The 61491-nt window shown below is 36.9% G+C and overlaps 1 protein-coding gene across 2 annotated transcripts; it reads left to right on the top strand.

Annotated features, from left to right (window-relative positions):
• The first annotated feature begins 4391 nt into the window (after positions 1-4391).
• On the top strand, positions 4392-39739 carry LOC139117960 (carbohydrate sulfotransferase 1-like). 2 transcript variants are annotated; one of them, XR_011548606.1, is made up of 3 exons: positions 4392-4687; positions 14092-14311; positions 37566-39739. XR_011548606.1 is itself a non-coding variant. In XM_070681217.1 (3 exons), exon 3 carries the CDS (start codon positions 18305-18307, stop codon positions 19682-19684), a length of 1380 nt encoding a protein of 459 aa, XP_070537318.1. In that variant the 5' UTR covers positions 4392-4687; positions 14092-14311; positions 18285-18304; the 3' UTR covers positions 19685-20174. The 2 variants fall into 2 exon arrangements, 1 of the variants encoding a protein (XP_070537318.1); XM_070681217.1 differs by lacking the exon at positions 37566-39739 and adding an exon at positions 18285-20174.
• The last annotated feature ends 21752 nt before the right edge of the window (positions 39740-61491 follow it).

Here is a 61491-nt window from a genome sequence, read left to right as displayed (position 1 = left end):
TCTGCTAAGAGAAGAGTTTAAACATTGTTCTCTTACAGCGAAAACGGAGTCAGCGTGGACTCTCTGTTGTGTCGCGCGACAAAATAAACGCAGCCACTGACGTTTTTTGCAGACAAAACACAGAGACAATGTAGCAAATGTCATGAAATCTTTTCTATTGAAAAGGCGTGCTAGCGTTACCAGGACTTACTTTTTTGAACGTGTTGATTTCCCCATGGATGTGTAAGACAAATATATCCATGTCTTGAACAAAATAATTGAAAAAAAATCTAAATTTCAATATTATCGATGATTTTATCCACCTCACAAACTGAACCAAGGGTTTTCCGTCTTTAGCTTACGCTAAAAGAGGATAGAGTCAATGAAAAAACACACTACGGACCCGACCAAAGTACGGATAGACCCTAGGGGTAGAGGTGTCGATCAAACAGTCGACGCTGTGCTCGCTGTCGTCGGAATGTCGTCTAGACGTTTGTAATAGACGTACGGTGATGAAGGTGGCATCGAATAATATAGATAAGGTGTATAATACTGGCATTTCGATGGCAGCAATCTATATTGAGCCACTTGATGCGATGTTTGTTCGGTTGATGCTTTCCCCGTTTCGCTGAAGCTACCACCTCGATTGAAGTTTACGTAGATGCAGACGCAGGAAACGTGATACCGCGCCGTTCAAGCTCTTTCTGTACTTAATTTACCGTATTTTGGTTTTATTCTCAACTCGCCATGAAGAACATTTTGTAACAATAAGAATACAAATTGAATCTTTTGTTCGATTTGTGGGATTTATTGAATAGGCGGTGTGCTTTTGATGACATTTAGTTTGGTGTTCTGTCTGAAAAAACGTCTGTGGCTGCGTTTATTTTGTTGCCCGACACAACAGAGAGTCCACGCTGACTCCGTTTTCTCTTATGTTGGAAGTGCAGGATTTAGTCTTTCTTGGTATGAGTTCATTCATTGCGGTAGGCTTATGCAACCAAAATAAATACATTTTTCCTTGGAAATATCACTTCTTACTTTTTGCATTTTGACTTTGTTTCTTATGCATTTTAATTTTTTTTAGAGAAATTTTATTCAGCTTTTTCCAACCAGCCATGAATTCCATAAGTGTTGTTGTGAGTTGTGACTTGTATTTTTGCAGTCATGGAGACAAGCTGTGATTGTACTAGTGCAGTCATGGCGACAAGCTGTGATTGTATTAGTGCAGTCATGGCAACAAGCTGTGATTGTATTAGTGCAGTCATGGCGACAAGTTGTGACTTGTATTAGTGCAGTCATGGCAACAAGCTGTGATTATATTAGTGCAGTCATGGCGACAAGCTGTGATTGTATTAGTGCAGTCATGGCGACAAGTTGTGACTTGTATTAGTGCAGTCATGGTGACAAGCTGTGATTGTATTTTTGCAGTCATGGAGACAAGCTGTGATTGTACTAGTGCAGTCATGGCGACAAGCTGTGATTGTATTAGTGCAGTCATGGCAACAAGCTGTGATTGTATTAGTGCAGTCATGGCGACAAGTTGTGACTTGTATTAGTGCAGTCATGGCAACAAGCTGTGATTATATTAATCCATGCATTGAAGGTTGTAGTGTGCAGCAACAGTTCCTACCGGTATTGTAGAGTACAAGACTCTACTGTGATGATTGATTGCCATAGGAAATCACTTACGTCATAGTATTGAAAAATTATCTGTAGACACTAGTACAAAGACAAAATCGAGGTGTGAAAATGAATTTAAAAAGCTTAAGCATTAGTGCCACAACTTCAGGAAGTGAATGGGACATCAGCTTTATGTTTGTTTTATACATTTTGCAATTTCTGTATAAGTCCAACTCTGCCATAAAAAACAATGGAGTTGAGTTCACAATATTGAGATGTATTGTATCTAGCCAGTATACTATAAACTACTTAACAAATAAAATAATCAATTATCAAATGTTGCAGTTAATAATCCTTTTGAATAGCACACTTCATCAGCATCTGTGCTCTTGTTATCATTGGTTTCTTTCTGGTGATGTGTATAAAATCAGCATGCATTGTCATGAGATTGAGTATGTTTTGTAAAAACATTGGCTTAATGTGTTTGTTTCTTCACCTCAAAAATCCAAGGAACAGTATTTTTTGTCTGCTTTGAATGAAAACAATTTTACAAAGTAATAGTATTGACTGACTCAAATTCTGTCATATTAACTACTCTTCTCATTACATAGAAATTGTCATCCATTTTTAAAGGACAAATCATTTGAAAAATATACACAGCTTTGGAATGGAACATGTTGGAAAAGTCCCTCTAAATGAAAATGTCAGAGTTTTAAATTTATGTTTGATAAATTTTGTAATTTTTAACAAAGGTTACCTTTATAGACTCTTGGAAAATAAATGAAAAAGCAAATAATTCAAAGATAAAAACCCTACGTTAACGTAAACATTATTGTCTCGTCTTTGAAAAAGAATACTAACCTGTTTTTCATTCCATTGAACCCTACAAGAAAATTCAAAGTTTAAACTTGCCTATATTGTCAGAAACCTTGATATAATATTATTATTCACGAGCTACCCAAGTAGCTTGACTTCATCAAGTCCCCAAGAGCTACCCACACAGTGTAGTTTTTTTATGATGATTCCTTTTTTTGTAACATAGAGAATGTATTTGAATAAAAAGATACTGTTACTTTAAAATAATGTTTTTTGTGTATGTCATGTCCTTGCCATCACAAAGCAATGTTCTTTCTAGTTTATAAGGCTTTGAAGTTTATGATAACAGCATGTACCGCTGATACAATCAACCATCATGTAATAAATATTTTTGACAATCCCCCAGATACTTTTCGTAATTAAGTACAGTGCTAAATTTAGTAACCTTGAAAATGACACTTCAAGATTGGCATTGAAAATGGCACCTCTAGATTGGCCTTAAAATGACACCCCCAGTTTGGCCTTGAAAATGACATCTACAGATTAGCCTTGAAAATTACACCTCCAGTTTGGTCTTGAAATTATATCTACACATTGGCCTTGAAAATGACAACTTCAGATTGGAATTGAAAATGACACCCTTAGATTGGCCTTGAAAATGATACCTCCAGTTTTGCCTTGAAATGGCACCTCAAGTTTGGCCTTGAAATGGCACCTCCAGATTGGCCTTGAAAATGATAACTTTAGGTTAACCTTGAAAAGGACATCTCGGGATTGGCTTTGAAAACAAAAGCTTCAAATTTGCCTGACAATGACAACTTCAGATTGGCCTCGAAAATGACACCTCCAGTTTGACCATGAAAAGTCACCTCCAGTTTGGCCTTGAATATAACACCTCTAGATTGGTCTCAGAAATGACAACTTCAGATTGAAATTGAAAATGATAGCTCCAGTTTGGCTTTAGAACTTCAGATTGGCCTTGAAAATGACAGATTGGCCTTGAAAATGACAACTTCAGATTGTACTTGAAAATGAAAACGTCAGATTGACCTTGAAAATGATAGATTGTCTTGGAAAATGGCAACTTCAGATATTTGCTGTTTGTGTGGAAGTGAAGCATTTGTAGTATTAAGATTTCACCATGTCATGTCATCACCAAAGCAAATATATTTTATCAAATACCAACGCCTCAAAAGTCTTAGCATAACATTAACATAAGCTAGCTGACTGCAAGATTCATGAAACTTAATAAGAAAAATTATCATAACTTTGTATTTGAAGTAATTTATGTTTTTATTTAAAACTCTCTGCTTTTGAACATCTGGATTTCATCAAGTGAAAAGATATTTACAAAGGAAGATACAGACAAAAAACAAAACAAAGTAATATTAATCTTCATCGTTTTGCAAATGTGAGCAAAATATGTTACAATGGGTGTGGAGTTTAGGAAATTCTTACCATGTAGTTTCAGTACAGATGGAAAGTGGCAGTTGAAGATTAGTGCACGGTACTTGTATGGTAGGACACTGTAGTAAAAATTTTTTTTCAATATTTACCAACCTAATTAACAAAACCTGATCATGAATATAAACTTTTATTGTTACTCAAATCCAGATCCTGTAAGATATAAGATATAATTGTTTATCTAATAGATAAACAATTATATCTCATTGAAGTCTCACATTTGATGTCTGTTTTTTTTGTTTATTTTTTACTTGTCATTTATATTTGTTCAGTCTGCTGTTGTTTTGTGTTCATTGTTTTGTATTTATTATTTGTTTTTTATGTATGTTGCTTTGTTTGTATAGGTTCTTTTATTCAATCTGACTTTGATGACCCTTTCTGGGTGAATTCGAACAGCAGAGGCACTCTACATCTGGATCTGTACTAAACGTTTCATTTCCATATGTTTGAGGGCGCCTTACCTACTTATTAAGTCTTTGAATGAGGATGAGGCTGAGATTATATCAAACTACTTCCCAGACAGCTCACCCAATCTGTACCTCGCCTCGGGCAACTTCAGTAGTAGGAAGGAGGTACGCCTCTCGTGAACCTCTGGTCACTTCTTCAGCGGTCAAGCAGGACCTAGCTTCGTAACAACATATTATTATTGAATGGTCGACGCTCGTGAATCACTGGCCCCTAACTGGCAAGTTCGTTCGATAACAAGTCTTGAGCAAGTGTTCAACAACTCGTGAGTAATTATGGCAGTGTGTGCCTTCTCAGCGAGTTACTTGTCTGCTGCTCTTCCGGTTTCATCGTAATTGGCCAAGTAAGTGGTGAATGACATAACACTCACAGTATAGCGCCCATGCTTTTGGTCTAAGACACACGGCAAAGACCCCTTGAAGCATTAGAAAAAAATCTGTGTTTTCAATGCTTCTAATTACAGGGGCCTTCGCCGTGTATCGAACTACGAGCGTCCGTGAGTGTGACAGCATTTTTGTCTTGTTTATGTCACTGTTCTACTGCATACCGTCAACGTTGAACAACTGTCAAGGAGGTCCTCGATTTTTAGACGTTGTGTACGTACAGGCGATCGCGATGTCGGCGGGAGGCCGTTCACATGGTCCATCGATAATACCAAGCTCCTGTGTATATATGGGTACGGGCTAGGGCTGTGACAGGCGTGGCGAAGGGTTAGTAGATAGATGCATGGAGCTAGAAAAGGACGCTCCCACGCTAGATGCATTTTGCATGGCTACGGAATAACAGAGGGTGGTCTATAGGTGTTACATAATGGCACCTAATTTGTATATTGCTGTGAAAAGTCATTCTTTTTGTATGAATAGATTACTCAAAAGATAGGGATCCCTGTAGTACCCCTCAAAATCTTACCGTGGAGAACCCTGAATTTGGTTTTGCCTTGTGTGTGTAATAATATATTTAATATTTATTTATCGTATACACAGGCTCATACTATATTGCTTCATCCTTGTTATGTTTACCATAAAATATCAGCCTTGAAATTTCATGGTAAACACCGAACTGCATTTGCAATTTGATGAGTAAACAAAGTAAAGAGAGGGGCAATTGCAATTGGATAGTAAACAAAGTAAAAAAAGAAAGGGCTTTGAGAAACAAGGATATTTTGGGTGACTAAGTATGCGAATACTATGTTGAATCTTTTAATTTTAGAGAAGCATATATGCCCCTTCAAATAATCACAAGCAGTGCAACATGTTGCTCTTCTACAATGAGGTTTTGGATTATGATCAACACAGATGGCATTCTGCTTCATTATTATTGTCTACGATGTAACATCATACAGTTGATGTAATCTACTATATGTAGCTATAGTAAAGGGATTCAAGCTTTCTATCTGTAGGGCGTGATACTGCGTGGCAGGGCTGTGTGTTACCGGCGTTTATACTGCCTCCGTATATAAACACTGGTAACACAGCCCTGCCACACAAAGCTAGACATGATACAGCTGAAAGACTATCAACTTGGGTTAACCCCAGATTACAAATTTGTGTTTAAACTGAAATTAATGAAGTGTGAATGATTTGTGTAGAATTCTATTAACATTTACTAGTTGAAGAAAACAGTGTGCTAGTACTTGATATTAATTAAACTAATGCTATAACCTTAATTGCTAATACTATGAAAAAATCTTGATTACATAATCCAAATCACGATGTCGTATAGGAGAGGGGGTACTTTGGGATGGAGTCATCATTAGCATGTGTAATGTATATACACTTGCGTGACCTACCACTAATTTGACATAGATACTGGACTGAGTATCATTTAGGATTCCACTGCAGTATTTTTGTACAGTAATCCTCTGAGTATACTATAACCCATGCTAGGTGTACCGGTTGAAGCCCCTACACGACTCTTAAGTATTTTTGAAAATGCTGCATGTCTGGGCATAAGCCTCTATCTTAGTCCAGCTAAATATGGAAATAAGGTTTATAAAGTGTAACGTATTGTTACAGTTGCTAAAATAACTGGCAGAAGGCATGACAAACATTGTCAAGCTGTATTTCAGAAGAACCATTAGGACAATGAACAACTTTTGTGAGTCTATGACCCCTATAACCTAATAGAACTGTCCAATTCTGATTTCACTGGTATTTTGCATTCCTACTCAGATCTACCCTGATTAATTTACTTCTTGGAACACAAACTTCCATTGTTTGAACAGTCATGTTTTTCCTGTTAAGAGCTTTAAAGCCACATGAGCTGCAACTGTTGACATTATTTCATGATTTTATATTTAGATTAAAATTAGTTCATAGAAATGTTCTTACTCAGAGATGTTTACTCAAGTATAATTATCCACTGAGTGGGACTGCACGGGGAGGTTTCAGTAAGACAAATAAGAAACGGGTGCCGCACCCAAATATGGCCGCCCATGCAACTACAGGTACATGATAAAAAGGGTAAATTGTGCATTTGAATCATTACAAATACAGCATGGTGCAACTGAGTGAAAGGACCGAAAAGGGATTCACTCCATTAACAAAAATTCTCTGTTTTTCTCATAATCTGGCAAGATTTTGAAAATGTTGCAAAAATTAAAATGAACAAAAATGTGTTAAACTTCTTGCCTATTCTGCCATCTCAGGCAAATGTTATTGAGGCATAATTAATGACTAATATTGTTCAATTTGTGGATTGCAATGAACATCTGAGGATATTGGAGTTACCTTGAGGTTAAACAAATTTCGCAGAGTTGCAGCTAATGGGCCTTTAAGTGTTTACTTACATGTATGTAATTACAAATCTCACGGCTACATATTTTTACATGAAACTGACCATTTGATCTTGGAAAGTTTGGTTGCTTTTGCATGTAGCAAATGCATGCTGATGCTATGTACGGTAAATTGATACTGATCAGCAGCAAACGTGACAAAGCTTTCTTCTTACTTGAAGGATTATTAAATTCAGGGATTTTGTAATCAGTTTGATTTGGAACAGCAATGACTGTGTCAGGTTGGTTGGAAATTGTCACTGCTCAAGCTTGCTGTCTTTTGACTCCAGTATTTTATTAGTATCTATGCAATCATCTCATGCTAGTTCATGAGACAGTGACAAAAAGTCAATCAAATTTTGTCAATCAATGTAGATCATTTAATGTTATTACCTTCTCGTGTCTATTTATAGACAGAGAAGGTATTAGAGTTGAAAACCAGTATGCTGGTGTCAACTACTTCCGTCTGTCAATACTTCCGTCTGTCAAGATCCGTTGACGTTATGCCATTGTGATGGGTCATATCATAAAACTGGTGGGGGTGTTCATGGTTCAGGTTGAGGTGTAGGAGAACGATTTGAGCTGTGACAAAAATCAAAAGGGACTTAGTGGCATAGCCACAGTGTTACATGTAAGCCTTTCTCCAAGGTTCTTAGTTGACTACGATCTATTACAGACTACTGAGCTGACGTTAGGGGTACTCACTTTGTGTTTGCTCACCCTGTGTGCGCTAGTGTTTGGTACTGAGTTGCGTGGATATCCCCTCATGGCCTCACACGTGATATGGGCCTGTTGCATAATCTGCAGATGATCATATGCCTCTGAGTCTGAAAACGGTCGTTGTGTAAGCCTGTCGGCATTTTCCTTGCATTTTTTCTCATTTAATTTTGCAAAATATCGGCGAGTACCTCAATATTTCAAGATAACTCTTTCTTCCCAATCGTTTCCTGGAGTTTCAGAGTCATATGAACGAAAATGAGTGAAAGTTTTAGACAGGAAAATCGGACGTCGGCCATGTTCAATGTTTACAGTACAATCAGAAGTTTATGTGGAGGAAATAACTAACAAACACTGTTCGTGATGCCCGCCCTCTAGAGGCAGACCTTCCTGTATGAAGTACAACATTTGATGCTTGTGGAAAGCTTGACCACACAAAGGAGCATTTGAACTTTTAGAAAATGACAAATTGAATAAGAAGCTATTCTGAAAATGTCAAATACTGAGGAAAAATGCGCAAATATTCAAAATAAACAGGTTAACTGACTGGTCAGCTATAAAAAACAATGAAAATGTTTATGATCAAAAGTTTTTGAGATGCGCACATTTTAACAAATACAGAAATTATTAACATTATAAATATAAGACCAAACTATTTTTTCAGGGATGGGACAGGTTGGAAATGAAGGGTGAGAGACAAAGGCACTCCTATTGCTGCATGTGGATGCAGCCACACCATTTCATTTACAGCATACTTATTCACTGTGTTGTGTTCAAGTTCCATATTGTACTGACTGTCATACAAGGATAACATAAGCAAATCAAATCAAATTAGAAAAGGATCAATGCTGTTGTGTGGATTTTGCTGAACACGGCTGATTTTAATATTTCACCCTACATATTTGGTATCTGGCAAAGGCATATTTTGATGTAAAGTCAAAATTAACACTACATTGCTGACAATATATGTTACGTTTCTGCATGAACTTTTCTTTTTTAATTATAGAAAGTACTTCGAACAGATTAACAATTATCGTGATGTCAACCCATGATTTTACATCACAAAGACTGTAATTCTGCTAATTTTTTTTTATTTTTCAGTCATTTTATAAATTTTGCACTGCACAAGATGATTGAACAAATTGCAATGTTTGAATTTGTAAACTCAAAGAATAAAATCCTTTGGTCACAGATTAAATTATTTTTGAAAAGAAATTTACTCTCAAACACTTTTAGCATATATTCTTTACACGGTCATGTATTTCAAGGAAAATATGCCTATTAAAAACAGTAATTTCTTCACTTTCAATTTCTTTTGAATACTATGACAATTATCAGCCATGAGGTTTTACAAACACAAGACCAGATAAGCGTTTTTCATCATTTCCACAGGACTCTTTGGAATATCCCTTAAAAACAGTTAAAAGTGACTTAAAATGATCACTTGGTATACATTTAATTTACAGATGCCAGGTTGTGTATTTCACATGCACTCACGTCAGTAGGGAAGTGCGTCATTACTATTTTGGACTGTTAATTCTTATTTCTGAATTGTTTAACTTTTTTCCACATTGAACTATCTTTAGGCAGTTTATACTGTAGCTTAGAATTTTTTTTTGATTGATGTATTTAATCATCTTTTGGGTTCTTTGGGTCCATATCTCACCTCATGCCCCTACATCATCAACTATTTACCAATAACTCCATGCCAACAACCAATTACCTGACCTGGCCACACATTAGAGAAGGTACAGCGTCATTGACGGTATTTTTAGCTCACATTTGGTTTTACCAATGTGAGTTTATCGTATAGGCTGAAGTCGATGGCGTCTGTATGTATGTGTGTATGTATGTATGTATGTATTTATTTATTTGCTGCATCCCTTTTAGATCAGGGGCTCACTAAATAAAACATTAGGAGGCTGCAAAACACTGATGAAAAATAAATTTCAAGTACAGAGAGAAGAAGAAAGAAAAAACCCCCCCCCCAAAAAAAAACAAAAAAAAAAAAAACCAAAAAAAAAAAAAAAACCCAAAAAAAACCAAAAAAAAAAACCCACAGCAACAATAATAATAAAAACTAGAATGCTAACAGCTAGTTCAAAAAATTCCTTCTGTTGTCTACAGCTTCGACTAAGAATTGTTTAAAAATAATATCAATTTTGTAGCTTAATTCAGGGTTGTAGTTTTCAGTTGAGTCTCCTAAATACAACAAATCAACCCTTTTCTTTCAATGAAATCTTTATATAAATTCATTTCTTTGTCATTCAAGAGAATTTCTTCTGTCTTAGCCATTAATTTATTTCTTTCAGTTGAGAAGTGTTGACATTTAAACAAGAAGTGATCTAATGTCTCATCTTCTTTACCACAACATGGACAGGTATAATCATCCTCTCCATTTTCCCATCGTCTCGTTTCATATTTTAACCCCAGAGTACATGACCTTGCTTTGAACTTTAATTGGGCACCTTTAAATTCATTCATAGTTTTCAAATATGATTCACATTTTAATTTCTTTTTAAATTTTTGGTAATGAGCTAAGGTGGATTTTTTGGTTGTGTTGTCTCTCCATGACTTTTCATCATCATCTAAAATGATTTCTTTAATGTTTTTGTCTGTGAGGTTGTGGATAGTTGTGATATTTAAATTCATTTGTATATCGCTGACAGATTTTGGCCAGTTCCAACACAACTTCTCATTCTGCCCTGCCTGTGAATTAATTAAACACATGTGATTAAAAATTTGTTTGGTCCATCTGGAGTTGACCATATCATGTAATCTTTTGTAATATTTCAGTTTCATGATATTTAGTTTACTTCTCATTGTATTCCAGCCAAGGTCACCAAGTACTGCTTCATTAGCAGTGTGTCTGCAGGCCTTTAAAATAAATTTGCCAACCAAGCGTTGCATTCGCTCAAGACTTTCTAAGTCTGTTGTGCTGAGAACGAGTAGTTCCCCAGCATACTCAATTGATGGACGCATTATGTGATTCCACAAGGAAAAGCCATAATCAATTCTATTTATATCTCCATGGTTACCAAGAATTGCCTTCATCAGAGGAAATAAATTATCAAATTTTTCAGAGATTTTCACAAAATGAGTGTGGTCAGATAGGTTGCGAGATATCCAGTAGCCAAGGTACTTATATTCAGTTGCCTCTTTTATCTTCAAATATGTATGTATGTATGTATGTACGCACAGTATGTCCGTCAACATCAAAAACACGCAAACCGCTGCACGTTTCACCTCGGTATTTGGTGTGTGGATGCATCCTGGGCTATAGATGGGATTTTGTTCAAATGAAGTCTGCATTGCCAAAATTATGCAAATGAGCTTACAAAATGTGAAAATGGTTAAGAATTAATAACTCAAGAACCGCTTTTTTGATTGCTTTGAAAATTTGTGTGCAAGTACCTTAGATTAACCTTATACAGTTTTATGAATATTGTGAAGATATCCTTAATTTTGTATTTTTGCTGAATTTTTTTTGTGATTTTCTCATTTTCAGTAAAAATTCTTCTTCTCTGAAACCGCCGGCCCAATCGCTCTCAAATTTGGGTTGTCTCTTTGCAAGGGTGTTACTCTTCTAATTTGTTGAAATTATGACAAAATTGGGAAAATTACTATTTTTGTGCAATTTTGTCATTTTTGGTCAAAAAATCTTAGACAGTGTTTCCTTTTTAAAACCCCTGGACAGACAGCTTTCATCTTTCGTACACAGACGTACAGAGATGACAATAGTTAGATATGTGGAAATTGTCCTGAAATATACAAATTTGTATTTTTAAGACAATATTGTCATTTTTAGTCCCCACGGACACCGTCCGGGGGGACTTATAGGTTTGGTCATGTCCGTGCGTGCGTCCGTCCGTGCGTCCGTCCGTCCGTTCACGCAGATATCTCAGAGATGCCTGGAGCGATTTCATTCAAACTTGGTACAAGGATTACTTCATATGTCATACAGATGCACGTCAATTTGTTTTGTGATACGATCCAATATGGCTGCCAGGCGGCCATTTTATTACGATATTTTCATGTACAGAGCCATAACTCAGACATGTTTCAACCGATTTTATTCAAAGTTGGTACAAGGACATTGACCAATGTCATAGATATGCACGTCGATTTGTTTTGTGATACGATCCAATATGGCCGCCAGGCGGCCATTTTATTACGATTTTTTCATGTACATAGCCATAACTCAGACATGTTTCAACCGATTTTATTCAAAGTTGGTACAAGGACATTGACCAATGTCATAGATATGCATGTCAATTTTTTTTGTGATACGATCCAATATGGCCGCCAGGCGGCCATTTTATTACAATTTTTTCATGTACAGAGCCATAACTCAGACATGTTTCAACCAATTTTATTCAAAGTTGGTACAAGGACATTGACCAATGTCATACATATGCACGTTGATTTGTTTTGTGATACAATCCAATATGGCCGCCAGGCGGCCATTTTATTACAATTTTTTCATGTATAGAGCCAAAACTCAGGCATATCTCAACCGATTTCATTCCAAGTTGGTACAAGGACATTGACCTATGTCATACATATGTACGTCTATTTGTTTTGTGATACGATCCAATATGGCCGCTAGGCAGCCATTTTATTACGATGTTTTCATGTACAGAGCCATAATACTCAGACATGTATCAAGCGAATTCATTCAAAGTTGGTACAAGGAGATTGACTACTGTCATACATATGCATGTCAATTTGTTATGTGATACGATCCAATATGGCTGCCGTGCGGCCATTTTGTTACGATTTTTTCATGTACAGAGCCATAATACTCAGGCATATCTCAACCGATTTTATTCAAAGTTGGTACAAGGACATTAACCTATGTCATACATATGTAGGTCTTTCTTGTATGTAGGTCATTCTTGGCCATTGAGCGCTATCTGTATCAAAGTATTTTATCACAGACCTAATTAATGAAGAGGACTCTATCCTCTCTGAGGACATGTAATCAAAGTACCCATTAACAAGTGGGGACTGTGTCATCAACGATGACTTGTTGGTCAAGAAAACTTTATCTCAACATTACTTGTTTGATAGCTTTGTAATTTGGTATAAGTCCCTTGTTTGATAGCTTTGTAATTTGGTATAAAGTCCCGAAAGATGTTATTAGATAAATTTTCTGCTCAAAGTGTTGGGAAACCCCAAAATTTGTATATTTTAGGTACTTTTCTCAGTTTGTGACCTTAAATGACCTATACTAACCCAGGATATGTTGTGAGACAATTTTGAAGGCTGTGAACATAATTTTGTCATATTTTATACCTATTTGTCAGAAAATTTGATCCAGAAAACAAAGCTGAGGTGATTTTTTTCATTTTGGACCAATTTTTGCAACTTTTCTATGTGAGACATACAAAAACTGATGAGAAATTTGGATCCAGGATAATTCCAGATGTTGTAATCACCACCCACACTGGAAGGCATTTCACTATCTGTAACTAATTTAAGTGCTGTTTACATTAGAATGATAACACTCATGGCATTAATTAAAAATCTCCAAGGTTGTAAATGTACTTCCTGTCATTTGGTCTTATGTAATACCAAGGGGTGGAACATTTGATATGCAGGAGGGGGTAGGGTTTAGAAGATCAATGATGTAGCATTACTTTTTTACCAGATCCCTTGTGCATTTTTGCCCACTCCCACCTTTTCTTTTTATCAAGCCTTCTCTGTTTTTTGTTGTTGACATTTGCTTATGTATTTAGGATCTGCTTCTCCCATTGCTATAGAAGTTGATATGCATGTTCCTAAAGATGACCTCCAGTACCTAAGTTGGAGACCTTATTTGCTTTTGTCATTCTTATTTTTCCTGGTTTAAATATTTCTCGAATGGACCAATTCAAACCGAATGTGAGCACATAGTGTCCTTGACGGTATTTTTGAAAATTCTAAAGATATTCAGTGATTGCACATAAATTTGTAGACATTAAGCATGTCTGATAGAAAACATCTGAGGGCGCTCTTTGGTATAAATGCTACTTCAGTATGACTGTAGTTTAGTGTTGCTGAACTTGGGTCTTATAGGCTTTGACAAATACAGCATACTTATTACTGCAATGGCAGAAATACACATTTTTTGTCCATCGGCAATGTTCATACTGATGAATTCAGTGATAACATAAACAATTTGCATTTATTATACCCTGTTTTGCATTTTATCCATGTTCTCTGAGTGTAGAGCCATGTGTAACCTTAACAAGTTCCCTCTTATCTTTCCACAGGCAACCTAGCAACTACAATAACATTGATGCCTTTTTACATCCATCCTTGAACCAAAACTGTACATTGATTGGCTGTTCTAACCTTGGCATCTTTGTGTGAGGAGGCAATGTGATGAGTTCAAGATAAGCTCTTGAATAGCTTATGCAAAGGTACCTTAATCTCTTGGTGAAGAAAACTACAACCTAGAACAAGTGAAAGTGTTCTCCAAAATCTAGAAAGGTAATGTATACAAAAATAAGTGAATTTAAAATAACCATTGCACCATTTTCGTTCATCATTTTCTGTTAAAGTTCTTCATGATTCATTTGAAGGTTGGGGTTGTCCTGTCTGTGACTATTAATAAACATTGCTGCTTGCCAGGAATCTGCGATGAATGTCATGTAGTTTCAGCTGTTGATACATGTTCACAGTTCATCAGTTTTTTAGCATTCCAATCACTGCAAGACTTTGCCAAATAAACTTTGCTTGTGTCCCTTAATTTATATGAAGCTGCTTTGATCGCAGTGACCACTTTAAGTACAGCTGCTACTTTTAGTTCACATTTGGTATATGTATCTGTACCAAAGAGAGCTTGTATGGTAGATCAACGGCATCTGTATGTATTTATGTATGTATGTTAGTATATGCTGATGTATGTCCGTCAACATCAAAAACTCCAAAATTCGCAGCACCTACCATCTTAGTATTTGGTGTACAGTTGCACCCAGGGTTGGAGATGTGAATTTGTTCAAATGAACATGTCAGTGTCAAAAATATGCAAATGAGGTTAAAAAAAGGAGAAAATCCTGCAAATTGCTAAAACTCTGTAACCACAGACCAGGTTTGGTTGAAATTTGGTATGCAGGTCCTCTATGATAACATTAAGTATATTTGTTCAAAGTTTGGTAAAATTTTGATAGTTGTATTTTTGGTGCAATTTTTCCCTTTTTTGTTCAAAAAATCTCTGAAAGTGCTCATCCCATTGATTTGAAACTTTGCATGCATGATCCTACCATAGGGTTAGCCTCTGTCAGATTTGACACCAACGTTGCATTGAGCAGTGATGTGAAACCGTCAGATAAATGTCGACAAAATAAAACAACAATATGCCAGAGAGAGAGAGAGAGAGGGCGAGAGAGAAATTTACACTGTCGAGAACTGATTATAGTCTCTCGGATATGGGTATATCAACTTATGCCTCATCCATCGAATGGCCAGTGACAAAGTGGCACAGATCGCTCTGTCAGTAATCACGGTCACTTTGATTTTGACATAAAGCATATACAGTGTTCTTCCCAGAAAAAAACCAGGATGACCAATTTGCATAGCAAACGATATGTAAATTAATTCAGATTTGCATATATGTTAATTAACCACACCGTACACTCACACTCAGAGTTTTCAAAGAATACTTTGTCATTTTCAAGTATTTCTTTCTTTTTTGAAGCACTAATTCAATATTACATTTGTTCAGTTATCAAAATAATTACATCAGTTGATAAATTCCAGGATAAAGTTATATGAAATTCATACACAGAGAACAGCAATCATTCCATTTTTTCTGTCAAATACGTCGGTTCTTCATTGCAAACCACTTGTCAGCAGCTCTCACATGGTCAAACTTCAACTCCTCTGGTCCTTCTACAGCAACAAACAGCAGCTGTCTGATAGTCTTCTCACTTATCCTGTTCCTGAGCGTAGTTTTCAACCTTGCCAAAGCAGAGAACCCTCTCTCACAATCTGTAAATAAATGAAAATAATCAGTGAACTATGATAATAAACAGATTTTGGTATGCCTAATAATTGATCAGCGTCTTACTCTATCTGCCCTAAAAGTGCCACTTACAACTCTAATCCTTGTGTTATTGAGACAGCTTTTCAAGTTGTCAAGAAATCATCTTAGTAACACTTACCAATAGTTGAAACAGGTAACACACAAGGGCAATGGCTGCTAAGTTGTGGAGATTTGGTGTGAGGTCCTTGAACTTGGATACCACTGTGGTCAACATCTTTATGAAGGTAAGCTGAGAATAGACATCTTCCATAGCAACCTTCAGCCAATCTCACTCTGACAGTACAGCCATCTCATTCAGCTTGTAGTGATTGATCAGTATCTACAGGGAAAAAAGAAAACAAACAAACAAACAAACAATTTATAAGCTATAACTTGGAATAGTGTTATTGCTGCTTAAAATTGCATGTGTTCGAAACTTTTAGAATTCATCAATGACTTTGATTCAAACCTACCAGAAGTTTTTAGTCCCCACGGACACAGTGCGACGGGGACTTATAGATTGGGTCCTGTCTGTCCTTCCTTCCGTCCGTCCGTCCGTCAGCATCCGTTTCTCTGTCACCCCTGAGCCAATTTTTTTCAAACTTTGTGCAAGGATAAAGTACTGTGGCATACATATGCACGTCACTTTATTTCTGGCAAAGTCAATCAAAATTTTATTTATTATTTTTACCATAATTTGGCGATGTCAGTGAATTTACATGAAAATTCTGCAGTCATCCATATCAATGTGCCCTCTAAGCCAATATGACGTGCCATGATGCAAAAAAAATTCTCTGTGACGCAAGAAAAGTTTGAGTTGAATAGGAAATAATACATGGTGACTCAAGAAAAATGAGCAAATTTTCAAATTGACTCAAAAGTTTTCTGTAATCCTGTTAGTTAGAGGGCAAACTGATCCATATTTAGTAATAGTAAATACAGTATTTTTTGGCTTGGCATATAATTACTTAACACTTTTTATGACCATTGTTGTGTTGCATTGTGCTACACAAATGTTTACTTTATTACTTCTAAATCTTGGTGAGAGTGTGGGACAAGATTAAGACTGGCACTTTATACAACTGATAATTTTAATGAGTTTGCTAATTCATCTGTACAAGCTTTGCATTTGTATTTCTCTGTCTAATATTTTCCAAGATGTTTAATTGATAAAGTTTATTTTGACGTGATAATACCATGTCTACTTTTCATGTAATATGTTTGCTAAAATCAGATCTAATTTCTCTTTCAGATAACTCTTACATGGCATTAGCATGACAGAGAACGACATGTCATGATGTATGAATGGTGCAAAAGGGGAGAAGTTATATAGGTTACAACTCCATCACAAAAGACAACAGTTACTGTTGAAAACATGCCCAAATCAAGGAGAATGGCAACTGCTGCTTTGCTTCAGCTAGAAGACAGTGCATATTTGTAGATTTGTCTGAAACTTGTGAAAGCTCCAGGCAACATTCTTTAACTTCTGAAAAAAGGAATTGTTATCTCCATGACTTTGAATCCCATTTCTGTTGGAACCTGAGATTTTATCAAAGGATGACAATAAAGGTGTTATTAAATGAAGTATTAATTTGTGTTTGTACCATCATTCAGTGTAGTCCATACATTTACTAACAAATTTTGAAATTTACTAAAAACTTTGAGACTCAGTTCGTAAATTTACTAAGTATTTTCAGAAGCCAGAGGAAACACAGCAAAGCATGCAAACAAACACATTTTGCCATTGTCCACCAAGCAACAAGATCAACAGAAAGATCTCTCTGGAGATACTGTATGTGTAAAATTGCAATAGACCTTTCCAAAGCAGTTTGCTGATTGGTAATAAGTTAACTAATTAATATTTAATGACTTTCCTTGCAAATTGTGTTATCATGGATTGCTACAGATGAACTGGATGAGATATATTGAAATAATGATGGAATCTGCAAGTTTGTATTTTTGGGGCAATGTTTGCCAACTTTGGTTTAAAAATGTGTTTCTCCAAAGCTATATGTCTCATAGCTTTGAAATTTGGTACACAGGTTGCTACAGATGAACTAAATGTGAGATATTGAAATAATGATGACATCTGCAATTTTGTATTTTTGGGGTATTATTTGCCATTTTTGGTCAAAAAATGTTGTTTCTCCAAAACTACTTGTTTGATAGCTTTGAAATCTGGTATACAGATTGCTGCAGATCAACTAAATGTGATATATTGAAATAATGATGACATCTGCAATTTTGTATTTTTAGAGCAATTTTGGCCAATTTTGGTCAAAAATGGCAACAAAGGTCTTGACGTCTACATTGTACGTATTACAGTATCAAGGGTTAAAAGAATCGTGTGGTCGAAAAGAGCTGAACTGAATACTGTATACTCTCAAATATTCAATGAAAGTGTTCACTGACAGATTTTGTCTTTTTGTATGATTACAGGTTGCCCCTTGTGTTTCAAGATGATTCGCTCCAGACTGAAATGCCTCCTGATAGTAGCAGTGTGTACTGTGCTTGTCTTTGTAGCTTTTATTGGCTCAAGTACCTGGTACAGATCATCTGATAACCAGCAAACAGAATCTGAATACGTTATTAAACTGATGTCTTCAGGCGATCAGCTTGGAAGAGCCATATATAATCCTGTTCATTTTGACCAAGTTAAGGAGTTGCAAGCTCATGGTGGAGACAAGGTTAACGTTGAATATTTTACAAAAGCTGAAAATAAACCAAAGAATGAACACATTCAACCAGTAAGCAAAGACAGAATTTCAGTACATACACACACTAAAGAACAGCCAGAAGCTACAACTGAAAATGGGATATTTGGCATTTTAGATGAATTACAAGATGTGAACAACAAAAGTCCAGCTGCCACCAAAAAGCAACAAGTTCATATTCTCATATATACGAAAAGGAGGTGTGGATCAAGTTTCCTTGGACAGATTTTTAATAATAATCCAGATGTGTTCTTTCAGTTTGAACCTTTGAAATTATTAGAAACCTACATGAATTATTCAAAACTGCAGGAACATGCCAGTGACCTGTTAAAGAACATATTCAAATGTGATCTTAAAAGTGCTTACCCTCTAGTCAATTTTTATAACAAAGAAAAATTACACCGTTGGTCAAGTAAACTGCTGATTTCACCACCATTTTGTAATTTGCAAAATCTAACAAGATATTCCATATCAAAATGTCCTGCGATACAGCAACGTGAATTTTTAGAAACATGTCATCAAAGCAAGCATATTGTTATCAAAATCATACGAGTTATTAACTTGAGAAGCTTGGCTCCTCTGCTCATGGATCCTACTTTGAATATTAAGATTGTACATCTGGTGAGAGATCCCCGTGCCATTTATACTTCAAGGGTGCAAACTGAAGGCTTGACCTATGATTTTGATCACCGACAGGAAACAGAGATAGGAAAGCTGTGTAAAGGAATGATAGAAAGTCATCAAGTTTCTCAAGAGCGCCACCAGTGGCTGAGAAACAAGTACACCTTGGTTAGATATGAAGACTTAGCTAGAAATCCCATGCAAACTGCTGAAAAGTTGTACAAGGACATCGGATTAGGACAGCTTCCGGAAGCTGTCAAGTCATGGATCAATATCAATTCAAATGTTGATCCTGGAAGTGTGGATAGGTATTCCACACAAAGAAACTCTTCTGCTATTGTTCAGGCATGGAGAGGAAAACTTCCTTTCAATGTTTCAGAGCAGATCGAGAACGTAAAAGTATGTGCTGAAGTACTTGACACTTTTGGATATGGACGTCCAAAAAGCAAAAAGGAACTAACAGACATGACCCTAAGCCTTGTTCGATCCATTCCAACTGTCTGAAACCCAGACATGTCTCATTGGTAGTAACAGATTGATTTACTCAGGGACACACAAGAAAGGAACCTGTTATTAGCTCTGATCTCAGTGATGTTGATCTTATAAGATAGTGTGATTGTTCATCAGGGTTAGTCTTCCAGCTATTTTGCACTTAACCTCTGAAACAGCTCATTAAAATTCTTTCATATTTTGTTTTATAATTTGCACAAATTTAACATGTTGCTATGGGTAACCTGACTTTGAGTTGTTGAAACAATGTGGAAATTGCACATGCAATTTTCAAACAACGACAAAATTGCATTTGTAATTTTCAAACTATGACAAAATTGCTTATACAAATTTTAAGGGCATCATTGAAAATTTTTGGTCAAAACAACCTGTGACATCATTGGTACATTGGATTTTAAATTTGATCTTTAACTTTTCCCGATGCCCTCATTAATTCAAATGTGTGAAATTAACATAAAGATTGAGATTGTAAGTTGTTAGAATATTTTCACCTTTTTGTTAATTTCAGTTCTCCAAAACAGCTTATCCCATTGTCCCAAGACATTCTAAGGAATGACCCTATCAGTTATGTTCAAATTATGATGAAATTTCTCATTTCTATAAATTTGGGGTATTATCTCATCTCAGTTTATCTAACAAAAAACTTACCTCTGAAATGTTTCTGATAGCTTTCAATGAAATGCTCGGCTTCCTATTGATGCCTTTGTATAAGTTCACTATATGAGCTGAACTGAAGTAATTCATTTATAACTTTAAGCATTTTGTTCAATAATCTTTCTCATTTAAATTGCTCATCTAACAGTGCTAAATTTGGTTGTACAGTTCATAGGGTGGCTTCAGTCAGCTTTGTTAGTCCCTGTGAAGTGATGACTTCAGTCAGCTTTGTTAGTCCCTGTGAAGTGATGACTTCAGTCAGCTTTGTTAGTCCCTGTGAAGTGATGACTTCAGTCAGCTTTGTTAGTCCCTACCAAGTGATGACTTCAGTCAGCTTTGTTAGTCCCTGCGAAGTGATGACTTCAGTCAGGTTTGTGTAGTCCCTACCAAGTGATGATTACAGTCAGGTTTGTTAGTCCCTGTGAAGTGATGACTTCAGTCAGCTTTGTTAGTCCCTACCAAGTGATGATTTCAGGTTTGTTAGTCCCTCTGAAATGATTACTTCAGTCAGGTTTCTTAGGTCCTGGTAAGTAACTTCTACATACAATCTTAGCCAAAGAATCTGAACCAAATCTGAATTAAACCATGTGAAAACATGTAAGGAAACCTCCTCCCCTGCTGACGCCTGTGTTACGTGCAGAGAAAACGAACAAAAGGGTGAACTCAGCAGTTAACGTTTAAACAAAATTTATTACGAAAATAAAACTAATTGCTAAGTCAGGGATAGAGTACAAGCTTTAAAAGTGTACAGACTACTTATCTCAGCTGGGACGGCAAAGCTCCAGTCTCAGAGTTGTAACAGTCAGTTGGATGAATGAACAGTCCTTGCAGGCTTGAAGCTGCACAAAGTCCACAGTATAAATCCAGCGTTGGCAGTGAAGGTCTTGAAAAGTCTTGAGAATGACTACTGCTGGAGTTTAGTAACACACAAGAGACACGATCCCAAAAGTCTGACTGGAAGCTGTGCACGTCCCTTTTATAAAGGCATATAAGAACAATCTAGAACTTTTATTGACATGCTAATTACTGTTCTAAAATTATCTCCCTTACACAACTAATTAACTTTCCAGAACATTCCAAACATGACTAATTGAATTCAAGGTTGTGAGGTCATCAAGGGCAGTGACCTTGAGAATGTTCTAGACTAATTGAACTCAGGTCATGATGATGTGTGGGGAAATGACCTACATAACACACCCCCTCTTCAAAAAAAGAAAATTTTTCAAAGAAAAATCTTTCTTTTACAAATGTAATCTTGAAAAGGATTTAAGTACTCAAATTTTGTTTTACTCTAAAGTAAAATTTCTTGAAAGTGAACAACAATAAACTCTAAATACGAGAAAGACAGTCTGCAATTAAATTGTCTCTGCCTTTGATATGTCTAATGTCAAGATTAAACTCCTGTAACATTAAACTCCATCTTAGCAATCTCTGATTTTTGCCTTTAAATTTCTGCAGAAAAACAAGAGGGTTGTGATCAATATAAACCACTATTGGCTGATTTGAAGAAGTAACATAAACTTCAAAATGCTGTAAAGCTAATATCAAAGATAAACACTCTTTTTCAATTGTAGAGTAGTTTCTCTGGGATTTGTTAAATTTGCGTGAAAATAGCAAACAGGATGATCTACACCATGACTATCCTCTTGCAATAAAACAGCACCAGCAGCCGTATCACTAGCATCCACAGCTAATTTGAATGGCAAAGTGAAATCTGGTGCAGACAACACTGGAGCACTTTGCAGTATGGCTTTAAGTGTATCAAATGCCTGTTGGCATTGCTCTGACCAAACAAACTTTACTTTCTTTTTAAGTAAGTTAGTCAAAGGCTCAGTAATTGTGGAGAAATTTGGACAGAATTTTCTGTAGTAACCAGCCATACCGAGAAAGCGCATCAGTTGTCGTTTGCAGTTTGGTATGGGAAAACTTGAAATGGCACTGATTTTGGCATCAACAGGTTTTACCTCACCCTGTCCTACAGTATGTCCGAGGTAAGTTACCCTCGCCCAACCAAACTCAGATTTGGCAAGGTTGACAGTCAACATTGCTTTACTCAGTCTCTCAAAGAACTTCCGCATGAGCTTGATGTGTTCCTCCCAGGTGTCACTATACAGGACGACGTCGTCAATGTAAGCTGCACATCCGTCTAGCCCGGATATGACGTCGTTGATCATCCGTTGGAACGTTGCCGGAGAGTTCTTCATTCCGAATGGCATCACCTTGTACTGGAACAATCCGTCTGGTGTAACAAAGGCGGATATTTCACGAGCACGATCCGTCAAAGGGACTTGCCAAAATCCCTTCAGTAGGTCAAATTTCGTCACATACTTGGCTTTTCCCACTCGGTCGATGCAGTCATCAATCCTCGGGATTGGGAAAGTGTCTGTCTTTGTTAAAGTGTTGACCTTCCTAAAGTCCGTGCACATACGATAACTGTGATCTGATTTTGGAACAAGTATGCACGGCGAACTCCAGTTACTTTTACTGGGTTCAATAAAGTCATTGTCCAGCAGGTATTTGACTTCTTCCTGGAGATATTTCGCTTTTGTTGGATTCAGTCTGTATGGATGTTGTTTTACAGGCTTACTGTCCCCAACATCAACGTCGTGATAGATGACGTTTGTCCTCGTTGGAACATCTTGAAACAGGTGTTTATATTCATGGAGCAGTTCTTTCACCTGTTGTTGTTGTTCTGGCTGGAGGTGTGCCAACTTTGTAGACTCCAGCTTCTCCAGGATTTCTGAGTTCTGAAGCTTGACCGAGCCCAGCTTTGAGTTTAGAGTATTATCACTCAAGTCAGTTTCAGTATCACTATCTTCATAATGTTTGAACTGACTGCACTGACAGGCTGAGTTATAGTAGGATTATCCCTATCCAAATATGGCTTAAGCATATTTATGTGACATAGCTGTTTTTGTTTTCGCCTGTCAGGTGTTATTATGATGTAATTTAAATCACTCAATTTCTTATCAATTAGGTATGGCCCAAAGTAACGAGCATGGAGTGGTTTGCCAGGAATTGGAAGTAGAACAAGAACTTTTTGACCTGGTTCAAACTTCCGTTTTGAGGTGCTTTTATCATATTTGGTTTTCATTGACTGCTGAGATGACTCAAGATTTTCTCTGGCTAATTCACATGCTTTAGAGAGTTTTGTACAAAAATCTGACACATATTGCAAAATATTCAGACAATCATCATCGTCTGATAGGAATTTCTCTTTAACGAGCTTAAGTGGGCCACGGACTGTATGTCCAAATACAAGCTCAAATGGGCTAAAACCAAGAGACTCTTGAATTGACTCTCTAACAGCAAAGAGCAAAAAATGAATTCCTTCATCCCACTGCTTCTCTGTGTCAAAACAGTAGGTCCTAATCATGTTTTTCAAAGTTTGATGAAATCGCTCAAGAGCACCCTGACTTTCTGGATGATAGGCGGATGACCTATACTGTTTAATGCCTAGCTGATCCATTACTTGTTGAAAAATTCCAGACATAAAGTTGGAGCCTTGATCGGACTGGACACATTTAGGGAGGCCGAAATAAAGTGAAAAATTTGACTAAAGCTCTCACTATAGTCTTTGTCTTTATATTTCTCAGTGGTATGGCTTCGGGGAACCGAGTTGATGTACACATAATTGTCAACATGTACTCATTTCCTGATCTTGTTTTTGGTAGGGGCCCAACACAGTCTATTAGTATCCTACTAAATGGTTCTTGAAATGCAGGAATTGGCTGTAAAGGGGCCTTTGGAATGGTCTGATTTGGCTTTCCTACCATTTGACATGTGTGACAAGTTTTACAGAAATGTGCTACATCCTGCCTGAGATTAGGCCAATAAAAGTGACTGAGAATTTTATGATAAGTTTTCCTGACTCCTAAGTGACCAGCCCAGGGGGTTTCATGGGCCAGGCGCAATATTTCAGCACGATAGGGCTTTGGAACCACAATTTGATGTTTTATAGCCCAATCGTCATCAACCAAAACATCTGGAGGTCTCCATTTACGCATGAGAATACCAGATTTTGTATAATAGGAAACAGAGCTATCTGAAGTTTTACCTTCATCATCTACCCTGTCAAACAAAGACAAATATCTGGGTCTTTGTGTTGTTCTGCAATGAGATTTGATCTAGAAAATGTCTGACTTTGGTCAGCAGAAGTTTTACTGGAAGTTTCAAATCCACGAGGGATAACGGAATGATCCGTGTCAAACACCTGACTGAGGAAGGTGTCATTTAAGTCAACATCTGTGACATTATTTTTGAGAGTATTTTGATTCTCAGAAGTTTTCTTTGACATGGCTCGAGTAATGGCACATGATGGGAAAAGGCCGGGAATGTCTTCCTCTATTGGCTCTGGATTTTGATCTAAACTAGGATTATCAGTCACAAGTGGATTAGTAATGACCTTGTCCCCAGCAAGGTCGTTTCCAAGAAGAAGGTGAATCCCTTCAAAAGGCAAAAAAGGCCTAATACCTAAAGTCACAGGTCCAGAAACAAAGTCCGAAGACAAATAGACATTATGGAGAGGAACAGGAATGTAGTCATTACAATCTACCCCTTAATAAGAACTTTAGAACCTGAAAATGACTTTTCAGAAAACGGCAGGGTATCTGCCAACAAAAGAGACTGGGAAGCCCCGGTATCTCTTAAAATTTTGACAGGGGTAGCGGAAGAGAAATCACTAGAAAGTGATATAAAACCATCATGAATGAATGGTTCGAAAATACCCATAATGCTATCTTGAGAAGAATTGACCTTGACCTCATTAATTGGGGATGAGAGGGGTTTAACCTCAGAAAATGTGTTGCACACATTATTAGACTCTAATTGAGTTGATGAAGAAATAAAGCCGGTGGGCTTAGATCCACTTTGACCACTTTGACCTTCACGTTTTCTTTTCAATTTGAAACACTCTGACATTAAATGGCCGTCTTTCTTACAATAATTACAAGAAAGTGTACCGAACTGTTTGTCAGAAGGAGATTGAGACTTGGGATCTGATGATGTGGGAGTGTTACTTGAATTTTGTGAACTGTTGTCATTTGATTTTCTACCGTCCTTTGAGAAATTCTTGGATGAAAAGGAGGAGTTAAATTTACCTGCATTGTTTCTGTATGAAAAGGACTGGGATGGTTTGCTGAGAAAGGAAGATTTGTGGGTCAATGAATAATCATCGGCCAAACGTGCAGCAACCTCCAATGTATCTGCCTTTTGTTCATTGATAAATGTCTTGATGTCACTCCGGATGCACCTTTTAAATTCCTCAATCAAAACAAGCTGTCGTAATTTGTCATAATTCTGACTGACCTTTCCGAAGAACACCAACGATCAAACAGTTGTTCTTTTGTTCGAGCAAATTCAACATAAGTTTGATCCTTCACCTTCTCACAATCCCTAAATTTCTGACGGTAAGCTTCAGGCACCAACTCATAGCCCTTGAGAATTAATTCCTTCACAGAATCATAATCTGAAGCCTGCTCTACTGACAACTGAATGTAAATTTCTCTGGCTTTACCCACCAAAGCACTCTGCAAAAGCATAGACCAGGACTCCTTAGGCCAATTCAGACTCTGAGCAATTTTCTCAAAATGGAGAAAATATTTATCAACATCCTTTTCTTGGAAAGGGGGAACTAACCTGAAATGCTTAGTGATGTCAAAATTGTCTGAAGGGAAGAATTTTCCTGACTTTCCAAGCTCTAAACGTCTCATTTCTAACTGCAGTCGGTGTTCAGCTAATTCTCTTTCCTTTTCTTTTTCCTCTCTTTCTTTCTCCCTTTGTCTTTCTTCCATTTGCAATTCTTTTTCTTTCATTTCCAATTCCCTCTCTTTCTTTCTTCCATTTCTAATCTTTCCTGCCTTTCTTTTTCTTTCTGTCTTTCTTCCATTTGCAATTCTTTTTCTTTCATTTGTAATTGCATTTGTATTTTTTCTTTTTCTAATGCCAATTTTTTAAGCTCCAAATCTGCCTGTATTTCTAATTCTAATTTTTGAGTTCGAAGGAAGACTCAGGCTCATAATCTTTTAAGGCAGACTCTTCAAAATGGCCAGAATTAACTAAATGTTTTGCAATCTTGAACTGAATTTCTCGCTTGCGCATAGATCTTTTGACATCTACTTTAAGGAAATTGGCCAGTGCTATGAGGTTGTCTTTTCTGAGGGAATTAAATGTGTCCTGATCAAGGTCATCCATAAATTCGTCTGGCTTGAATTCCGCCATGATTGAATTTCGCTGAGTTCACAGTATACAGTAGTTTTGAAAAGGCTGTCAAAATGTTGTCAAACGGCTCAAAATATTCGTCTCCGGACGAGCCCCCAATTTTGTTACGTGCAGAGAAAACGAACAAAAGGGTGAACTCAGCAGTTAACGTTTAAACAAAATTTATTACGAAAATAAAACTAATTGCTAAGTCAGGGATAGAGTACAAGCTTTAAAAGTGTACAGACTACTTATCTCAGCTGGGACGGCAAAGCTCCAGTCTCAGAGTTGTAACAGTCAGTTGGATGAATGAACAGTCCTTGCAGGCTTGAAGCTGCACAAAGTCCACAGTATAAATCCAGCGTTGGCAGTGAAGGTCTTGAAAAGTCTTGAGAATGACTACTGCTGGAGTTTAGTAACACACAAGAGACACGATCCCAAAAGTCTGACTGGAAGCTGTGCACGTCCCTTTTATAAAGGCATATAAGAACAATCTAGAACTTTTATTGACATGCTAATTACTGTTCTAAAATTATCTCCCTTACACAACTAATTAACTTTCCAGAACATTCCAAACATGACTAATTGAAATTCAAGGTTGTGAGGTCATCAAGGGCAGTGACCTTGAGAATGTTCTAGACTAATTGAACTCAGGTCATGATGAGTGTGGGGGAAATGACCTACATGATGCCTGGCCTTATGGAGATGACAATTGTGCAATTTAAAGGAGCAGCATTTACTCGCCACGTTTTTCGGATTTCCTCACGGTATATTTACAATCTTTCTTTCTCTGATTAACATTTTCTTAAATCTTAATGTTGACATAGCATTTGTCGAGTAATTAGCTGGATGGTATGCTGGAGAGAGAAGAAATGAAACTTTGGTTTTCTATGCCAATTCCTTTCCAACTTGGAACAAGGATAATTAATACACTATAGCATACTATGCATGGCCGAATTTTTCCTGGTGTTGAGTGCACAATTAGGTGTTGCATGTATAATTAGTGATGTTTGAAGTAGCGTTGTTTTCAGACAGACTGACAAATTTGATAAAATTTTGTATAGATGTTGGTCATAAAAAGCACTAATAGCGCAGCACACAAAAACAGTATTTTGTCAATTAATAAAAATATTGCATATCTAATGAGTATTCATAAATTGATTGCAATATCAAGAAATACGGACTAACATTTGATGAAACTTGTCATAGATGTTGATGTACCAGAGCTATAGTAGTGTGCAAAGACTTTTAGCAATGTCATGTAAATTTACTTCTAATTTGCATATTTGATTAACTTTCTAATTAGTGTGATATGTCAATTAATGTGGCATCGAATTTGATGACACATACTTCAGATGTTGATCTCTTAGTCCTTTAATGGCTTCAAAACTTCACTTTTATGTTCCTTAGTTGCTAATTTGCATATTAATGAATTTTCTTGCATAATTATAGGAGTAATATGTTAGGAAATACTGCACCAAAGTGTTCAAATTAATAGCTCATATATGTATTGTTATTGTCAGGTTTACTTTCATCATCATATAAATAAAAACTTTTATGTAACTTTCTGTTGAACTTGATTCACTTCAATTACATTCACTCAACACCAAGTTCAACTGCTTGCAAACCACGCATTGGTATATACACATGACCCTATGCTCCCCACAATGTAAGGGTAATGTCACCTTCATTTACACCTCTTTACTTTACCACATTTCAGCTGATTCAGTGACACTGAGGGGAGTTAGGTTTCTTGTGCGTCAGCTTTTATTATCGACAGCCCCTTATCAAACTCAATTTGCTTCCTACTCAGATACCGTGTTAAATACTGCCACGCGTACGTACTGTGTCTGTTGTCTCCATCAATGAACTATGTTGGATGTCTCTATCACTAGACTGCTTCATATGCTAAACCAGAGTGAATTGTCTTGTCTATCTAAAAAGCTGAATTTATTTATTCAATTATTTTGTAAAATCTGTTTCTTAATCTATTTCTAATGAAATCCAACAGGTGAAGTCCAATAAGTGGATGCATATAAAAAAGTAAAACTCAAAAAGAACTATTACATGACAAGGCTACAGACAAGAAACAATACTTTACACACAGTGAACCCAAAAATCAATGGTACAGTTATCAAATTCATTCCATAATCTTAGATTAGGTTTTTCAACAAGAGATAAACAGTAAATAGCTAGGATTTACAATGTAATAATCCTAAAACTTGAAAACAGGTCAACATCAAACGATATTTAAAAGCATCCGAGATTAAAATTAGTATTTAAAGAGCTTGACAAAGCTGTTGCATATTATATTCTAAATAAATTTGAAAATTAGGGATGCCATGAAAGGATATAAAAATCAAACAAGTTATTGATGTCCAGACAATCAGCAATAAAATTGAAACACTCGTAAACAAAACAGAAATCTGAACTTCAATAAAGATCTAAAATTTGACAGCGAGTGAAGAGAGGTGTAAAATGAAAATAACAACAGAGACTACAACAGCATTGTACTTCAATCTTTATTTAGGAATTTCATTTGAAGCTGTTCTATTTGTTGTACAGAGACCAATCTACCAAGCAATAATTCCAGGATTTTCCGAACAAATGAAACATTAAGACTTTGTGCACAGCATGTGCATCAGTGACATCAGAACCTGTGTATAATGAAACCAACCCATTGATTGACTTTTTCAATAATCTGATTAGTATGGTGTGTGTACAAAACGTATACAATGGTTAAAAATATGACATCTTCAATTGCATCAATTAACTCTTGCAATTACTTGTAAGCTTATGGTTGAAAAACAGATAAATGCATAAGTAGAGCAACCAGCTTACTGCAGTGTTATGTGTCATATTGATTTCACACTGTCAAATCCTCTTTTTCCATTTCTTTGTGTGTTATATCTGTCCTCGGTAAAAGTGAGTTTGTCTGACTTCCGAATTGACCTGTGGCTGTGCAAAATCGATGAAAGGCAACCCAGGATACTAGTTAACCATTTCTGACAATAATCAGTACATTTTTGCATGGTTTCTCTACCCAACAGAGTGACTGTAATCTTTGCACAGTTACTGTACACCATGGAGTGACTATGATCTTGGCTTAGTAACTGTACCCCATAGAATGACTTACTTAACACAGTTGCTGTACTTCACAGAGTAACTGTAATTGTGGTATCTGAAATGGTTACAAAGCTGTAAGGTGCTAAAGCGATTGATACACAATAGCTGTAAATTTTGTCGCTATTTCTATTATTTTTGTTTAACAAAACAAGTGCATTTTCTCAGTTTTCTCCTGAAAGTATGTTGAAATACAAGGACTAGCTTGCCACTATAATGTATTGTGTATAATACTCAACATTATTGTTGAAATCCAGTATTAATTCTGGTTGTGACATACATTTCAGCTGGCCAAAATACCATAATTTACATTTTAAACACATACCAGTACATTTGCACTGTTTTGACAAGTTTAGAGCATGGCCTTCAAAAATATTCGCAGAATCTGATTAAAATTAAATGCAGAGATGATTTTATAATTTCCAACTTTACTTATTCTCAGCTTTCCTCATAGTCTCCCGGTCACTTTGGTCTCTACAAAAGATATATTGTACGAAAAAAGGGCTAAAAAGTACATGAAAAGTTACATCTGACAGAGATTTTAATTGACAAATGGCAACAATTTTTTGAAATGACTATGGTGATTAGGGACTGTTCAGAATTTACTTTGGGGAGGGGGTTTCAGGGGGGACCACCCATTTCCCCGAAGAAAAATTAAAGGGACCAGACCAAAATACCACAGTCTTTTAGGGGGACTTAGGGAAAACCACATCAATTCAATATTTGCCCAGAAGTCCTGATCTTTAAAACAGAGAACCTTAGTAGCTACCTCAGTGACAGATAAACTCCACAAGTGTAATTAAAGGGTTGTGCCACAAGTGTAATTAAAGGGTTGTGTTAGCACCAGATTGTCTCATTAGAAAATTTATCCATCAGATTACAATTTCAATGGAAAACAAAAGGCTATGACACCTCCATAATCCTCTTACAGACTAGAACAAAGGCGATCCCAGGGATCTCGAGCAGTGCCCATAAGCTCCTTTAGCTGCAAAATTTGGTAATATTCACAGTGGTTCGTTTTATACATCTACTGCAGTATCTTGTTCTCCTCCCTGAAGCGTCAAGATATGTCCAGTATTTAGCATGTCAACACAGACCATACAGTGAACAGTCAGCGTTGTCATTGTTGAAAAGAGATCTCGGATTAAGTAAAGACTAGAATTCATTTGCAAACAATAAAAATGGTCATTTTGGTGTGTATATTGCTATAACACTGCATTGGGTGTTCTATGTAGATAGAATAAAAAACAATTGTTGGGCGATACACAGAAAGTAAAACATTGAACAAATGCCAAAAGTTACACTGAGCAAATGTCCTTTTAAGATGGAGGACTACCCAATACCAAGAATATAGTCATTTTCTAGAGATCACATTTGTTGTAGCTGAAAGGATGAGAATAAAGATGGCCAGAAAAATGTAGAGGATACTAACACGATTGGAACTAATTTGGGATAATTGGATTTTCATATTTTTCAAATTTCTCATAAGTGTTAGGTGCCGTACAGTTGAATTGTGCAACATTACAAATTATTCATAAAAACAAGTGTTTAACTTAAAAAGAAAAGCAGTTGAGAATACATTTGCAGATTAAAATGACATTACTTCACCATCCAATTATCCCAAATTAGTTCCAATTGTGTTTACTTAAGAATTAAGAGTGGCAATTGTTTTCTTTGAACAGGTCAATTTGCAATAAAGTCACTATGTGGAGTTCAAAATCACAGGGTAATGGATTGTTGAATGTAAATTATCTCAAGAAGTGATTGGGAACAGCCATTTTACAAGCTACAACATAAAATGTATCTGATTTCTGGAAAATGACAATATTCTTGGTATTGGGTAGTCCTTCACCTTGAAAGTCTGTACCTGCCCCAGTCAAATGTTTGCAAACTTTTTCAATTCATTTCTTCCTATGGGAGAGTACTTCTGGAAAAAGTGAGAGAACTTGTCTAGTCAGTGAACTCACCCTGCTTTGTATATTATTTCTATTATTTCTTCCTCTGAGTACTTGCTAGTAGTATTTAATGTTAAAAACAACTTGGCAACATTTACAACCAAAGTGTTTGATGATAAAGAACACTGATATAACAACATTCGGGACAAAGTAATCGTCAAAATAATCAAGAAAAGGGCTATAAAAGGGATTATTTATAGTGGACATAACAAAAGAAGCATTCATGTTTAATAATTTTCTTCAGAAATTTACAACCTGATTTGTTCGTTTGCCTTCCCAAAAGTGTGCCACTTGCAGTCCCTACAAAACATGCTATATGGCCACTTAATTGTAACTCTGAAAGATTTAGTTATATCATTGATTAAACGACCGCTGTATTGTTCCTACAAAGTGTGATAAACTTGTCAGACTCTCTGTGTCTTAGTGTGTAAGCATGCATGTATATATTGGGTGAAGGTGGAAAAAACCCAGGGAATATGAGAGGTACCATAGATTTTCTCCATAATTTACTAGGGTGGACCATGGAAAAAAAATCACCAGGAAAAATAGAAAATTCTCTGGCCTTCCCCCTGGAAGTAAATTCTGAACAGTCCCGTCAGTGACATATTGTAGATGAATACTTACATTACTTGGTTGGGGTAGTGGATTCTCAACTTGATGTCGTTCTTGACTTCGGCATCTGCCTAGTATTTCTGGATCTGGATTCTCTGAGAATCCTCCAACTCAAAATCCTTGACACGTTCTCTGTATTCCTCATCATCTTCAAAGTATCGAGCTCTCTGGACAATTAACATCTGTAAAGCATAGATGTAAAGAGTTGTGAACAATCTCACAAAATCACCGATACAGTGTTTAAGTTTCATGTAGTCATCTGTTTATCATCGTAAAATTTGGCTTAAAGGGAAACCATCGTCGGAACTGCACCTGAGCGAGTTTCTTGTTTACAAAAATTAGTTCACGCACGATATCTAGATTCATCTCATCATCATAGCTGCAACATTTAAATTAAACGATGTAGATTATGACAGACATGTTTTAACTTTCATCAATCACCATTGTACCTTGGATACAGCATTTACATTGGTCGTATGGGTCCCATGCGACCTTTGAGTTCAGTTCCGACGACTGTATCCCTTTAAAATGACTTTGATTATGCCTTCCTTGCATGTAATGTTGCGTGGTATGTGTATCATTTGTAAAAACTGCTACGTTGACTTCGTTTTTATTTACTTTGCTGCGTTTCCATGATAACATTTTCATAAGTGAATACGTAAACAAAATCACTTCATTCGTTTCTATTGACTAGAAAAAGGGCGAGTTACATTGTAAACTTGTAGTTTAGTGAAAACGTTAGACTGGAGGTCCGTCGCTCGAGGGCGCTCTCTACGCTCCCCATCTTACGAGGTGGGTGTAGGGAGCGTCCTCGAGCGACTGACCTTTCTAGTTTATGAAAACGTTTACTGATTCTTGAATTCTGCACATTTTGCTCAATTGTGAATTTAGCATGAATTTATTTGTTGGACAATTAATATCTCGTTTCGTACTATGTAACAGTGGAGTTTGAATATCATCTTTTCTGTAAGTTTACTTTGTTTGTACCATGGAGGTAGTAGAGACTACCTCCATGTTTGTACTAACCTCTTTGTTGGTGGCAAAAAATCGAAGGAAAATGGTGGCGCCCCATAAGAAATGAGTGAAAGGTGTGTGTTTAATCAATAACGTAACTAACACCCCTCCCTCCGGCCCATCTAATGGTGAAAGCAAACTTTGCACGAGCCGATTACATTACGGAGTACAAAGTTTGCTTGAGTCCATTATTGGCCAGGTGCGGGTATGTTAATGCTATTATTTTGGTTTTGGTAATGCCATTTAATTTGTAGAAGTAGAAAATATATGGGGCCACAATCCTGGATAATGGAATACATTATCGGTAATAATGTGGTGGATGACGACACAATATTTACTAGTACAAAGTTATAACAATAGATATCTTGGCGTGCACAGGCAGATAAAAACAGAAAAGTAAAATAGTAGGACATTGTCGATTGATAATTTAGTTTATAACATAAAAGACATAAAAGGTTAAAGGAAGATTTAGACTCAAATATTTGTTCATTTGTTCAAATTGTCACCATCTCTCTAGTTTTAACAGTAAATTCCTTTCGCGTGAACTCCAGCATGCTCAAAAGTAATGTCAAAGCTGAACACTCCATGCTTTAAAACATGGAATTTCCAATTGCATCATTGTGAATGAGTCAACACTTTGCAGGATACATCCTCTATAATCTTGAAAGAACTAAAAAGAATCACTACCTCAGCAAAAATGCAAACGGCAAACAAGTAGACAACCCGAAGTGGATTGGTTATCATTGCCACAGCAAGATGCACCACTCGTGTCCTTGAGAATACCATGAATTATATTATTGCAGATGCAATTTTCTCACTGCGAATGGAAAGCAGTTGGAAACGATATACTCTCAGATGTACACCACAATTTCTATAGAATGAGCAGCTTCATTTTTGTATAATAAATGGGTGATGTACTCTTCATGACAGACAATAAAGGTATTACAGGTTATCATTAGAGAGCAGTTTTTCCAATCAAATTTAGAAAATTATCCATCATAGTTGAGACGCTGCTCCTCGGAGCGATGATATGGATGCTTTGGATAAGTCCATCTCAGAAAGAAAGAGGTATTTTAGAGTGAGACCTTTCCTACTACTGGGTCCACTGTTCCACAGAGGGGCTGCATATACATCGGTATTTTCCAAGGCTGTGTTCTGGTAACGCACGGCCACAAGGAGGAAGGGGGGGGGGGGGTAAAAATCGGCGCTGCCCACAAGAAAGAGTATAGGTTACAGGTGTTTCATAACAGGTTAGGTGTTCATGCTGTTCTGTGTTACTTTTTATGTGCTTGGATGCATGCACTGCAACAATATGTTATGAGAAATTGATGGGAGAGTTCTCAACACACTGATCATGTTGGGGGGGGGGGGTGTCGGTTTCACCAATTTTTTGGGTGGCTACACTATTTTCTAAATTTGATTTTGTTCACTATTTTAGAAATGATGGGTCCACTATTTGTTTCCAACTTTTTTGTGGAGTGGGTCTTGGTCCAGTGATTTTGTTTTTCATTTTGGGAGTCCACTTGGTCAACCATTTTAAGAAATTGAGAGTCGCACTATTTTATCTCATTTTTTGGGTGTCCACTACTCTCCAGAAGTCGAGAGTCCACTATTTTTTTTTAATTTGCTGGGTCCACTATTCTCCAGAAAAGGTAGGCCCACAATTCTATATAAACCAGAGGTCAACCGTATTGAAATAAGGGGTCCGCATTTTTTTATTAAGTGTGGGATGCCTTCTCTTCTTTAGAATGAGATATATCGTTAGATTGCAAGTTATTTTTTTAAAGATGACCTTCATACCATTCTTACCGTAATATCTCCTCTTCCGGTCCGCGAAGTACCTTTATCAAGTCACCGCACAGTTTACAGTTATTCCAGTATACCAGTACCGTTGCCTGAAATGGAAGAAGCAAAATATTTTAATCATGCTGAGAATGAATACCGGCCAAGTCCGATAATTTGGCCACTGGTATATCTTAGCCCATTGGTTAACAAACAATTTTTCATGGGACATACGCATCGCGCTGTCTATGATATTATATGGTGAAAGCATTTAGTCATGTTTGTGATTTTGTTTCGAATCTACGTTTTTTTATCCCAGTAGTGTTTACTGAATACGATGATTTTGTGGGAGAAACCTTTGGATTTCTCAGCTCATAGTTACCCTAATCTATGACCTGAAACGAAAATGTTGTAAAACGATTTCGTTACGTTGCAGCGATGATACTCTATACGTACCATCGTTATCAGCACTAATGCCATTTCAATGAAGATAACAGCACTCGCAGGATGTGCTTCTAGACAACTCTAAGGAAAAAAAACCCGAAAATACATAAGCCATCTAGCAATTGATTGGAACCTCCGACTATATGCACTGAGTTTGACACGTCGACGTCCAGTTACTTTCGTTTGACTCCGTATCAAATACTGCTACATCAAGTGAAGTTACAATATTGTAATCTATTACATTTCTCTGTAAACAAAATGTTCTACGCCAAACCTTGGAAGTTTAATGACAGATTGTCTTTTACAAAACAAACATTCACTTCTCCGCTCAACCTGTTCACTCGTAAAATAAAGAGTTGTAGAAAAAGAAAATTTAATTTTCATAAAAAATCCAAAAGGAAAAAAAAAACTGGCAATGACAGTATTCTGCCTGATTTGTTTTCTCTAGATTTGAATTGAATTAGACTGTAAAGCACAGTGATGTGAGGGCGCTCAGTACCTCCGCCCCGAGAATTTTCAGGGGGCGGAGTAGTCTGGCAGAGACCCTGCGATTTGCGTTCTTCCCTGTTCATGCTGTTCATGTTGTTGGAACACGCGCGCGCCCTTCAGGGCGCGACGCGAATCCCAGGGTCTGGACGTTCTTGCAAGCGACCGGTCGGATTTCTGCCTGATCCGGGTACTTTATAAAACTCCACACATCCGTTAATCAAATAAAAATGACAAGTACCATAGCCAAATAAAATTAAAAATGAAAAATAAAACCATACCGCGTATATAGGTTTACTGGCTACTAGTATATATTCTCTCCGCCCAGTTAGATAAGTGTTTCTTTCGAAGTCACAACCCTTATGAATATTCATGTACTTGCAAAAACCGACAGTCGCTGTGTCTGGCACGGGGTCTGGCAACGCGTAGCCTTCGAATGCAGTCCCATCGTGGGCGCGCACAAAACAAGGCACAGCGACTGTGGAGAGTCTAGGGGCGGAGGTACGGAGCGCCACACGTCAATTTTGTCTGAGGTGCGTTCTTCCTCAACAAGCAATTATGATTATAAAATATCATCTCAGAGATAGAAGGCATGTAATGCCAATTTTGATCACCTGTTCATGTGTCGATTCACTGGCAGCTGCCCTTTAAAATACCCGAATGCAACGCACGGTATTATCCAACCACTATATACAACATCAATTCGACATTAGGTGACGAAACCTTGTTATAATATGCGCAGTATTACTTGTAAATATTCATCCAACCCATCTGAACTGTTCCAGTGTTCATTGTCTGACTGTAGTATGTGAAATGTGATGATCACCTTGCAGTTTTACGCCGATACGCAAACTACTTGAGACGAATGAAGAATTGAATACTTAAGTTCAACATCCTGAAGGTATCGCTCAGTAACACCACTTGATTGAATATCACTAGTAATTCACACAGTTTCTGTTGAAACAACAACAACAACAATAACAACAACGAAGGGTTTAAGATAGGACTTTGATTGAATGGAAATCGTTCACGTTCCTATTGAACGTGACGACAGACATATTCTGGCACAAGGAAAACATTCTCATGAAATTATTTCACTTGACTCTAAAACTGTTAATTGCTGATGATACTGAAGAAACTTGAAGGAAACATTATAATTACGTCATTAATAAACAATGCGCTTAACAAAGGGAGATGAGAACGTAGAAAATAGTCCAATTTATGGACGGATCGTATAGGAATTTATGACATCTCTATAAGCTCAGGTATCGCCAACCGCCGCAGAAACTTTTAAGTAATACTTTATAAAAACTACACAATTTCATTGTGATAAGTTTGTCATGTCAACATTTATTTATCTGTTCTTTCCTAACAAAAATTGACAACATTTTAACATGACATCAATGGTATCAAAGACATGCTGCCTTCCCTTGTGAGGACATCATTGTACTTGATGTAAAGTATCTGGTGAATCTGTACAAGTATATGTTTATCGTCTTTCGCTATTTGCAGATGATTGTTTTAGAAAAAGTGAGCTAAATGATACTTCAATGAATCGGCTTTATATATGTTTCTCCTATTAAAAACATTTTCTTTTATAATTTCAGGAGTTTTCTGGAGTGAATTCATTGAAGACGTTAAGTAGAAGGGGTAAAAAAAGAGACAGTTGTGTGGATTTACAAAATTGGCATGAGTCGCCGTTTTGTGAACTTACAGGGGTTTCATTAAGAGCCGTCAGCCGGCGAAATTGACCGGTTACTCTCACGATTTCGCCGGCTACTTTTTCGGAAAATTGAACTCTTTCATAGCTAAAATATTGTTTAACTTCTGAAATGATACGCACAGGTTTCACAAGCTGTGTAATCAAACTTTTCAACGGCTTTTATGTGAAACAAAATTTAGAAGACGATCGACTACTACGATCGCCGTGTACTACGATGGAGCAAGGTCTTGCGTATACTGCCGCAATAAAAATCGGAATTGCAACGGACGATTCTATTGGCTACCTGAATTGCTGATTCCTATGTGGTGACCTTTACATACGCCAATGAAAACGGGCATACTACACCTGTCGGCCGTCGTTAGCTCGACTCGAAATGGTCGATGAACAAATGAAGACGGAAGCGATCGCAAGGGCAGGCTTCGCTGTACGATCCTCGGTTTTGAAGTGGACCAAGAAACAAGAGAAGGATAATTACGTGGATTTAAACTGTTTTCGAAGGCAATGACCTGATTTTTTTCTCACGAAAAAACTTCCCGATTACAGTTCGAATTTTAGTAAGCCGACGTGCGTTGCACTGCGGTAGGCTTAAATGTGAAGGTATATAACCAGCTGGACGTATGATATGTACCGCTTTTCGGTCTATCGACGCTAATAAGAATGTCGCCCAGAGTGGTTAAAATACGATCAAACCTCTAAATTCAATTCAAAACCGGTCGTCAGGTTAAATCCAAATGTGAGCTTCTGAACGTACAAATTTTCATATCCTATGTCAAGGTTCTTACTTCAAATAACCTTGAGGGTCTTTGATTCTACTTGCGAAATATGGTAATGATTGTCAGTTTTTATCATTATTGTTATAACACGATTGGAACTAATTCGGGATAATTGAATGGTGAAGTACTGTCGATTTAATCCGCAAATGTAGCGTCATCCACTTTTCTTTTTAAGTTACACACTTATTTTTATGAGTAATTTGTAATATTGCAGCATTCAGCTATAGCGCACCTAACACTTTTGAGAAATTTGAAAAAATGAAGATCCAATTATCCCAAATTAGTTCAAATCGTGTTTTATATTAATCATCCTTTTTACCTCCCCAGTGGTATAAAAGTTCTTCATCTACAGATTTCCATAGCAAACATTATGGTTCTTAATTTTAAGCATAGCATTATACATTAATGGAAAGTGTCTCATTTACTGTGCTTAAAATGTGAGTGTTTCATTTAGGATGGCATCGAAAAGGGGATTTTCCCCCTTGACCAGAAAATTTCGGGGGCATTTCACCAGTTCATGTGTTCTACTTGTACCTCTAAGGGGTGACTGGCACCATTTCATTGGGGGGAGTGGTCCCCCTTGACAAATAAATTGGGGGTGCCAACATTTCAACAGAGGGGGAATCCCCTATCGCCATGTCCAGATGTAACACAGTATAATATCATCTACATATCAAATTTATATCATTAATAATAGTGAATTATTATAGTTTACCTCCTAAAAGTATAGAGGCTCTAAAGACTTCAGTTTTCTTTGTTCAAAATATCGTCAACATTACCACATTTTATCATTTTTAATTATTAATTTTATCATGTTTAGGCCTAATCTCCCAGGAAAATGGCTTTTATGATATAAACACAAATTGCCCTGAAAATACTAGAAATTCAAGTGACTGCGAGCTGTAAAAAGTGAATTTTAGCTCATTTTTCAGGATTTCCAGCCTTTGGTTCCGCCTCCCGGACCCTCCCCCAACGACGACCGCTTTGTGGTCATGGCAGCTGCAAGCCGCCTACTTTTCCATTCTGGCCCCCTACTTCAAAACTTAATGAAACCATGTGAAGGCTAAATTTCCTCATTATGGGCATATGACCGTACTGGTGACAAAAGTGATTGAAAGATGTGAAATTTGCAAAAGGCACTGACGTTCACTTACCAGATTTTTCCTGCTGTCTAGCTGAGTATCGATGGCAATTATGAGTGGAAAGAAGGCCAGCGATAGAATAGCCTGTGTAAGCACCACGTAGAAATCTGATGTTAATCTACATATTATTGAGAATGAAACATCTGATGTTAATCTACATATTATTGAGAATGAAACATTTACTGGCCGTCCCTATTAAAGGTATACAGTCACCTGTAATCTAAATATGCCCATATATGGTCAAAAGGATGTTCCTGGGCATTCAAAATACCCATGTGAGGGCGCTGTTTTTAAAAAGCGGCCACCCACTTAAAATCTGTGATTGGCTAGATTTTCTCTTTCCATGGTAACTGTGGCAAAATTGAAACAGGTGACAGTATACCTTTAATACCATCTGGATTTCGCTGAGTGCGTACTTGATAGTGCAGCATCCTTCCATATTTTGATTGAAATCTACACTATTACCGTTTACTTGTCATTTTAAAGGATGGCCTTGACTATATTTTATATGCAGTCACCTTATACATGTATGCTGCAACGGAAAGCCATCTGCTGAAAACTCCATCATGCTTTCCTAAAATAATTTTGAGGGAAAAGAGTGCGCGTATTTTGTCAGGAGCACGCGCCCTTTATCCGACCTCTAGTAAGGTCACGTGACCTCAGAACACCTGGCCGTGTCGATGTACTCACTTGCCATGCACACGCGATCGCCAACAAAACTAGTGACGATCAGCATAAACGACACCACGCAGCATATTGTCAATACAACTTCTACTGCTGTTTGAAGAAAAGGCTCTCAAGATGAAGAAGGAACATTATTTCATCCAACCATCGATATTCAAAGTTCATGAAAATACGGTGTTTTCAATCGGGTTCGAACTCACATTATCAAGCCACCGAGCGGAGAAGCAACAGACAGACCACTCGGCCAAATCCCCAACCTCAAAGTATAGCGGTTCAATAACCGAGCTAAGATTGGGTGAACAGTGTTATTTGGACGTGTTTATTGACGAATCTTTTCCTCATCATAATTCGCAATTATACTGGTAAGTCAAGCTATGCATTCTGTGTTCAAAAACAATTAACACGATTGGAATGTTAATTCGGGATAATTGAATGGTGAAGTAGTGTCGATTTAATCTGCAAATGTAGCGTCATCCACTTTTCTTTTTAAGTTACACACTTATTTTTATGAGTAATTTGTAATATTGCAACATTCAGCTATAGCGCACCTAACACTTTTGAGAAATTTGAAAAAATGAAGATCCAATTATCCCAAATTAGTTCCAATCGTGTTATTTCAGTAAATCTCAGATGTAGCTGTCGGAAAACAGACACACGTACGTATTGTAAAAACAAACTTCCATGTACTTGCCAAATTGTCGTGGGCCTTATACTTCCCCCACAGTATCAACAACAACGTACTAAAACCCAAAACATTCATGCTCCAAGCATAATGAAATGTTTGATTGTCCAAAACGGAAGTATTTAGAATCTTGTCAAGTGAGATTTTCACCTTTGGTTCTTTTCCCATGGTCATAATGACAGCAAAATTGCCAAGACGGTCACACACACACTTACTCAATTTACTATTTTGACCGTGAACGATCACTCTGCAATCGTCGGTATGCCGTATACTGAGAGAGAGAGAGAGAGAGAGAGAGAGAGAGAGAGAGAGAGAGAGAGAGAGAGAAGGACGCAGTGACATCACAGTTAGATCTCGGAAATCTTCAGTGTAACTATTTTAGCTGTCTAAATACCCATGGCTAGCTCTAAGGTGGAGAGTATCCCTCCTGTGGATGAAGATCAAATCAATCTGTTTTTGTAATGTTATTTCCAGCTGAAGTCCACAACTCGTTATTTAACGAATCGGCAATGTATTCTTACTTTCTTTACGACCAGTATTTAGATCTTATTTTTTACCTTTGCTCTATAGATTACATGTCACTGCCATATTTGAGTGAAATATTTATTCCATAAAACATTCGATGGTGTTCGTACCGTTTGAAGAATGAATTTTAACGATAAAAAGTACTATTTCCCCAATGATGTAATAGGATGTCTTTTCTGCATATTATTGAGAATGAAATATTAACTGGCTGTCCCTATTAATACCATCTGGATTTCGCTGAGTGCGTACTTGATAGTGCAGCATCCTTCCATATTTCGATGTATCTCCACTGTCTGTGTTGACAATATCATCTTTAATTTGGGCAGGCAGCCTGAATTTACCGCACCGCCAACTGATCTTCCCAGAGCTGTATCAGTCTACAATAAACACCTCACAGAAATCCTTCAAAAACATGCTCCCCTCAAGAAGAAAATTGTTACAGTGCGTCATGACACCAAATGGTATAGTCAAGATATTCATAACGCAAAGAAAAAAAGAAGGAAAGCTGAACGTATGTGGCGGAAAACCAAGCTGGAAATTCATCACCAGATCTTTCGTGAACAGTGTCATCTTGTCAGCCAAGCCGTTAGAAATGCTAAAAAGTCATACTACAACACAACCTCATTGCAGACAACTCGGGTGACCAGAAATCGCTCCTCCGGATCTTCTCTTCTCTATCAGGTAAACCAAAAGCTAATGCTCTACCTGTCCACACCTCAATCAAAGAACTTGTAGAAGATTTCAGCCATTTCTTCATCGCCAAAATTTGTAATATCCGTTCCATTCTGGACTCTATCACTACATCAACAGACTTTGATTTCCTTGAAGTTGTACCACATCATCGTTTTCTACATTTCATCCTGTGAGAAAGTATCATGGAGATCATATCCAGTTCACCATCAAAGACATGTCTGTTAGATCCTATTCCTACTTCACTTCTCAAGCAATGTGTTGATAAACTCATGCCAAATTTAACTGTTATCATCAACCTATCACTCACTACTGGAACTGCACCCCAATAACAGTTGTCTCACCGATTCTAAAGAAGTCGTCATTAGACAGTAATATCTTCAAAAACTACCGACCAGATTCGAACCTCCCATTTCTATCCAAAGTCATCGAGAAGGTTGTTGCATCTCAACTGAACACATATCTGGGCACCAATTCACTACTGGAACCACTGCAGTCAGCATACAAGAAACATCATAGCACTGAAACAGCACCACTCAAGTTCATAACGACATCTGCACTGCATTGGATAGAGGTCAATGTGTACTTCTCATTCTGCTCGACCTGTCTGCTGCTTTTGACACCATTGACCATGATATACTCATCACCAGATAGATTATCCAAACTTGGCATCACCGGCATCACATTACAGTGGTTTTAATCATACCTAAAGAACAGAACCCAGTCAGTATTCATACATGGTTGTCAATCAGAGCCTCAACATCTGCAGTTTAGAGTACCTCAGGGTTCTTTACTCGGCCCTCTTCTGTTCTGTATATACATCCAACCTCTTAGTCAAGTCATCCGTCACCTTAGTATGGATTTCCTCCAATATGTCGATGATAATCAACTATACCAGTATTTCTCCCAATCTGACACATTAACCACAGTTAGCAAGATGGAATCAGCAGTTCAAGAAATCAAAACCGGATGAAACAAAACAAACTGCAACTAAATGACAGCAAGACAGAAGTCCTGTTTATCCGGTCACAGTTCAACCGCCTGCCTCGTCCCATCGACCACATAAACATGGATCCTCCTGCATTCAACCCGCAAAATCAGCCCGCAATATTGGCGTTATTTTTGACGATCAGCACAGTCTACAACACCACATAGCCTTGACCTGCAGATCCATTTATCATCGCACAATAGGTTGCATTCGCCACTATCTTACCGACGAAGCCTGTAAAATGCTTGTTCAAGCCCTCATTACCACAAAACTCGATTATTGCAACTCATTATTATACGGTTTACCTGCCAAAGACATCTTACCACTTCAGCACGCCCAGAACACTGCAGCTAGAATGGTGTCACGTACCAGGAAATTCAATCATATCACACCTGTTCTTATAAATCTACATTGGTTACCAGTTGTCTTCAGAATCCAGTACAAGAGTCTACTCATCACCTATAAGGCACTTCATGACAGCACTCCAACATATATATCAGACTTAATCCACCGTAAACATATATCCTGTACTCTCCGGTCAAATGACAAGGATCTTCTTCATGTTCCACAATGCAGACTGAAAACTTATGGTGAACGTGCCTTCTCGCGTGCTGCTCCACTTAACTGGAATAATTTACCCTTAGAAATACGGCAGTCTTCCATTCTGGACAATTTCAAGAAGAGCATCAAGACCCATCTCTTGGAAAGAGCCTACTGACACCTTGCCATAACTTTGTACAGCGCCATTGAACACTACTTCGTAGTGAATACTGGCGCTCTATAAATTCTTCTGATTGATTGATTGATTGATTGATTGATTGATTGATTGATTGATTGTGGTCGCTCTGTACGATGCAGCATTGGTCAACACTTTCTTTTTACCCAACTTCATTGTAAGGGAAAGCGGATAAATATTGTTTATCTCCTCTGTAACTGTAACGCATCACTTTTTATCCAACCATAATTGAGCGATCTGAGAAATGGCGCAGTATGTGTCTATAGGATGGCCTACCCTTATCCCATAGCATACATTTCATCAGTAAGATTTCACAAGGTTTGTCGATATACATGCAGCGACCTCGATTGATGATGAAGGGAACCAGATTTTTGTTATGTTACATTATAGCTGTAAACGGTTATTTAGTTAGTAAGATAGATAGATAGATAGATAGATAGATAGATAGATAGATAGATAGATAGATAGATAGATAGATAGATAGATAGATAGATAGATAGATAGATAGATAGATAGATAGATAGATAGATAGATAGATAGATAGATAGATAGATAGATAGATAGATAGATAGATGGATGTGTTCAGGAGAGTCGCAAAGAAAGTGTCTCAGAATAAGACAAAGACAAACCTGTCTGAAAAGAATGTTTACTCTAGTAGTTATGATTCCCGCTCCATAATATCGAGCCGCAGACTTTCTTTTGAACAAAACGTGCCCCTTACCTACGGAAGCATTTGAACATGAGATCCAAGGTGAATAACGTCTAGATGGTGTTGTTTCAAAGGCTCCGTCCTCAGGGCAGAATTTACCCGTAGTCCCTGAAATAAACACAAAGCATGGATACATAAAGAATCCAATAATATCTATCGAAGTTGGTATTTGAGGAAAGTGTTTGCAGTAACTATCAATACCTTACCTGTTTGATCGTAGTGGATGTCATCTTCTGTCGACGACAATTTTGGAACACAAAGACCGCGCTCCTCATTGTAGCCATGGTGACAAACAGATCTGCAGCTACCAAAAGTGTTGCTGCACCGTCTTTTCGAATCACACACATTGTGGTCATCCACACATTCATTCACGTCTGTCAAAGACAAAAACCATGAACCGCCAATGGAACAAGCCATTCGCCAAATGTTCATCATTCAAACAGTTAGAGAAAACATGAATTGGCTGGTTTGTTCCTTACCCGTACACAGGTGTTGTTGATGAAAGTAAAGAAAGCCATCGTTACATGGACATCGGCGGTACTTGTCTGAAACTTGATGTAGTTTTCAATGACATTGGCAGGTTTAAGCCCATCTGGACATATGAATGTCAAAGTCGTTCCGTGCTGTGTTTCAATCAATATCCCAGGCGCGATCTTCTCAACGTGTAGAGAGCATGACTTGGCGTTGACATCTGATGGTACAAGACTTGTTAGTGGTAAAATATCCGAGTGAGTGTCATCAGATGCTAGTTTGTTGTCACGTGATGCTGTCGGAGTTGGCAGTGGCTCTAAATAGTTAACCGAAAACAAGGTGGGAGAACGACAAGTTCAAATTCCTTATTTTCATGCGATCAATAACTTTAGTTGACGAGGACAACTGTTGTTGAAAATCGAATCAAAAACAAAGAAGGGAAAATAAGGAGACACTGATGTTTTAGTTTCACCACATCCTTACAAAGTACGGAAAGGCTCTCTCATTTATTTCAAATTTCTCATTTATAACAAATCCGTCATGCAATGTAATTGTTTGCATAAAACAGGTTACTGCTAGATAGTTGTAAGTGCATGAGCTGGTTCTTCTACCGTCAACCCTCTTCCCCTCTTTTCTTCCTCAATCCTCTCCCTCTCTCTTCCCCTCTCTCTTGTGCTGGCGCACATTGGAGCGCCTCTCACCATAAGGCACCCCATACAAATTTGAGATCACCACTTCTGATAATGTCACGAGCAGACACTTTTTGGATTTAGAAACTGTCTTCATGCGATATTGCAAACAGGTTCAGGGACATTGAATTGCAGAATGATTTTCTAAACTGTGAAATCCTAAACCTGGATGATACTATGTGTAAGTTCACAGATATCTTTACGAGAAAAGGGCTTTCAAGTGTTTGTACGAAACCCAAGTTATATGTGCATGACAGAGAATTATTTACTGTAGCCACTTTGTCGCGACCAAATGTTCGATACTTTTACAGTTTCTAGCTGGTATGCTACATTTAACAGTAGAAACTAGGAAGATATCAGCTGTTAGCAGTAGAAGAAAGAACTTGTAATTTTTGTCGAGATCCAAAAATTTAAGACGAGAAACTTTTTCTTTTTATTGTCGCCTGTACAAATCAATCAGAGATATCTTATTTCAGAAATATTGTGCGATATATCCAGAATTTATTACCGTTCATCTCACTGACTAGATTAAACTTCTAATATCTAAAACTCCCGCCGTGTTGACTAGTTGTATTGTCGATGTGTATAATATAACAACCGAAATGAGACTATGTATCATATGTGAGTTAATCTCTTCACATGTATTTATTTATTTTATTACTTAGCGATGGGATGTGTTTTTGTCGTATAAGCCCATAGGACTTGATGTTGTATGTTTATTTATTTATTATTTTATTTATTTCACTTTAAAGGATTACCCATTTACATGCTCAAATCGAGTTAAAATCCCAATAAGGCTGTAATCTCCCACGGGGTCCCAATTAAACACACAGAATTAAAATCCAATAAGTGTTTAAAAAAAGCAATGAAGTCAAATAGCAGACAAAATAAAATTATAAATAAAATATTTAAAAAAATCAACAAAGCAAAGAGATAAAAAACAAAAGTTCTATTTGTCAATATTATCCCTAATAAAACATTTCAGCCGAGATTTAAAAATTTCAACATTGTGGATGCACCGAATATCATCAGGAAGTGAGTTCCAGAAACTTGAGGCACGCATAGAGAACGTCCTCTGGCCTGTTTGTGTACGGAATTGAGGGAGTAGCAATTTATGAGTTGCAGCAGACGTGTCTGGTAACCATGAACATCATTTAAAGGCACAAATTTCTCAGAGAGATACGATGGTACAGTATTCAGAAGACAATTATAGGTTAAAAACACATGTAAAATAAAAGATGCGTTGTTTAACGGAAAAAAACATTGGCTGCTTCAAAGAGTGAATCGGTTGAGGTATTAAAATCGCCATTGAGAAGAACTCTCATTGCTCTTTTCTGTAACTTTACACTTTCTCGATATCTTTTAAAGTTGTATTTCCCCAAACTACACAACAGTAATCAATAGCTGACTGAATTAAACCATAATACAGAACTTTTCTAAGATGACATTGAATGAATTTGAATAATCTTCGAAGTAAACCGATTCTCTTACTCAGAGTGAGACATAAATCGTCAATATGTTTGTCCCAAGTAAGAACATTGTCCAATGTAACACCTAAAATCTTCTCAAATGAAACACAAGAGATATTACACTCATTAATGGCAATATCAAGTCTATCACCCATTGTATCTGCACATTTTAATTTTTGGCGAGATCCAACCAACATGGCTTTCGATTTGCCTTCATTAATGACCATGTCATTGTTAATTACCCAATCGTTCACTGAAGTGGCGTCGTTTTGGAGCGACTGATTAACATCGGCAACTGAAATGCCAGATGTAAGGAGAGTCTGGTCGTCGGCATACATGTCTAGGTTAGAATTACACAAAGTCAGTGGCAAATCATTAATGAAAATGTTAAAAAGCAGTGGACCTAATATTGATCCCTGAGGCACACCAACAGTAACTTTTTCAACGTCAGATATCTTACTCATGTGACAAACAACTTGAGAACGATCTGAGAGGAAAGAATCAAACCGTTTTAACACATTTCCATGCAATCCATTAAGAGACAATGTCTTAAATAGAACATCGTGGTTAACAAGATCGAACGCTTTTGAGAGATCCAAAAACAAAACACCTGACAGCCGACCACCATCAATGTTTTCAAGTAACTCATCACAAATACGTATCAATGCAGTTTGACAAGAGTGGTTCTTTCAAAAACCGGACTGAGTATCGTGAAGAACACCTTTATCAGATAAAAATTTATACAAAGTACTGTGAACATGACTTTCAATTACTTTAGAAATAGCTGGTAAAATAGAAATAGGTCTGTAATTGGACATTTCTGTTAAACTACCATTGCCTTTGTAAATAGGAACAACGCGTGCATTTTTAAATAAGTCTGGAAAAACTGCGTTGTCGATACCAATATTAAGTACTTTCGTAAGAGACTCGGAGATTACAGATGCACCAGCACGCAGCAACTTTGCATGGACATCATCAGTCCCCGTCGACTTCGAACTAAGTAAAGCTTTTTTGACAAAATCAACAGAAAGATGTGGAATCTTAAAGACTGAACCTCTGAGTTTATCGTAGAGATGCTCAGACAACGAAGAAAAATCAGGATTGCAGTCTGCTGAAACATTCATCTTTCTCTTTAGAGAAATAACAGTTAAAAGCATCAGCAATAATGGCTGGATCCGTGACAGGAGTACCATCCACCTTAATCGGAGTATGTTTTTGATGCTTAGGTCTCAGGACATTGTTATAAATATGCCAAACTGCCTTCGGATTTGAACCTTTGTCCTTAATTTCGTCAATCAGGTAATCCCTCTTTGCCTTATTGATCATATGCACAAGTTTATTTTTGGCTAACCTGTACTGCGCAATTTTGAAACATCCGATTTCGCTTGCCTTGAAAGATCATCCCTAACGTGCATAGCATGCAAAATATCTCTATTCATCCAGGCTGGTTGTTTACGTCGTTTTACACGTCTTTCAATAAAAGGAGCATGGATATCACATATTCTATTGAAAACATTAACCCAAAGCCTTGTAGCAACATTTACATTATCAGCCGCATCAATTGAATACCATGGAGCAAATGAAAGGTCACGAAGAAAAGGACCAAGCTCGAAATGAGTAAAAGAACGAAATTTAAGAGTGAGATGAGAGGAAACCGATAAATTGTTCTTTCTCTTATGAGTTAAAATGATGGGATAGTGATCAGAAAGCCCAATCTCAGGAACACAAACATTCGAAACTAGTTCTCTGTTCGACACATAGATATGGTCAATACATGTTTGAGAAATATGTCTAGTTGGCTGGAGAATAAGTTGCTCAAAGTTCAAATTGATTAAAGACTGATATATATAGTGATTTGACCATTTGATGTAAAAAGATCAATATTGAAATCTCCCAAAATGTAAAGTTCTTTTCCAGTATAAAAACCTCTTTCTAAATTCACTTCAATGTTAATATCAATATCATGTGAGGTGTTAGGGGGTCTGTAAACACCCGCTACGAGAAAGGAGTTACAATTGGTGGGTTTAATTTCAAGCCACATGATTTCTAAATCAGAAGATTCTAAGTCAAACCGTCTCGTATACATTATGGTGGGTCTAATATAAGCTAGGATACCTCCGCCTTTCTTACCAATTCTGTCTTTTCTTTCAACTAAGTAATTTGTGATTGTAAAATCATCAGTGCTATCACTGGCATCGAGAAATGTTTCAGAAAAAAACATAACGTCAGTTGAAATTCGCTGATCGGTATTGAGATAATGAATGACCTGGTCCAGTTTATTTGACAAGTGTTGAATGTTCCAGTATCCAAACCTTAAGCCTTTGTAAAACTTTGAAGAGCTTGGCGGAACGTCTGTAGAAATTGCGGCATTACCTTCCTCGCCTAACCTTTAATGCTGTCTTCGGAAACGCATGCAGTGTTGAGATTTATGACCAATGAGTCCACAAGTCCAGCAGCGAATAGGTGTGCCATGTCTACAAACACGTTGAATGTGACCAGATTCACCACAGTTGAAACACCGAACGACGCGTTGTTGTTGGTTAACATCGTGAAAAACCTGCTTGTTCATAAATCTTGGCATTTGGACTGCTTTGACATGTGTCGTACGTATAGTGGTCCTGTATTTCTTCCTCTAAGGCGCGCGGTTTTACTGGTGTGACAGAGGTTGATAAGGTTTGCATTTGAGAGAAGTCTGTCACAACCAGTGTACGTTTTACATGTATACCGGTGATGTATTGTATTTGTAAACTCTTAGTCAACATGGGGTACGTTAATAGTCAACATAGGACACGTTAATGAATAAAAAAATAAACAAACAAACAAATAAATAAATAAATTATTATATTATTATTATAAATAAACGTTAATGAATAAAACAAACAAACAAACAAACAAACAAATAAATAAATAAATAAATAAATAAATAAATAAATAAATAAATAAACAACAACAGCAATAACAGCAACAAGTGGTCAATGTAGAAGAAGCGATGTAATAAGCCAGTGAGGCATGTGGATGTGATGGGTTTGCATCGTGTGTCAACTAAGAATCAACAGAACTAATATCTAATTACCTAACTGCGAAGCTTCTCCCATGACAATAAGTTTACATATGGTAAAATCAGCAACTCCAAATTTGAATAGCTTATAACGTACAAAGTCCAGGTATCGTTCATTGAGTAATTCGCGGCATTTTATCAGCCACCTGCCATTCGTCCATACAGCTGTGGTTGTATTCGTAAGACAGTTCGTCATATTTCCATGGTGATCATAACCGTTCAGCACCAGCACTGTCAGATATTCTGCCAACAGTGTTATGTAGATATAACATACTCAAGATAATGATATCAATATAGGTTTACTTTTGTAGATAGTCTGTAATAAACAGCGATCAAGTTGGATTTTTTCTCCCCTCACAGTGATTGCAATCGCCTGAGGGCTCTCTGTATGAGTTTTTCAGTCTCCGGGCACGTCTGGTTACTATCAATGTTCATTAAAAGTAGAAAAAAAACATCTCTACATTAAAACCTAACCAGAAATTTGGTAGTTTACAAAATGTTTTGAACAGATTGAAACTCATCTCCATTCTCTTGTGATCATAGATAAATACTTGTTAACATACAGTTGGCCATACTATCGCCAAATTTCGTCCTATATTGTTCATACCTACCAACTGCTAACAGGTACTAGGTGCAGAGTTTCACAATTAAGAATGCATGTCGTTGACAGGATGTACGCTAACCCTTTTGATGGATTTTCCATGTTTCAAAAGAAAAAAACATTCAGTTCATAGGAACAGATAAAATTATCGCATTTGCCCACCCAGTTCCATAGCTCAAATACAATTGCTGAATAAATGTGAGGTGTATGTTGTCAGCGACTGAAAGTGAACAAGTGTTTCTCAAAGGTATACAGTCACCTGTTCCAATTTTGCCACAGTTACCATGGAAAGAGAAAATCAAACCAATCACAGATTTTAAGCGGGTGGCCGCTTTTTAAAAACAGCGCCCTCACTTGGGCATTTGTAATACCAAGGAACGCCCCTTTGACAAAATGTATGGGCATATTTAGATTACAGGGACTGTGCCAATATATATGGGCATACTTAGATTACAGGGACTGTATACCTTTAAGCATATGGCCTTAAAATTCCGGCTTTGCGGAAATACAATTCATGTCAGCGAGCACGCTATCTCTGACATATGAGGCGTTTGCTTAGTTTTCCGAGGCCTCACAATACCCTTTGAACAATTGCCACGTAAATTTAATTTAAATAACCAAGAAATTGTTTTCTCCTCATCCTATACGATACGAATGTTATTTCTCTCGCTGTGGATAATCTCTCTGTAGATATTCTTGCTGTAGATAATCTCGCTGTCAAAAGACGTTTATCGTACATTGGGCATTTCCAATAAGAGGAACATATTTTCATTTGACTCACCATATACCATATTTTGGTAACCTTGTGTGTCCTAAAACTAGTGCAACGTTTACCAGCAGATGTTTGGATCTAAAGAAAATATCTAAAGAAAGTAAGCGATGACCCGAACTCATAAAGACACGGGACTTCAGCAATACTGTATACTAAACTGATAATATAGTCTAAAGGATTGGATTAAATTACCTTTTAAGAACATACGGGACCAATTGAAGGGAAGGGTGTGGTTTCAACCTGTATTCAGTGTGTCCAGAAAATTTAGGGATGGGGCGCCATCTTGAAGTATCCAATTAGTAAGGCTCTACCAGTAGCACATATAATACATGTACATGATGTACGTACATGGTTAAATATACGATGGCCAAATCCTCACTACTTCGTTAAATTACTTGTTGCTTTCACATAATGAAGTATGAAATTGGCTTTCGAAATTCCTCAAGCATGATGACTCGATTTGAAAAACAAATGATGTCACGTTTTGAAGACAAGTCTCAGATTTCAAAAGCATGGCCTGTCTCTCAATAGTTTTGAGAACTCGCTGGTAACGTCCCCGTTACTCTCCAAAGTTTGCCAAAGTTGAAACTCCTTAGTCATTATAAAAAATATAGCTGAACGTCCAAAGGAATAACACAATGCCACTTACCATAGACTGCCTCTTCTTCGCCCGCAATTAAAATTACATGGTCGACAGTGACGCTCTGTTCAAAGTCAAGTCGCACATACAGTATAGCTTGCTCGAAAATGATTGTAAAGTCAACACATGTTGTAGCATTGCCATCTGTCAAATTTCTACAGTCATCTTCTTTCATCACAGGACGAACATTGATGAAACGGTGAAGAGCAATATTTTCTGTAGAAGTGGTTGTGGTACACATTGTCATTTTAAAACGACAACATAATGAAAATGTTCAATAACAAATTTGCAAGTAGTGTCACCGAACATGTCTTTTTTTGTATTAGCTTACACTTTGGCATTCATAGTAATATTTGAATTGGTTCTACTCATATCTTAGTAATAAAGTCCAGCATATGGTCCTTAATGGTCACTTCTCCTCATGGAGTAAAGTTACTTCTGGTGTACCTCAAGGGTCTCAGTTAGGTCCGCTTCTATTTGTTCTCTAGGTTAATGATATCGTTTCATGTCATTGTATGCAGATGACTCAAAACTGTTAAGGCAAATTTCTAACATCTCGGATTGCAGTTCTCTTCAACAAGACCTTAGCCACATGGAGAGATGGTGCACGACATGGAAACTAAAACTGAATTTTAAAAAATATGTCTGGTTATTTCCTTTACGAACAAGAAAACTCCGATTCTGTATGATTATAGTATTAATGGGGACAATTTATGCAGAGTAACATCAGTTAAAGACCTGGGTGTTCTTCTCATCCAAAATCTGAACTACTCTGCACACATTAATGCAATTACTGTTAAAGCTTTCAAGCTGCTAGGTTTTATAAAACGTAACTCACGTAATTTTAGCAATGTCAACACTCTCAAAACCCTGTATATAACACTTGTCCGGAGCCAGCTTGAGTATGCCAGTCAAGTATGGTCTCCACACCAGCTGTATCTCATTCACCGTATTGAAAGAGTTCAGTGTAAATTTTTCAAATACTTGTGCGGTAAAACTGGCATAAACTACTCATCTGGCTACTTCAACCAACTCTGTACCTTTTTCAAAATCCCATCTCTACAAAAGCGTGCCACCTTCTTTTACAAATGTATGTTCTCTTTTTATAACAGCTCTGCAATCCTAGAGCGTATCTGTTTGCATGTGCCTTCTCGCACTCTGCGCTCAAAACAACATTTTAAACCTAATGTATCAAGAGTCAATGCTCATTCTTCAGCATTTTTACAAAGAACAATGAAAATTTGAATATTATTTTAAACAATGAGACTTTGATATTTTAATAATAATGATAATAATGTTTATTGCGCAACAACACACTTAAGAAGTGTGGAAGGCAAAAATACCTTTACAGTTCAACATTACAAGGATTAACAAACACTGGTTGTAGCTGCTGCTAGGGGAGAAAGTAAAGTACTTGAAATATACTTAACAAGGGGTAATTATCTGACTGACTAAAGATGTAAATGAACTTCTCTTTCTGGTCTAAGTCAACGAAACCAGGACTGCACATAGTTATTGAGGAAATAACATCTCTCTGTAAGTGCTATATTTTGGACAGATCATGACATACTGGAATTCATCCTCTACTGAAGATTTACAATACTTACAAAATCTCTCATTTGCAGGGACTTTTGGGATTGATCTCAGACCTAATTCAATTTGTAAGTTGTGATCAGAGATTCGAAGTTTTGTAAGCCACTTCCTATAAGTAAAATTTCTTATGTCCAATAAATAATTTCAAAGTGAAAAGAAGTTTTAAATTCTCTATATGTTCTGAGTTTATTTTTTCCTGAACCCGTGTTTCTTGAATCATTATGCAAATTTCTGAGCCAAGTCTGATGATAACTCTTACATAAATTATCAACAACAACACTTACTGTGGAATTGATATTACATACAGAAGTCCATACATTACTTTCACTGTAAAAATTCAAAATGTTATACACAAAATCAGACCATTTTGAAGTAAACCTCGATTATATGTATGCAGACTTAAGTAAAATGTCATCGGTCAAAACCAGTCTATGCCAGTACTTGAGCATGTGTTTTATAACTGTAAACCGAATTGGATATCTACCAAGCGCTCCAATAACACCAGCATTTGAGGCATGTTTAGAAACTCCTAGAATGAATTTATAGAAAGAGATACTGACATCATCAAGAAAATTAACTTTGTCATTAATTTCATGCCCCATATTTCACAGCCATAAGTCATAATAGGTACAATTAACGTATCAAAAAATGCTAATGCTACTTTTACAGAGAGTGAACTATTCTGAAATAGACCCTTACGAAGGCCTAAAAAAGTGCTTTCATTGCCTTCAATTTAAGATTACGAAAATTACCTTTGAATTTACCATTTGGAGTAATGACAAAACCAAGATAACAGTATTCTTTTAATTGTAAGTATGGGCAATTTCGCAGATTTTTATTTAATAATGATTATTCTTTTAGTTCTGTATTTTTTACCAATGATTATTCTTTTTAACTGTGTTGTTTCTGCCTTTGTTTTTTTGTTGTGCTTTTTGTTAGTTATTAATGTATTTTGCTGGAACTGTTATTTGGCGAAAGCCCGTTGTTCCCAGCCAGTAAATAAATAAATAAATAAATAAATAAATAAATAAATAAATAAATAAATAAATAAATAAATAAATAAATAAATAGTGGTCATTTTAGATCTGTACCAATACAAATTTGTTTTCCTAAAGTGATTTCCTTTAAATCTAAATGCAAGTATTGTCTTATTCGTATTTTGTATTGCTAAGCTAATGAAGGCTTGCTTTCCCTCTCCAGAAATAAACAAAACGGCCCATCAAAGTATTGGGGGGAGGGGGAGTGTTGTACCAATATCACGTGACTTGTCCATCTCGTGCCTCCAGAACATAAGTCCAGCACACTGCAAAAGATGCAGGTGACGAAGATTTGTTTTTTAGAGGAATATGCCTTATGATGTTTGAAAGCTGTAGAGTTGATTTGTGATGTTTGGTAGCTGTAGAGTTGATACTGTGCCCGTATTCGATAATCGACTGATTAGAATTCACCTTGACAAATCTGTATTAACAGTGGCATTGTTACACGAGGCGGAAATACTCATGTGTTTCCGTTTGCTAGATCACTGTGGCTATGGTACTAGCCTTTCTTGACTGCAACGCTACTTTTCGTGAGAATTTTTCAATCCACTTCAAGAAATCAGTTGTGAACGAGCGTACAGTGAACAAGCACATCAAAGAAGATGAGGGTTCTGAAATAGGACTGACAAAATTAGACTGGAAGATCCGTCGCTAGAGGGCGCTCTCTACGCTCCCCTCCGAGGGGAGGGTAGGGCGTCCTCGAGCGACGGATCTTTCAGTCTATGACAAAATGTGTCAGTGACATCATTTTTGTACGTACGGTTATTAATTGCAGTGATCGACTGGAACCCTTGCCTATGAGTGACGTAGATATGAAAACCGTAACTTAACATAATTATAATGTTGTTGATTTGTCAGTTACAATCAAAGACATGGTCAATACTAACATGACTTCACAATATAGGCATGCGTGCCCGCTTGGACATTGCGTGTCCTAAAAATTGATGGAAAATTACTAAAAAACCTATAAAGTGCCACCTCATAATATTGTAAGAAGTTTTTTATTTTATCAATTTGTGAAAGAAAAAACAAACAAACAAACATAAAACAAACAAAAAACAAACAACTAGTAAAAAAAACAGAGCCACAGCAAGAATCCATCTTTCAATATTACCAGTGCGTCATAGCTTGGCTAAAAATTGGAATGCCACTTTGTTTTACCACGTCGATAGATGAAACATTTTTACGTCTTTTGATACCATCATATCAATTGTTAATCATGGCAGGTATACGATGAGTCCTTTGCTTACAAATTTGCATAATGTCGTCACATGTACAGAATCATGGATACAGAATTAAGTAATTATTGATCAAGTAAAATGTTTCTGAAGACACACTGTGTACACGTAGGAAAATAACATTTTTTCAGCAATATTTTTCAGCTCCTTTGTGTTTTCTGTTTCATCTTTTTATTGTACCCGCTCGTTTGTCCAATTAATCATAAAAGTTTCGAGATAGTGTTTCTTTACGCCTGATAAAATAATGCATGATAGAATCTTGTCCAAATGTCTGTACAAACACGCTTGTATTTGAAAACCCGTAAAGAATGTCGTTAAAACATTGTAAACTCACCGAAAGCTGTTGCTCGATAGCTGGATAGAAGGCCAAGTAAACTTATAATGTAACAGCAATTTGCCAGCTCCACATAACTCATTTTATAGTGACTGTCAGGACTTACGTGCTGCTTACATTATTATGGCTTATCGATGATCACGTGACTTTAATATGGGATTGCGTGCCGCGCGCAGTATGTAGTCTGACTAAAGATTTCTATGCTCTTTAGCCAACATGGCTGATTCTTAAAGTTATCGATACATACTAACAGTAATTGATTGATCAACCAATCGATAAAATTATCTATCACTTAAATTAAATAAGTCCAATATTTATTAGTTTATTAATTGGCTCACATGTTTGTTAACTGATTGATACATTGATTCCGTTTACGGTAGTTTGTTTTATAGCCACATCGAACTGATCCGCTCAATGACATGCTACAAAGATTATTAAACATAGTTACACAAACAAGTCAAGATGAGATACGAAGCATCGCTAGGTTGCCAAACTTTCACACCATGTAAACAGTTATCAAGCCGCGCCTGACAGGTATCAATGATTTCATTGATACGATATTTTCAATTATTTAACCCTAACGGACGAAATGCATACACCAGGTGTACATCCTTTTAGGCGGTGCTCAGGTTTTGAGCGCCTTTCATTTTTTTATTAAATCATACTTTGAAAATACCGACTCAGCTGCAATATCTAGCGGCCAAACTATTGCTATCGATCTCATAACTTAAAAATTGAAGTATCGCCCCAGAGGAATGAACAGTTACGCTCGTGGAAACGTAAAACAAATAACTTGTTGATTTGGTAACATACCGTAACAAAGTATCCGACCGTCATGTTACGCTGTAGTACACGGCAAGATAACGCGCTGTTCCTAGTTCCAACCAAAATATTCCGAACGATTTCAAGTACATGTACTTTTAAGGCAAACGTATCCTTGACCATGACGCAAAGTGTCATGAACACCACAATATCCTTTTTAATACCACGATAACCTGTTGTTCAATTTTATTACATGTACTCATTTATTTATTTATTTATTGCTGATTAATTTAGTCATTTACTCATTCATTTGTCTACGATCACTTTTGGGAAGAGTAACCATGATTTATCAATTGTCTTTGGGAAGAGTAACCATGATTTATCCATGGGTCCCATTTGCATGACAAAGGTTAACAAAAATGATTTAAAAAACGACAACAATAATGACAGACAACAATAAGAGTAATGGCGTTGTTTGCGGTTATAAATTTGTTACTAAATATACCTGCAAACACGCGACATTGGACACTGCTGCTTAAAATGCGGGTAAATTTGTCAGCGCTGCATGCATGGCTGTTGTTGCCCCTTGCATTCTGAACCGTAAATGTGTTTAAGTATTCATGGTAACACTAGCAGTCACCTAACAGATTGTACTTTCGTCGTTCTTTCATTTGTTATTTTCAAAAGACTACCCTATAAGTGTAGACAAATATTTATTTCTGCATATTAATGAGAGAAAAATGACGTCAAGCTTTCGGCACAGTATGACGTAAGCTTATAGGAGACCCTGGCCTCGATACCTTTGAAGTTGAGAGTATAAAACTTGAGACACGGGTTTGGAAATTTTTTAGAGATTGGCGCCGACTGAGTGCAATCTTACATCAAAAGTTTCCATGTGATGTTACGAGGACCTGAGAATTTTTAAATGTTTCTACACCATTTATGCTCCTATCACTATTTAAGCATCCCGACACTCGCCTTCAATGTCCTTCATTTCATCATTTCGTTTTTGTACATTATCAACGTGACTGCTCCTTGACCAAAACGAGCATAAAACAGAGGAGAGGTATTGTGTAAAAGGTATTATGTCTTAAACTCTTACATTTCAAATCTAAGATCTAAAACTATTAAGTGATGCGTTATTAACACCACCAGATGTCACTTATTCATTGCAATAACCTCCATCTCCAGTTATATCCACTTTTTCTGTGACCCTTTCATTTCTTACTGTTTTCGAACTGTTTTTCGACGATCTGTATCTCCGTTTCCGTAGTAAATTTATGAAAACTGAAAAAGGCGCACCCGTCAGAGATTACAATCCGTGCAGCGCCCTCTTCTGGCAGTAGTATATGACATACCTAACGACAAATAGGACGATTGGAGTGTATAAAGATGATTATTATACAAGCAAAGTGGAAGTTGTAATTGTGCTTTATATCGAACATTTCTGATGTATCTTCATAATTTACAAAGTAATTCTTCTCCGAAGCTTAAAGTAAGGATATTCAACCATGAATAAATAACTCAATATAAACAAAACGATATCATAACAAACACCATCAGAAATGTAACTAGCTGTGTATTGAATTGTTACAATTGCAATTTATTATAATTCTTTGTGTTAAGCAATTTTGTAATTTTTCCTGACAGGGTTTTAAACTTCTGACAGTAGTCCTTGTACAGAAGATAAAAACCCATTACGTACAATGTTGGTGTGATACATACAAAATACATGGTTAACAAGACTTTGCATACAAATGTCACACCAAAGATATGATCATCATCAAACGCAAATACTGGATTAAAAATTTATGTCTTAAACTATATAATGCGTCACATTTTTTCCACCTTAGAGCAAGAGTGATTTTATCAAGTTAACTAATTTAAATACAATGTTAAGTTAAAACCATTAAATTGAGTGACATCTCTGATATCTGTGAAGCGGTCACATTACCTTCCACGCTAAAATATTTAACATTACTAAGTTCACTTTATTCAGCAAATTGGACAGCGCTTCTGTTGACTGGTCTTCTGAACAAACGGTCTGAACAGTCACCATCTGATAATTAAAAAGACTGATCAGCTATGAAAGTGATAAAATATCAGAACACAATCTTTGATATTCTCTCACAGTGAAAATTTCTGATCTCCGACGAATGTGTTCCTGAAAAACATGAGTCTTATTGATATGGTGAGCTGAAGTATACACTCTCTGTGCATTTTGCACGGAGATGGTGCTACTGTACAAGTCAAACACGTGAAACTTCATAACGGAATAGTTTATAAAGAATAGCAGCTCTAGTGATCAAAATCACCATGGCTCTTGGCATAGTGACACAAACTAACGATCCCATCTAACAAACTGATACGTCATGGTTGGTCAAAGTGATTGCTATGTTGCGAGTTTCCTGACTTCAATCAAATCCCCGACGTGTGAGCACCCTGTATACACCCTGTACTCTGTACTCTCCCGTACATTTGAGTTTGTGAATAGCTACTACGGAAAATGTGACAATGGTCTTCTGGAGTTAAAGCGCCTTCTATGTCTTTGTATAATCATTAAAAATCCTATTTGAAATTACTTGAAAATTAGATTATCTGTTCGTTGTCAGCAATGTTTGGCTAATGGCCTCGTCATCGTAATATTTTTACAAGAATTAACATCAGACATCGATCCAATCAACAACACTTCACAGATAGCTGTAACGTCTTGTACCATCAGGTCAGTCTCTAACGAGGAAAACCTTGAAGTAAAACCGATTGTATTCTGTTCTGAAAAGTCGGTAACCAACTCAAAAAATCTTCGCTCTGCCGTTGAATGATGTCACTGTGTTCCTGAGTCAAGAGTTTTTAACTTTTCCGAGGCGAAGCCTGAAATGTTCAATGGACGACCATTATAATAAGTAAAGCATAGAGACGGTGTTAATAAGCAAGGATTCGGGTATTCGACGATTAGATTGTAACTTATTCGCAAGACACACAAACTGACCAGACACAATAACGAGGAGGATCGTTACGGAATTTTAATTACCGAAGGAGGCTGAAATATGAAAGAAAATAGAGATACAAAAGATAGAGAAGGTTACAGATTGTGCAAGAATATTTACTGTACCAAAATTGACGCTCTTTGGCAAAACGAGTTGGGTAAACCTTTTCATCGTACAGTGCTTTACTGTCACAGAGGGAAAATATTCAATATTTACCATCTTTAAAGTGCGTATACGTTCAAAGCCGATCAACGAAAGAATGGCCGTCATTTACATATTAATGTCAACAAATAGGTCTTACTTAGATTTACACGAAGAAGTTCAGCCATTCTTTTCGGTGTTGGTGAACGTTTTTCCGGTTCATGTGTTCCTCTCTTCTTGAGGTTGTCCATCTTTTCTTTCTGAATCTGTAATCTCTCAGAGTCTTCGATCTCAAAATCTTCTAGGGCCTTCCTACTTTCTTCGTCGTCTTCAAAGTATCGCACTCTTAGAACAACCAGAAGCTGTGAATAAATTAGTGTCGGATGTCAGTCGTTATCATAATATTATATCAGCTGAAAGTCTTTCGATAATTTGCAAGTAGCATGAACTTGTTTCCATTGTATCTGTTCAAACCATACAGCTTTTCATAGTTTATAGGTTTTGGCCGGTTTTGTTCACGAGGAACGCCAGCTATTATTTGTGTAGCGCCGTCTCGCAGTCGTTTTAAAGCACATCAGCACGAATCATCAAGGAAGTACTCACGAAAATTTGAGGAAAGACAAGCCAAATACCAAGTTCACTAATTATAATAATTATTCGTTTATCAGGACAAATCCAAGTAGTATTATAGAACCCTAAGGAACGAGATTTTATAAAAGAGAAAATGATGCGTCAAAACGTTCCACGGGTAAGGGAGACTTTGATGAGACTTAAAGTTTGTGTGAGAATACTGATATTATATGATTAGAGTAAGTTTGTAAAGAGTGCGTGTTTCAGAAAAATTCGTAATTCCTGATGTAAAAATTACATTGCAACATATAACAAAGATAGAAAATATATTTAGTGACACTACATCTAACTCGACATTGTCGCTACCATGTTGTAAAACTGATTTTTATGCCATTCAGAGATACTCTGGTTGGAGGTTTCTTACAACGAACATCCACACCATTAAGGCGCCCTCATCTCAATGAAAATGCAACATGCTAAGAGATAGACAGTTAGAAGATGATAGTCTGTGGTTCCCAT

Source organism: Ptychodera flava, chromosome 18, assembly GCF_041260155.1.
Source record: "Ptychodera flava strain L36383 chromosome 18, AS_Pfla_20210202, whole genome shotgun sequence".
Lineage (NCBI taxonomy): Eukaryota > Metazoa > Hemichordata > Enteropneusta > Ptychoderidae > Ptychodera > Ptychodera flava.
The sequence above is the reverse complement of the archived record's forward strand: the minus strand, read 5'-3'. Positions and strand labels throughout refer to the sequence as shown.

What these genes read in the sequence shown, in the direction of transcription:
- LOC139117960 (XM_070681217.1), top strand. Translation starts at nt 18,305, where the DNA reads ATGATTCGCTCCAGACTGAAATGCCTCCTGATAGTAGCAGTGTGTACT.